At 41.0% G+C, this 72,089-nt stretch overlaps 2 protein-coding genes and 1 long non-coding RNA gene across 3 annotated transcripts in view; 2 read left to right on the top strand and 1 right to left on the bottom strand.

Moving 5' to 3' along the window:
- The first annotated feature begins 9,350 nt into the window (after positions 1–9,350).
- LOC122758510 lies at positions 9,351–10,123 on the top strand. Its single transcript, XR_006358155.1, has 3 exons — positions 9,351–9,440; positions 9,607–9,674; positions 9,899–10,123. It is a non-coding gene; the product is annotated as an uncharacterized LOC122758510 (long non-coding RNA).
- A 1,194-nt stretch (positions 10,124–11,317) lies between these two features.
- LOC122758736 lies at positions 11,318–19,371 on the top strand. The gene is made up of 2 exons (XM_044013037.1): positions 11,318–11,347; positions 11,482–19,371. The coding sequence occupies exon 2, from the start codon at positions 11,512–11,514 to the stop codon at positions 19,015–19,017; it is 7,506 nt and encodes a 2,501-aa protein (XP_043868972.1). The 5' UTR covers positions 11,318–11,347; positions 11,482–11,511; the 3' UTR covers positions 19,018–19,371.
- Positions 19,372–57,334: 37,963 nt separating this feature from the next.
- LOC122758641 (transmembrane protein FAM155A-like) overlaps positions 57,335–72,089 on the bottom strand; it is a 17,083-nt gene continuing 2,328 nt past the window's right edge. The window contains exons 2-3 of the mRNA XM_044012908.1: positions 62,202–62,381; positions 57,335–58,756 (exon numbers count right to left, since the gene is read on the bottom strand). Coding sequence (XP_043868843.1) covers positions 57,335–58,126 — 792 coding nt within the window. The 5' untranslated portion in view covers positions 58,127–58,756; positions 62,202–62,381. The remainder of the gene's footprint in view (positions 58,757–62,201; positions 62,382–72,089) is intronic.

Raw genomic sequence — 72,089 nt, forward strand, 5'->3', positions numbered from 1 at the left:
TAATTTTCTGCCACCACCAGGAGGCGATGTTTACAAACTTGACAGTTTTGCATAGGCCTCTTCAGCAAGGGCCCATCATCTATCGCCACAAGTTTGGTTAAGATCGGACCTTCTATCGCAAAGTTATAAGAGTTTTGTTGCGTGTGGCGAAAATCGTGAATTTTCACCAACTTTGACGCCCCCTTTCTCGTACGCCATGATACTTATTAAAAAGTTTTCAGGAACTTTAGATCCTCAACTTGTCCACAGTGACCTCACCAAGTTTGAACGTGATCCCATGTAAGCTCTGGGACAAGTTCGTTCAAATACCGATGGTGCGAAATGGCCAAAATCGCCTCTGTTTTGGCGTGCAATCCAAGATGGCGTCCTTCCTGTAGGATTCACAGGGAAGTTGTCATCGACTTTTTTGACCGTCCCCACCTCATGAACATGTGTGCCAAGTTTCGTTCATGTACGTTAAACCAGAGAGCAGATGACCTAATAGAAGTTTTTTGCGTCAGTCGTTAGCCCCGCCCACTTTCATTTTTTGACGTGCATTCCCCGAACCACTAATAAACGTAAATTTACACCAGGTCTGATGCAGTTGCAAAAATTGGTGAGTTTTTGGGTATGTTCAGGGCCTCGAAAACGCGATTCATTTGGCGGGCGGAAGAAGAAGAATAAGAAGAATAACTCTTACGATTACAATAGGGTTCTTGCAACCAAGTTGCTCGAACCCTAACTAGTACCGCAAGCGGTAATCAACGGGTTCGAGCTTGACGGCTCGCGAGTCCCTGTGCGTCCACGTCGCAGCGCGAGTCCTCTTCCTCATCTTCCGTTCATTCACCGCTTGTGGTACTGGTTATTTTCAGCTGCATCCCCGCGCAATGTCAGGCGTGTCCTTTTAAAATGGCCGTCTTCCTGTTGGGTGAAAGGCGTGTCCGTAAACGTGTTTAGGGAAGGTACCTTGACTTACATAACAAGTTTCGTGTGGATCGGAGAATGTCAGACTTTACTTCCTGTTTCGGGAGTTGTACTTCCTGTAAGGAGGTCATCCTTTACAGACATGTTCAGGGCTGGTCTGAGGTCTGAGGTCTAACAGTGTGATTTCGTCTATAAGTTGTTATTTTTGTGAAAAACAACTGATGGTATCAGAATTGAAGCTGAATTTTAGAAATAACTAGTTATTTTTGTGATAGAACATCTGATGGTATAAGAATTTAGGGTGCATTTTCTCTTTTTTCCCTCTGTTACTTTTTCTCTCTTCCCATTTTCCCTGTTTTTTTTTTTCCTTGGCCCCTCTTGCAGTACCTTTTGCCCCATCTTTCCCTTTCAGAGCAGCATGAGAAACTGTAAATGTTAGATTTGATAGATTTGTAGGCAAATGCCTCCATCATGTGGCGAACAAAGGTTACTGCACTGACAAACCACTCAGTAGAGTGGGTCCTGTGCAGTGTTCTTATGTCAACACCGTTGAAAGATTTGTTATCATATTCAGCAAGCATCATATACCATGTGTTTTACATGTTTTCATTCATTTTGAGTATGATACAATGAATTTGTTAAAGTTATAAGGGAAATTGTGAAATTGTATTTTCTGTTACCACCAGAAGGCACTGTTTTTAAAATGTACAGTTTTTGCATAAGCATCTTCAGCAAGATCCCATCATCGATCGTCACTAGTTTGGTTAAGATCTAACCTTTCATCGCAAAGTTATAAGAGTTTGTTGTTGTAGCGAAATACCAGACGTCATATTGTCTGCCGTCAACAGGGGGCGATGTTTTCTAAATGTACAGTTTTTGCATAGACATCTTTAGCAAGGGCCCATCATCGATTGTCACTTGTTTAGTTAATATCTGACCTTCCATGGCAAAGTTATAAGAGATTGTTTTGTGTTACGAGGAATCGTGATTTTCGCCAACTTTGCCGCCCTTCTTCTTGTTAGCCGTGATACTTAATGAAAAGATTTTGATACCTTTGGATCCTCAACTTGTCCACAGTGACCTCACAAAGTTTGAAGGTGATCCCATTAAAGCTCTTTGACAAGTGCGTTCACATACCATTGGTGCGAAATGGCCAAAATCTGCTAAAAATGTACTTTCAATCCAAGATGGCGGCTTTCCTGTTCGTTTCAGAGCTTAGGCTGCTTTGAATTTTTTGACCGTCCCGACCTAAGGAACGCGTGAGTACCAAGTTTAGTGCATGTACATTAAACGTGCTCCTCAGGAGGACAAGTTTTACGGGTTGTAAGAGTTTTGCCTTTTGTTGTGAGAAATATGAATGAACGCCAACTTTGGCGCCCCCTATCTCGAAAACCATGGGACATTTTGAAAAACTTTTAATAACTTTAGATCCTCAACTTGTCCACAGTGACCTCACAAAGTTTAAAGGTGATCGCACAAAAGCTCTATGACAAGTTAGTTCACATACCATTGGTGCGAAATGGCCAAAATCTCCCAAAAATTTACTTTCAATCCAAGATGGCGGCTTTCCTGTTCGCTTTAGAGCTTCGGCTACGCTGACTTTTTTGACCGTCTGGACCTAAGGAACGCGTGAGTACCAAGTTTCATGCATGTACATTCAACGTGATCCTCAGGAGGACAAGTTTTACGGGTTGTAAGAGTTTTGCCTTTTGTTGTGAGAAATATGAATGAACGCCAACTTTGGCGCCCCTATCTCGAAAACCATGCGACATTTTGAAAAACTTTTAATAACTTTAGATCCTCAACTTGTCCACAGTGACCTCACAAAGTTTAAAGGTGATCGCACAAAAGCTGTAGGACTAGTTCATTCAAATACCAGGCGTCATAGTGTCTGCTGTCACCAGGGGGCGCTGTTTTTGAAAGTGAATATTTTCATATAGGCGTCTTCAGGTCTGGACTATCATCAATCCAAGCAAGTTTGGTTCAGATCGGACTCGGATTCGTAAAGTTGTAGCAGTTTGTTTTTTGTCACAAATATCTGACTTTGCAGTGTTGCTGTGGCAACACCGTTGAACGATTTGTTATCATATTAAGCACGCATCATCGAACATGTGTTTTAAATGTTTTCCCAATTTTTGAGTTTGATACGATTAACTCTGTAAAAGTTATAACCGAAATTGTTTTTTTTTGTATATTTTGTTACCACAAGGAGGCACTGTGCTCAAAATTTACGTTTTTTTCACAGACTTCTTCAGCAATGGTCCATCATCAACCCTAGGTAATTTGGTTGGGATGTGACCTTCTATCGCAAAGTTATAAGAGTTTTGTTGCCTGTGGCGAAACATTAAAATGTTCACCAACTTTGCCGGCCCCTTACTCTTACGCCATAATACCTATTGAAAAGATTTTGATACCTTTGGATCCTCAACTTGTCCAAAGTGACCTCACCAAGTTTGAAGGTGATCCCATGAAAGTTCTAGGACAAATCTGTTCAAATATCATTGGTGCGAAATGGCCAAAATCAGCAAAGCATTTACTTTCAATCCAAGATGGCGGCTTTCCTGTTCGTTTTAGAGCATAGGCTACGCTGACTTTTTTGACCGGCCCGACCTAAGGAAGGCGTGTACCAAGTTTCGTGCATGAACATTAAACGTGCTCCTCAGGACCACAAGTTTTAGGGGTTGGAGCAGTTTTTTGGCCCGTCCACTTTCACCAGGGGGCGCTGATTTTGACATGAAATATTTTCACATAGGTTTGTTCAGGGCCAGACTATCAACAATCCTAGCAAGTTTGGCTCAGATTGGACCAGGATTGGCAAAGTTGTGACAGTTTTTTTTTTTTTGTATTTTCTACCACCACCAGGAGGCGCTGTTTTCAAAATTTATTGTTTTCGGCAATATAGTCGCCTTCAGCAACTACCCATTATCAATCATAGGAAGTTTGGTTGGGATTGGATCTTCCATCACAAAGTTATAAGAGTTTCGCTTTTTGTTGTGAAAAATAGGAATTTACACCCACTTTGGCGCCCCCTATCTCGTACACCATGAGACATTTTAAAAAACTTTTGATAACTTAAGTTCCTCAACTGGTTCACAGTGACCTGACCAAGTTTAAAGGTGATCGCACAAGAACTCTAGGATTAATTCATTCAAATACCAGAGGTCATATTGTCTCCGTCACCAGGGGGTGCTGTTTTTGAAAGTGAATATTTTCATATAGGTGTCTTCAGGGCCGGACTATCATCAATCATGGCAAGTTTGGTTCAGATTGGACAAGGATTCGCAAAGTGGTAGCAGTTTGTTTTTTTGTCGCAAAAATCCGACTTTGCATCATTACCATGGCAACATCATGTAACGATACGCCATCATATTGAGCAGCATGCATAGTCTACCATGTGTTTAGAATCTTTTAACCAATTTTGAGTTTGATACAATCATTTCTGTAAAAGTTATTCCCGAAATTGTAAAAGTAACTTTTTTTTTTAGATTTTCTGCCACCACCAGGAGGCGATGTTTACAAACTTAACAGTTTTTGCATAGGCATCTTCAGCAAGGGCCCATCATCGATCGCCACAAGTTTGGTTACGACCGGACCTTCCATCACAAAGTTATAAGAGTTTCGTTGCGTGTAGCGAGAAATTACAAATTTTCGCCAACTTTGCCGGCCCTTTTCTCGTACGCCATGCGACATTTCAACTAACCATAAGCATCGTTAGATCCACAACTTGTCCACAGTGACCTCACCAAGTTTGAACGTGATCCCATGTAAGCTCTAGGACAAGTTCGTTCAAATACCGATGGTGCGAAATGGCCAAAATCGCCTCTGTTTTGGAGTGCAATCCAAGATGGCGGCCTTCCTGTAGGATTCACAGGGAAGTTGTCATCGACTTTTTTGACCGTCCCCACCTCATGAACATGTGTGCCAAGTTTCGTTCATGTACGTTAAACCCGAGAGCAGATGACCTAATAGAAGTTTTTTGCGTCAGTTTTTAGCCCCGCCCTCTTCCATTTTTTGACGCACATTCCTTGAAACACTGATATACGTAATTTTACACCAGGTCTGATGGGGTTGCAAAATTTGGTGAGTTTTGGGGCATGGGAAAGGCCTCAAAAACGCGATTCATTTGGAGGAATAATAATAATAAGAATAAGAATAATCTTAGCGATTACAATAGGGTTCTTGCGCAACCAAGTTGCTCGAACCCTAACTAGTACCGCAAGCGGTAATTGACGGGTTCGAGCTTGACGGCTCGCGAGTCCCTGTGCGTCCACGTCGCTACGCGAGTTACATTTGACTATTTCAAAGATGTCATCCCCCTACCTTTGTTCTGAAGGCGTCAATATCTGCCACCAACGCCTACAACACACAATCTTAACCCCTCACCATTGGCACCCTTCACCTAACCTTGTTCGTCCTGACGGTCTTGGGATTCCAATGGTTCTATGAAGAGACCCCAGAGTATTTTCAGAGAAAAAACTAAAGTGAAATAAAACATGAGTATATTTGTCATAAAAATGGGAAACAAGAAATGTAGTATAATCATAGTTAGAAGGATAAAATATAGATACACATTTCTAATATCATAAAAAATACATTAAAGTGTGTCATTGTTGGTGTGGTGGTTCAGTCTGTTGTTGAATGAGCTGATTGAGGATGATGTGTTCAGAGAGTTTCTGAATCATTAGCATCACAGTCAATGCTTTATACAAAGCTGTGTTTTTCACACATTATTCAAGCACATCAGCTTTGCCATTGTTCCCTTTACCTGTGAGCCGCCCTGCACATCAGGTTGGTTTGTTATTCATATGAACAGCGGATGCTCACATGCTCCTGTTACAGGTTGTAATGCATTGTTCTGACTGAACACAAGTTTCAATGTGTGTAACATTGTTTTTAAACAACAATACTGAGCTTGCTAATAATAATGTAGCCATAACGTTTCGAAACGCACAGTGGACTATTAAATACAGTGTCCAGCATGAAAAAACCCCAACTTTTTGTGGGCCAATCATAATCAGAACACTTTATTTTCCTTGGGTGAATTTTTTTTGTCGTCTAAATGCTCCATGCAAAGAAAAATAGTTATACAGCAGTGGGAACAAGGCATAAGATAAGGATATAAATAAACAGGTAAATAGGCAATGAGATGGAATGAAATAAAATATTAAATAAAATAATACAATAATCAAGTAGACAATCTGGAAATGGAAACAATATACAAATATTAAGCAATGAAGTGAGAATGAGTATAGTTTGTTTTGTTTTATAGATAACCATAGGAGTCTGATCATCAAGTAGTTGCTGGTTTTGTTTTGGCCGGTCACAAATGAAAACCATGCTAAAGTAAAGGAATTGGAAAATGATTTTCTTATTTTCACATTTGGAGGAAAAAAAGTCATGACAATAAATGCTACAGACTGGAAATGACTTACACTTGTGTTCAATTCTTATAACCATTTTTTTATTGGTGCATTTTAAACCACGCCTCTTTTCCCCTAACTTGTCTGTGATTGGTCTATTACCACGTCTGTCTGGTAAAACTCAGCTCTGTTAGGACAGTGCCCTTCAGTTGTGTAGTTTCTACACAGCACGTGGTTCTACTTGGCCTTGGCTTTCAGTGGACTGCACTTGAGCGAATTTCATCTTTTTCAAAGTCTCTTCAACGGTTAAAAGGTCTTTCTTCTTTGTGTGTACTGGACTTCATCAGCAGAACCAGCGGATAATTTTAGGTAAGTGCTGTTGGCATATCAGTTCACATAGCTCTTTGTTTACATGGCCAGAGAGAACGATGCCAATGAACAGATTAATTTAAAAGAATGTAATCACTGTTTTTGCTTTCTGGTGGCCTTGTCTTTGTTTGCATCTAGCATGGCTGTACAAATGGTTAACATGTTAGATGCAGTTTGTCTTTATACACGGTTCAAAGCAGACGGGAGTAATTTCAATAAGTCTCATTATTTGTATCACAAATACAGTTTGTGGGATGTGTGTTTTTGTTGGTTTTTGTTTCAGTTTTTATGTTTGAACAATATTTTTGCGGTGTCGCATGGATGTATTTTATGCTCTGCATAGAGCATAGCCCTTGGGCAGGGGCAGTGATGTTACCCATCATGCCCAAGTTTCATTTGAGTCCACCACAGTCACACACCAAAATAACTAGTTATTCCATTCCACAGCTGTAGACTTTTCTATAGCCCACGAGCGATGATCTCGTGGGTGACAATCTGTATTTAAGGCGTAGCATTACGTCTGAAACTTATTTTGACAATCGGTGGTCATGTAATCATGATGTCACATGCTTTTTTTCCGGGTTAGTTGTCCTGGAAACATGAAGTTCTGCCAGTGCTGTGGTGTTTGTGGATCAGGGTGAAAACAACGACCAGAAATCAAAACAACATATTACTGTATACCACCAGTATGTGTGAAAACACTCACCCTGGCTGTAACTGTTGTTTAGTCCTAAATTTATACTAAGTTTATTAAAAATAGTATATTATGGCTGTAAATTAGTAAGTACAGTTGGTACAGTAAACCAGCAGATTCATGATCATATTATTAGGAACAATAAGAACGTGTACAAGGTGAAACAGTGTGGGACTGTGGTTGTTTGATTGTTTGTGTGAGAATTTCGCAAAACTGTACTGACTGTGTTTGGAGGGGGGGGGGGTCAGGTAAGTGTTGGGAATTGCCTCAAAAGTAGACAAAGCTTGTCTACTTTTAAATGGTGTGTGTAGAGATAGGTTCCGCTTGTTGAACTGAATGAGGATGATGTGTTCAGGGAGTTACCAAATTATTAGCATCACAGTCAATGCTTCATAGACAAAGCTGCGTCATTCGCACATTATTAAAGCACATCAGCTTTGTCATTGTTCCCTTTACCTTGACCAATTATGCTTAAGGACCTTAACAGCTTAGCAATTGACCTGCACATCAGGCTGGTTTGTTATTCATATTGCTCCCCTTACAGCTTATAATACGAGCTTCTGATTGAATACAGGTTTGGATATGTGTAACATTTGCTTTGTAAAACAACAATACTGAGTTACCTAGCTAATGATAATCAAGTCACATAACGTTCTGAAACACACAGTGGCTTATTACAGCATGAGAAAAACATTTTGGAATCCCTGGAAACACTCACTCTGGGTACTGCACCTAGGCAGTAGCCAGTTAAAAGTAATTGTTATTAAGTCCTATATTTATACTAAGCTTTATAACCATAAATTATTATTAAAGTACAGTCGATATAGTAATCCAACACAGTTATGATCATATTATGAGGAACAATAACAACATGCTGGAAGTGTAACAGTCTGTAACTGTGTGTTTGAGTGCTTGTATGGGAATCTCACAAAAGGGAGTAAAGGGAGTGATGTTGTAATTGTGCTTTTTACAATTGTATGTGTTTTTTTTTTTTTTTTTTACAGTGGATTGAATTTCCAGGGACGTCACAAAGTTACAGAGGAACAGGAATTGGTTTAAATTATTTCGTTCATTTAATACAACTGATTTCTGGTATATATTTTACTGTTTCTGTGTGAGTTTTTGAATTTCTATAGGTTAGGTGAAGATGCCTCGCCTGAAGAAGCACAACCGTTCCATCGCGACCAAGAAGAGCATGGAGGAACGCCTGGCAGCAGTGGTGGCATCTGCGCCTCTGGTCTCCACCACTTGCTTCCCACCACCAACACGTGGTCCCTCACGTATGTGTTCACCTGTTTTCTTTAAATTCTTTGGAGAGTGCATGCAGTCATGCTCAGTGTCTTTAATGTATTTTGTACGTGCACAATGTATTTGGGTGATGTGTTCTTCTATTTTAATGTTTTGTCTTTTTAACTAGGTCGTGGTACTGGTCGTCGCCACCGTGTGAGCACCTGGCCAGTTTCACCCCTGACTGGCAGGAGTCACAAGATGATCATCCCAGCCGAGTCACCTGACAAGAAGGTATTGATTTTGAATTTACAAACATAATTATTTATGTGAGGCGTAGTTATTAATGTTCTTAAATAAATCTTTTCTATTGTTATAGTTTGTTCTTTTTGTCGGTGATTCCCACCTGCGCGCCATTGTTGATGGCCATGTGAAGATTTCGCACAAGCAGCTTTCTTTTGGTCTCATGTCAACGCCAGGCGCTGACGCCAAGGACCTGAGGACTGAGATGGTGAGTGCAGTCCTTCCCAGGACACCTGACCTTGTTTGTGTTCTTGCACCCAGCAACAACTTGACTAAGGGGACATTGGATCAGGCTGCAGTGGACTTTGAGGAGCTTCTCACCAGTGCCTTGTCTCTGTGGCCGAAGGCAAGATTATTTTAATATGTTCACGTCTTTCCAATCATAATGAATGTGGCTTTATAGGCTGTTGTAGATAATTTCTTTTTATTTCAATGCATGTTTGTGATTATTATATTGCTTGTTTTTAAATAATGTTATGTGTTGTTATAGTTGTTTGTCCTGGACTTCCCTCCGCGCCGGAACGTGGATCAGGACTTGCAGGAACTTTTTCGCCAGGAGTTTCACCGTGTGGCTGCACGCAAGGGTATGGCCCAAAAATATTTAGTTCAGTTTAATTCAAGTTGCATGTGTCATTGGCTTTTATGGCATATGGAGAAAGATAATTTCTGTCACATTCAGAATGTTTTTAAATTAATATGATGCAAACAGATTTTATTTTATTTAAACAAACATTATATTTGTTTGTTTAGGTGTGAGGTACTACTCTATTGCAGAGTTCTTTCCTCTCAGCCAGCGTGACCTGTGGAGTTGGGATGGGGTAAGTGGAAATGATTTGTTTATTGTCCTTTCTTACCTTTACATATATACTAGTTTTTTTTCAGAGTTTGTTAAAGCACTGTATAAAATGTGTTATTATTATTATCATCATTATTATTATTATTATTATTATTATTAATAAGTTGATCTGACAAAGTTTGTTTTGCAGATTAGCAACAGTATTGACAGTGTTGTTAATTTGAGTTTGATCTCATTTTTTTGCAGGTGCACCTGAGTGATGGATCTGGGATGAGGACGCTGGTGACATTGCTATGCGACAAATCCAGTCTGGAGCTAGCGATGGCTGTTGCACAGGAGGAGTCGCGTAGCATGTTGCCAGCTGTTCCTGCTCCTGCTCCTCGTCTGGCTCCGAGGTTGGTTGTGGTTGGAGAGGCCCGCTCTCCACGTCCATTGCACAACCCATTGGATTGGAAGGTGGTTGAACCACGCAGGACGGTAAATGAGTTGCACACTTTGTGTTTTAGGAGAAACAGAAACATCTCCATGCAATTCACTGCACAAATGGTCAAAATGTACATGTATAAAATTATATTTTTCATTACAGGGTAGCAGCTCGCCCCCTAAGGGAGGGAAGGTTCAGCTCAGGGTATGTTTTGTTTTTTAATTCACCTTTTGATAGCTATGTTTATTGATTGATGTATCTATCTGTATGTTTTCTCAACGGAAGTTGTTACTAAAATTCTTTCTTTTTTGTCTCACAAGGATTGTTACATCCCTCTCACTCCTGTGTGGTTCAGCCCACCAATGTTGGAGATGATGGACAGTGTCCGTCCGGGCAATCTTGATCAGAAGGAGCCCAGTACTTCTGCCAAGGGACCAACGGTAATGTGCATGCAAAGAGTGTTTATTAGCCAATGATTCAATTTGGAAAAATGAACTGTCAAGACTGATGTCATTATTTGAAGTTGTTACAATTTAAGCATTTTGTTATTATTCTTTTAGGGGGTCAAGCGTCCTAGGAGCCCTTTTGCTCCAAAGAAGAGCTGTGGGAAACAGAAGGTTTGAGACGTTGTATTTGTTTTCTAGTGTTTGGCAGTAAATTGTGTAAGAACATGGAAGTAATTTGTTTGCTGTTTTTTTTTCTAAGGTGAAGGTGGAGGAGTGGCCTGAACTTCCCAAGGCTGTGTCGGTAAGTGCACATTGTGTGAAAGTTGTATAATTTTATGAATGGATTATGCAACACCTTGTTATTTTATTCATACTGTAAGTTGGAAGGGCTGTGGGAACCAGCTGGTTGAGCGTGTTACATTTTATTTCTGGTGTTGGGCAGTAAATTGTGGAAGGGCATACAGTTAATGTGTTTGCTGTGTTCTTTTTTGTTTTTGTCTAAGGTGGAAGTGGGGGATTGGCCTGGAGTGCCCAAGGCTGTGGAGGTAAGGGCAGATTGTGTGAATGTATATAAATGTATTCTGTTAAACAAATTTCACTGTATATATAAGTAGTTTATGGTCAAGATTGACTTGCATATGCAAATGTTGAATTTTCCAATATTTGATTCCCTGAAAAGTATCACAAGTCTGGGCTGTTATAAATGTACAGATACAGCTGTGTTACGATGTGTAACAAGATTGATTGTTTTTTTTTCATCAGGAGGTCCCTGTGGAGCGTCCTTGCAGACGCATTGTCTTCAAGAAGAGGCGTACTTCTCAGCAGGTTTGTCTTTATTTAGATTATGATTTTATAAAGAATTTAGTTAGTGTTGATAGTGCTTAAACATTGTGGCAGTTGTAACATAGTGATGAAGTTATTGTGAAGTCATGGTGATCAACATTCAGTGTGTTTTGTAGCAGGTTGCAGCTGCAGATGTTGTGGAGGTGATGAGTGGACCATCACCTGTGACCATTGAAGACTGTCCCCCTCTGCACAGCTCCCCAGACCTCATCCAAAGTAAGGTCGCTGCTAATGTTGATACTTTGTCGGTAACGTTTGATGCTGGGTCTGTTAGTTCAGGTGAAGAGGAGATCATAGTGGTCTCTGATACAGACAGTGAGGGTTCCATTTCTTTTGGGTGGACTGATACTTTGCCATTACCGGAAGGTTCAGGGTCTGTTGGGGCATGTGTAGATGAGGTCACAGTGATCTCTGATACAGACAGTGAGGGTTCCATTTCTTTTGGGTGCTTTGATACTGTGCCGCGAAGTTTTGGGGTGCGTTCTGTGAGGGGATCCTTTCATCAGGGGGATCAGCGTTTTAAATATAGAGGTGTACAGTGTATGGCAGTAAGTTTGGCTGCCATGGCAATGCATAAGACCAAGAGTGTGTTTTCTTGGCAAACGAGACATCTGGACAAGGCTGTTGTTTGTGGTGACAAGATTTACACATCTTTGCGTGACAATAACTTGATTTGTGGTGGGCACACTATCCCGTGTATTCCAGAGTTACCAAAGCAGTTAGATAAAGATGGCCATAGTTATGATTTTGAGTATGGTGACTTTGTGACTGGGGATGTCAATGTGGTTGAGGGAGAGTTTATTGATGCAGGTGTGTGCACAACTCTCAAGGACGGTTTGGAAAAGATGTGTATGGAATATGACACATGCTTTTTCACATTGTTATCCCGTACTTGTGGGATTATTAGGGAAGGGGAACGGTTTGCTGTTGTTGACTCTCATGCACGCAGTGCAGATGGGATGGTGCATCCCAACGGAAAGAGTGTTGTTGTGTATTTTAGTAGTCTTGAACACTTGATTCAGCATGTTAGCTGTTTTGCTGCAGGATTCAGAGGGACACAGAAGTTGTTTGAGATTGCTGGTGTTCGTGTCACTGTGAAAGTAGATGGTGGTGCTAGCCAGTCATCTTCAGGGAAGATTGGTGCAAAGCGCAAGGCTACTACAATGCCTACTCGTACCTCAAAGAGGTTTAAAAGGAGTGACCCAGTTGATTCAGATGTAGCATTTGTTAGTGAGGTTACAGTTAAGGAGTTGGTGTTTAACCCTGTTCGTAATGATGTAGCTCGAACTTTATGTGACAAATTACATGTTGAGTCAGAGAAAGTCGACGATGTGTTTTCAATAGTTGGTGTGTTGGGGGCTCCGTGCAAAAAGGACACAATAGTTGGTGATGGCAACTGTTTTTTTAGATCAGTCAGTCAAGCTGTGTGTGGTTCACAAAAGAATCACAGGAAAATTAGATTAGCTGTAGTTAAACAATTAGAAGATAATGCTGTAGCCTATGAGAGCATTTTGAGAAGTGAGTTCTCGTCAGTGTCAGATTATGTCATTAAGTCAAGGATGCGTTATGTCGGCAGTTGGGCGACAGAGGTTGAGATTCAAGCAGCAGCAGATTGTTTAGGAGTTTCCATTTTCACTTACATTGGTGATCGCTGGCTTGAATATAGTTGTAAGAATAGGCAGTTTTCCAGTCAGGCAGTGTACTTAGATAATGTAAATGGTAACCACTATGAGACTGTTGTTTGTGTTCATCAGCCACAGTCACAGTTTTGTTATGGTTACTGCAAAGTAGGTGAGGGTACAAAAGGCTACAATCTTAGACATCATAGTAAAGTAGAGGCACAGGCAACAGCTAGAATGTGTACTTCTAATGTAAACTATAATTTTTCTAATTATTTGAAAAGGAAAAAGTGGTTCAAAAATAAAATTCAATGTAGAGACAATGTGTTAGAGAAGTTGAAACATCAGAAACGTTCTAAAGTAAAATACATGCAAGATGTCAGCTATAGAGATAAGAAGAAAGGGTCAAATAAAGTAAAGTATACACAAGATGTTAGCTATAGAGAGAAAAAGAAAGGGTCAGATAAAGTAAAGTATACACAAGATGTTAGCTATAGAGAGAAAAAAAAAGGGTCAAATAAAGTAAAGTATACACAAGATGTTAGCTATAGAGAGAAAAAGAAAGGTTCAGATAAAGTAAAGTATACACAAGATATTAGCTATAGAGAGAAAAAGAAACAGATGAGCAAAAATAAGTACTGTTTAAATGTCAGCTACAGACAGAAGAAAAAAAGTAGTAGTGTAAGGAAGTACCAAAGTAATCCACAGTTTCAGGAGACTGTTACAGCAGGGAGCAAAGTGAAAAGGCAGCTATTGAAAGACCAGGCAGTAGATTTTGATTATGTGATGGAGCAGTTTCTGTCTAAAGTTACAGATGGACCACATTTTGTGTGTTCTGTTTGTCAAAGGTTGTTGTTTAAAAAGCAGGTTTTGAATTGTAAAATAAGTAATTATAACAAGAGTGCAGACATGGCGTTAATTGCGGAGAAATGTATTTCAGAGGAGTATTTACATAAATGTAATGAGAACTGTGCAACTTCATGTCAGTTGTTGGATTCCCCTAGGGGACACTTGTGGATTTGTTATAATTGTAATTCTAAGATAAATAGAGAAGAGATTCCTCCTGAGTGTGTTGTCAATAATTTAGGTGTCCATGCTGTGCCTCCTGAATTGGCTTGTTTAAATAGTTTAGAGCAACATTTGATTGCATTGCATATCCCATTTATGAAGGTTTTGGCATTGCCTAAAGGAGGACAAAATGGTGTTCATGGACCGGTGACGTGTGTTCCAGCAAATATTGTAGAGACAAATAATTTGCTTCCTCGTTCCAATATGGAGGGGTCTTTGTTGCGTGTCAAACTGAAGCGAAAGCTAACATACAAAGGACATTATGAGTATCAGTTTGTTGACCCAATGCGCATAAGGCAGGCTTTGTTGTATTTAAAACAGAATAACATGTATTATAAAGATGTAGATTTTAATGAAGACTGGTTGAATGAGTTTTGTCGGGAACAAGAGCTTGATAGTTTAGTACAGGAAAGTGATGGTAATTTAGAAAAGAATGAAACACCTACTGAGGTGGATGAATGTGAGGATGAGCTGTTGCATGACAGGCAGCAACACTGTATGTTTCAGGACACTTGTCTTATGCCTGTAGATATTGGTCAGGAAGCGCTAGATCAGTATTTTGAGGGTGTTTTGAATGTGGCTCCAGCAGAAGGTAACAACCCTGTGAAGTTACTTTCTAATCGTGAAAATGAAGCAAAGTGTTTTCCAGTGTTGTTTCCACATGGACATTCTGTGTTTCATGACAACAGAGAGCAACGTTTGACATTGTCGCGTTATTTTAATAATCGGATTCTCCATGCTGATGGCAGGTTTGCTCAGAATGTGGAGTATATATTTTTCGCACAGTACATGTCAGAATTGGAGCAGGTTGTGTCAAATGTGTCCATAGCTTTGAGGAAAGGCAAAGGAAGTCATGTTCCTAAAAGAGTTAGAGATGTGGTGAATAATGAGGAGTCTTTAAGGAAGTTGTTAGAGTTTGATGATGGTTATCGTTTCCTTAAGCCTATTAGAGGCACTCCTTCATTTTGGCAGGCAGCGCAGCGTGATTTACTTGCCTGTGTTCGGCAGCTTGGTGTACCCACGTGGTTTTGTTCATTTTCTGCAGCAGACATGCGCTGGACAAACTTACTCGGTAGTATTTTGAAACAGGAAGGGAGAGAACAGCCAGCCGAAGAGTTAGAATGGGCAGACAAATGCGAGTTGTTGCGTCGTAATCCTGTAACTGCGGCGAGAATGTTTGATTTTCGATGGCATTGTTTTTTGAGGGAGGTCCTTATGTCTCCCTCAAACCCTATTGGTAAAATCAAGGACTATTTTTATCGTGTTGAATTTCAGCAGCGCGGGTCTCCACATGTTCATTGCCTGTTTTGGATCGAGAATGCCCCCTTAATTGACAAAAACACAGATGAAGAGGTAGTTGAATTTATTGACAAATATGTTACATGTGAACTACCCTCTGATGATGACACATTATTGGACATTGTGTCATCTGTGCAGATGCATTCAAAGCGCCACTCAAAAACATGTAAAAAGAAAAACACAGTTTGTCGTTTCAATTTTCCAAGACCAGCATCTGCACAAACATTTATTAGTCGTCTTAAAGTAGATGAGGAGATAGTAGAATGTAGTTGTAAAAAAACTGATTCAACAGAGACTGTGTGTTTCAATTGTAAAGAGAGTGATTTTAAAGAAAGAAAGGCGCGTAAAGTAAGGGCTCATGACATTTTGGAAGCAATTAAGAAAGCACTCTCTGATGAAAATCAGAGCTTTGATACAGTGGAACAGTTGTTTGAAAGTTTAAATGTAACTCAGGAAGCATTTGAAGATGCATTCAATCGAACAACTACAGGTACCAAAGTAGTGTTAAAGAGGCAGGTGAAAGAGGCTTGGGTTAATCAGTATAGTGAGCAGCTTTTAAAATGTTGGAATGCTAACATGGACATCCAGTATGTGGTGGATGCCTATGCATGTGTTGTGTATATCATTTCATACATTTCTAAAGCAGAAAAGGAAATGGGGTTGTTATTATCAAATGCCCAAAGGGAAGCAGCTAAGGAAGGTAATGTAAGTGCTAAAGAGGCATTGAAAAAATTAGGCGGTGTTTATTTACATAACAGGGATGTGTGTGCTCAGGAAGCAGTTTATAGGTTAACTAACATGCATCTGAAGGAGTGTTCTAGAAAGGTCATGTTTGTTCCCACAGGGGAAAATGTAGTTAAGTTGAGTTTACCTTTAAATGTGTTAAAACAAAGGGCAACTACAGATGACATAAACACTGATGAGATGTGGATGACAAGTTTAGTTGACAGATATAAGAACAGGCCCAATGATAGTACTTTTAATGACATGTGTATTACAACATTTGCTTCAGAGTATCGTGTCATAAGTAAAAACGAAAACTGCAAAACTAAAATTGCGTTGAGCAACAATTGTGGTTTTGTCACAAAGAGAGTCCGAACACAACCTGCTGTAGTGCGTTATGCTCGGTTCTCTGAAACAAAAAATCCAGAATTGTTTCATTTGAGTAGATTACAGTTGTTCATGCCATATCGTGTTGATGATCAGTTAAAACCAGAGGGTTTTGAAACGTTCCAACAGTTTTATGACAATGGTAATGTTGTGTTTTGTGATGGATCTGTACATACAGTAAAGTTAGTTGTTGATGTGAATAGGAACAGGTTTGAAGTAGATGCAGACATGTTGGAAAACATCCAGAATAGGATTGATGCAGATGGTGTTGCAGAAGATGCATGGTGTCAGTTGTGTCCAGAACAGGAGTTGGAACGTTTAGAGGCTGTGGAGGAAATGGCAGAGAGACAGGAAGCAGTGGCAGAACACCAGGATCATATTCCAGATTTAGCTGTTGATCGTGAGCAGGTACAACATTTGGAGAAAAGGAATAACGTAATGTGTAGGAGTGATGGTTTGTTGTTGGTTAGATCTTTAAATGATACACAGATGCATGTTTTTTATCAGATTCGGCAGTGGTGTTTAAACAAGGTCTCAGGGAAAAATCCACCTCCTCTACATGTTTTTATCACAGGTGGTGCTGGAACTGGTAAAAGTCATTTAATCAAATCTATTCAATACGAGTCCATTCGGTTGTTATCACCATTGTGCAGTCATCCTGACAATGTGAGTGTTTTAATAACTGCACCAACAGGTATTGCTGCATACAATCTGAATGCAGCAACAATTCACCACACATTCAGTATTGGAGTAGATGTACGCTTACCGTACACTCCACTGGGTGAGGAAAAAATTAATTCTCTTCGGGCTAAATTCAGTGATCTGCACATTTTGATTATAGATGAAATTTCAATGGTAAATCCCAATCTTTTGGCATATGTTCACGGTAGATTACGTCAAATGAAACAAAGTGGCAACAAGCCATTTGGAAACATTTGTGTCATTGCTGTTGGAGATTTTTACCAGTTACCTCCAGTAAAAGGAAAACCCCTGTATGTAGAGGATTTGAATATTGACTTGTGGTCTTTGTTTTCAGTTGTGCAGTTGACAGAAGTAGTCAGGCAGACAGACAGTGTGTTTTCAAAGTTGTTGAACAGAGTTAGGATTCATAGAAAAGGGACACCGATGTTAAAAAGTGATGTTGAGATTTTGAAATGTTGTGAAACTGGTGAAGTCAGCTCAGCTTTACACATATATGCAACAAATCAACAAGTAAATGAGCACAATATTCAGAGGTTGTATGCTGTGTGTCCTGACTATGTCACTATTGAAGCTCAGGATTTTCAAAACGATAGGAGAACAGGAAAACTAAAGTTAATTGATGGCCATCATGCTAAAGCTAAAAATACGTATTTGTCTGAGCGATTGTTGTTAGGTGAGGGCGCACGTGTGATGTTGTGTCAAAATGTTGATGTGAGTGATGGCCTGGTGAATGGTGCATGTGGTGTTGTAACACGGATAGTACAATCAGAGGGTGTTAAGTTTCCAAAAATGGTTTATGTGAAATTTGATGATGAGAATGTAGGTGCAGAGAGGAGGAGACAGTCACCAAGTGTTGTAGCTGATTTAGTGGGTTCTACAGCTATTGCTCCAGAAGAGGAGAGAGCTTGTAGAAAAGGCGGCCTGAGACGTCAATATCCACTCAAATTAGCATGGGCGTGTACAATCCACAAAGTTCAGGGCATCACAGTAGATGATGTTGTCGTGTGTTTTGAGAAGATATTTGCAGCTGGACAGGCATATGTTGCTTTAAGTCGAGTCAGGAGTTTGTCAGGCTTGATCATTGAACAGTTTGACGAGAAGAAGATTTATTGTAGGGGTGACATTAATGATGCTATTCAGACAATGTCTCCGTTCTTAGTTGATAGTTTGACAAAGCAGCGATTGAGGGCAAGCAGGTTTGGTGTTTATTTGCTGAATGTGCAGGGTTTGACTCGACATGTGCCAGATTTGGTGCTGTGTACACAGCAGTTACAGCTTAACTGTATTGCTGTAACTGAAACTTGGTTAGCTGCATCATCTTCTGTTGAATCAGTAAACATTGAAGGTTATAGTTTTCATGGTTGTTCACGCAGTTCATGCTACAGTAGTGATGACCCCAGATTGGTTGCATTAAAAGATCAACAACATGGTGGTGTAGGTGTTTATATTACACCAAACACAGGATGTGAGATAATAGAAGTCCCTTCGTTTAATTTGGAGTGCATAGTGTCCAAATTTGCTTCACACCAGCTAGTTATTGCAGTGTTATATCGACCACCGTGTTATCCCATGACCTTATTTAAAGAACATTTAGGCACATTTCTTGATTGGCTAGATTCACCAAATGAAACCATTGCAGTCATGGGTGATTTTAATGATGATATTTTGAAATCATCATCAACATGTACACTTTTAACAGAAAAAGGTTTTGTTCAAATTGTAACTGAAGCAACAACAGAGAAGGGTACTTTAATTGATCACATTTACATTAAACAAGCAGATAATGGGGCAGAATCACTAGTGCTGCCTACATACTTTAGTGATCATGAGGCAGTCCTGTGTTTATTTAAGTGATGGCAGTTTATGTCACCACATTGTGGCTGCTTGATCCAACCTGACAACTGTAATAATTAATGTTTGAGTAGTTTTTTTAGTATCTGATGGTTAATTTGTTCCTGGACATCTGTTACTAAATAGTGAATTTAAATGTGTGAAATGTGTCATTGCTCCATATTAAGTTGCTATTGTATTTGTTGTATTCTAAAATGTGTTATAGCTCCATATGAATTTGCTATTGCTATTTGTAGTATTATCAAATGTTGTATTACTCCATATAATAATTAATTATTAATTATAATTATTAATTATGTAATTGCTGTTGTATTTGTTGTATGTAATGTGTTATTGCTCTATATGAATGTGCTGTTGTATTTGTTGTATGTGATGTGATGATGTTGTGTTGTATTAATATTGTCATTATGTTAAATTATGTGTCTTGGGCTGCAGGTTCCATATGAAGTTGTGATTGTTATGAATTTATTTGAATTTGCATTTATATGATATCATGAGGAAATAGGAAAAAATAAATACATGTAATACCAACATTAACAACTGTTAATAAAAGTTTGTCATATTGTAATCCTTTCACTGTCTCTGTTTTGTTTTTTCCAAATCTCATGTAGGACCGCAGTTGTAATCTTGTCCTAATGTGTGTGTTTTTATTGTATTGGCACAATTATGTATACTATTAACATAAGAATGTTATATTATTTTACATGAGTTTTGTATAGTCTGTCACTACTGAAGACTGAATTCATGAATCACATTCAATTTAAATTGGTTACAAAGTCTGTGTTCAGTGTCACCAAGAGAAATATGGTATTTTACAGTAATTGCAAGTTTTAATAAATATTTAACCCTCCACCTGTACCATGTGTTTTTATTTTGGCCCCCCGTGTATTTGACTTTGACATTACTCCTTTACATACATGTTCCGGACGGGTCTGAGGTCTCACATATCAAGTTTCAACAATCCCAATTAGAGCAGCATGAGAAACTGTAAATGTTAGATTTGATAGATTTGTAGGCAAATGCCTCCATCATGTGGCGAACAAAGGTTACTGCACTGACAAACCACTCAGTAGAGTGGGTCCTGTGCAGTGTTCTTATGTCAACACCGTTGAAAGATTTGTTATCATATTCAGCAAGCATCATATACCATGTGTTTTACATGTTTTCATTCATTTTGAGTATGATACAATGACATTTGTTAAAGTTATAAGTGAAATTGTGAAATTGTATTTTCTGTTACCACCAGAAGGCACTGTTTTTAAAATGTACAGTTTTTGCATAAGCATCTTCAGCAAGATCCCATCATCGATCGTCACTAGTTTGGTTAAGATCTAACCTTTCATCGCAAAGTTATAAGAGTTTGTTGTTGTAGCGAAATACCAGACGTCATATTGTCTGCCGTCAACAGGGGGCGATGTTTTCTAAATGTACAGTTTTTGCATAGACATCTTTAGCAAGGGCCCATCATCGATTGTCACTTGTTTAGTTAATATCTGACCTTCCATGGCAAAGTTATAAGAGATTGTTTTGTGTTACGAGGAATCGTGATTTTCGCCAACTTTGCCGCCCTTCTTCTTGTTAGCCGTGATACTTAATGAAAAGATTTTGATACCTTTGGATCCTCAACTTGTCCACAGTGACCTCACAAAGTTTGAAGGTGATCCCATTAAAGCTCTTTGACAAGTGCGTTCACATACCATTGGTGCGAAATGGCCAAAATCTGCTAAAAATGTACTTTCAATCCAAGATGGCGGCTTTCCTGTTCGTTTCAGAGCTTAGGCTGCTTTGAATTTTTTGACCGTCCCGACCTAAGGAACGCGTGAGTACCAAGTTTAGTGCATGTACATTAAACGTGCTCCTCAGGAGGACAAGTTTTACGGGTTGTAAGAGTTTTGCCTTTTGTTGTGAGAAATATGAATGAACGCCAACTTTGGCGCCCCCTATCTCGAAAACCATGGGACATTTTGAAAAACTTTTAATAACTTTAGATCCTCAACTTGTCCACAGTGACCTCACAAAGTTTAAAGGTGATCGCACAAAAGCTCTATGACAAGGTAGTTCACATACCATTGGTGCGAAATGGCCAAAATCTCCCAAAAATTTACTTTCAATCCAAGATGGCGGCTTTCCTGTTCGCTTTAGAGCTTCGGCTACGCTGACTTTTTTGACCGTCTGGACCTAAGGAACGCGTGAGTACCAAGTTTCATGCATGTACATTCAACGTGATCCTCAGGAGGACAAGTTTTACGGGTTGTAAGAGTTTTGCCTTTTGTTGTGAGAAATATGAATGAACGCCAACTTTACGCCCCCTATTCGAAAACCATGCGACATTTTGAAAAACTTTTAATAACTTTAGATCCTCAACTTGTCCACAGTGACCTCACAAAGTTTAAAGGTGATCGCACAAAAGCTGTAGGACTAGTTCATTCAAATACCAGGCGTCATAGTGTCTGCTGTCACCAGGGGCGCTGTTTTTGAAAGTGGATATTTTCATATAGGCGTCTTCAGGTCTGGACTATCATCAATCCAAGCAAGTTTGGTTCAGATCGGACTCGGATTCGCAAAGTTGTAGCAGTTTGTTTTTTGTCACAAATATCTGACTTTGCAGTGTTGCTGTGGCAACACCGTTGAACGATTTGTTATCATATTAAGCACGCATCATCGAACATGTGTTTTAAATGTTTTCCCAATTTTTGAGTTTGATACGATTAACTCTGTAAAAGTTATAACCTAAATTGTTTTTTTTTGTATATTTTGTTACCACAAGGAGGCACTGTGCTCAAAATTTACGTTTTTTTCACAGACTTCTTCAGCAATGGTCCATCATCAACCCTAGGTAATTTGGTTGGGATGTGACCTTCTATCGCAAAGTTATAAGAGTTTTGTTGCCTGTGGCGAAACATTAAAATTTTCACCAACTTTGCCGGCCCCTTACTCTTACGCCATAATACCTATTGAAAAGATTTTGATACCTTTTGATCCTCAACTTGTCCAAAGTGACCTCACCAAGTTTGAAGGTGATCCCATGAAAGTTCTAGGACAAATCTGTTCAAATATCATTGGTGCGAAATGGCCAAAATCAGCAAAGCATTTACTTTCAATCCAAGATGGCGGCTTTCCTGTTCGTTTTAGAGCATAGGCTACGCTGACTTTTTTGACCGGCCCGACCTAAGGAAGGCGTGTACCAAGTTTCGTGCATGAACATTAAACGTGCTCCTCAGGACCACAAGTTTTAGGGGTTGGAGCAGTTTTTTGGCCCGTCCACTTTCACCAGGGGGCGCTGATTTTGACATGAAATATTTTCACATAGGTTTGTTCAGGGCCAGACTATCAACAATCCTAGCAAGTTTGGCTCAGATTGGACCAGGATTGGCAAAGTTGTGACAGTTTTTTTTTTTTTGTATTTTCTACCACCACCAGGAGGCGCTGTTTTCAAAATTTATTGTTTTCGGCAATATAGTCGCCTTCAGCAACTACCCATTATCAATCATAGGAAGTTTGGTTGGGATTGGATCTTCCATCACAAAGTTATAAGAGTTTCGCTTTTTGTTGTGAAAAATAGGAATTTACACCCACTTTGGCGCCCCCTATCTCGTACACCATGAGACATTTTAAAAAACTTTTGATAACTTAAGTTCCTCAACTGGTTCACAGTGACCTGACCAAGTTTAAAGGTGATCGCACAAGAACTCTAGGATTAATTCATTCAAATACCAGAGGTCATATTGTCTCCGTCACCAGGGGGTGCTGTTTTTGAAAGTGAATATTTTCATATAGGTGTCTTCAGGGCCGGACTATCATCAATCATGGCAAGTTTGGTTCAGATTGGACAAGGATTCGCAAAGTGGTAGCAGTTTGTTTTTTTGTCGCAAAAATCCGACTTTGCATCATTACCATGGTAACATCATGTAACGATACGCCATCATATTGAGCACGCATAGTCTACCATGTGTTTAGAATCTTTTAACCAATTTTGAGTTTGATACAATCATTTCTGTAAAAGTTATTCCCGAAATTGTAAAAGTAACTTTTTTTTTTAGATTTTCTGCCACCACCAGGAGGCGATGTTTACAAACTTAACAGTTTTTGCATAGGCATCTTCAGCAAGGGCCCATCATCGATCGCCACAAGTTTGTTTACGATCGGACCTTCCATCACAAAGTTATAAGAGTTTCGTTGCGTGTAGCGAGAAATTACAAATTTTCGCCAACTTTGCCGGCCCTTTTCTCGTACGCCATGCGACATTTCAACTAACCATAAGCATCGTTATATCCCCAACTTGTCCACAGTGACCTCACCAAGTTTGAACGTGATCCCATGTAAGCTCTAGGACAAGTTCGTTCAAATACCGATGGTGCGAAATGGCCAAAATCGCCTCTGTTTTGGAGTGCAATCCAAGATGGCGGCCTTCCTGTAGGATTCACAGGGAAGTTGTCATCGACTTTTTTGACCGGCCCCACCTCATGAACATGTGTGCCAAGTTTCGTTCATGTACGTTAAACCCGAGAGCAGATGACCTAATAGAAGTTTTTTGCGTCAGTTTTTAGCCCCGCCCTCTTCCATTTTTTGACGCACAATCCTTGAAACACTGATATACGTAATTTTACACCAGGTCTGATGGGGTTGCAAAATTTGGTGAGTTTTGGGGCATGGGAAAGGCCTCAAAAACGCGATTCATTTGGAGGAATAATAATAACTAGTACCGCAAGCGGTAATCAACGGGTTCGAGCTTGACGGCTCGCGGGACTCCCTGCGCCCACCTCGCCGTGCGAGTCCTCTAGCTCATCTTCCGTTCATTCATTGCTTGCGGTAGTAGTTATTTTCAGCTTGGACTATTTTCAGCGTCCATGTGTTAAGTTAGAGGGCACTTCCTGTTTAAAATGGCAGACTTCCTCTTTTTCCTATTTAATTTAATTTAATTTAATTTAATTTAATTTAATTTAATTTAATTTAATTCAATTTAATTTAATTTAATTTTATGATTAAGTGCAATATAGGCTATGGTATTGGTATTGGTATTGGTTCAATATGTGCAGTAATTGCAAGTTTTAATAAAAATTTAACCCTCCACTTGTTTTTTTTATTTTGGCCCCCCGTGTATTTGACTTTGGCATTACTGCTTTACAGACATGTTCCGGGCGGGTTTGATGTCTCACATATCAAGTTTCAAGTGAATACAGCAATCCCAATTAGAGCAGCATGAGAAACTGTAAATGTTAGATTTGATAGATTTGTAGGCAAATGCCTCCATCATGTGGCTAACAAAGGTTACTGCACTGACGAACCACTCAGTAGAGTAGATCCTGTGCAGTGTTCTTATGTCAACGCCGTTGAACGATTTGTTATCATATTCAGCAAGCATCATCTACCATGTGTTTTACATGTTTTCATTCATTTTGAGTATGATACAATGAAATTTGTTAAAGTTATAAGGGAAATTGTGAACTTGTATTTTATGTTACCACCAGAAGGCGCTGTTTTCAAAATGTACAGTTTTTGCACAAGTATCTTCAGCAAGATCCCATCATCGATCGTCACGAGTTTGGTTAAGATCTGACCTTCCATCGCAAAGTTATAAGAGTTTGTTGTTGTAGCGAAATACCAGACGTCATATTGTCTGCCGTCAACAGGGGGCACTGTTTTTGAAAGTGAATATTTTCATACAGGCATCTTCAGGGATTGACTATCATCAATCCTAGCAAGTTTGGTTCAGATTGGAATAGCATTCGCAAAGTGGTAGCAGTTTGTTTTTTGTCGCAAATATCTGACTTTGCAGTGTTGTCATTGCAACACTGTTGAACAATTTGTTATCATATTAGGCACGCATCATCTACCATGTGTTTTGAATGTTTTCCCAAATTTTGAGTTTGATACAAGGAAATTTGTTAAAGTTATAAGGGAAATTGTGAACTTGTAATTTCTGTTACCACCAGGTGGCGCTGTTTCCAAAATTTACAGTTTTTGCTTAGGCATCTTTAGCAAAAGCCCATCATCTATCATCACAAGTTTGGTTAAGATCTGACCTTCAATCGCAAAGTTATAAGAGTTTGTTGTGTGTTGCGAAATACCAGACTTCCTAGTGTTTGCAACCACCAGGAGGCGATGTTTTCAAAATTTACAGTTTTTGCATAGACATCTTTAGCAAGGGCCCATCATCGATTGGCACTTGTTTGGTTAATATCTGACCTTCCATGGCAAAGTTATGAGAGATTGTTGTGTGTTGCGAGGAATCGTGATTTTCGCCAACTTTGCCGCCCTTCTTCTTGTTCGCCGTGATACTTGATGAAAAGATTTTGATACCTTTGGATCCTCAACTTGTTCACAGTGACCTCAGCAAGTTTGAAGGTGATCCCATGAAAGCTCTATGACAAGTGCGTTCACATACCATTGGTGTGAAATGGCCAAAATCTGCAAAAAATGTACTTTCAATCCAAGATGGCGGCTTTCCTGTTCGTTTTAGAGCTTCGGCTACGCTGACTTTTTTGACCGTCTGGACCTAAGGAACGCGTGAGTACCAAGTTCCGTGCATGTACATTCAACGTGCTCCTCAGGAGGACAAGTTTTACGGGTTGTAAGAGTTTCACCTTTTGTTGTGAAAAATATGAATGAACACCAACTTTGGCGCCCCCTATCTCGTACACCGAGCGATATTTTAAAAAGCTTTCAGGAACTTATGCTCGGCAACTTGTTCACAGTGACCTCACCAACTTTCAAGGTGATCGCATAAAAATTCTAGGATTAGTTCATTCAAATATCAGGTGTCAAAGTGTCTGCTGTCACCAGGGGGCACTGTTTTTGAAAGTGAATATTTTCATATAGGCGTCTTCAGGGCCAGATTATCATCAATCAGAGCAAGTTTGGTTCAGATCGGACTCGGATTCGTAAAGTTGTAGCAGTTTGTTTTTTGTCACAAATATCTGACTTTTCAGTGTTGCTGTGGCAACAGCGTTGAACGATTTGTTATCATATAAAGCTAGCATCATCGACCATGTGTTTTGAATGTTTTCCCAATTTTTGAGTTTGATACGATTAACTCTGTAAAAGTTATTACCGAAATGTTTATTTTTTGGATTTTCTGTTACCACAAGGAGGCACTGTGCTCAAAATTTACGTTTTTTTCACAGACTTCTTCAGCAATGGTCCATCATCAACCCTAGATAATTTGGTTGGGATGTGACCTTCTATCGCAAAGTTATAAGAGTTTTGTTGCCTGTGGCGAAACATTAAAATTTTCACCAACTTTGCCGGCCCCTTACTCTTACGCCATAATACCTATTGAAAAGATTTTGATACCTTTGGATCCTCAACTTGTCCAAAGTGACCTCACCAAGTTTGAAGGTGATCCCATGAAAGTTCTAGGACAAATCTGTTCAAATATCATTGGTGCGAAATGGCTAAAATCAGCAAAGCATTTACTTTCAATCCAAGATGGCGGCTTTCCTGTTCGTTTTAGAGCATAGGCTACGCTGACTTTTTTGACCGGCCCGACCTAAGGAACACGTGTACCAAGTTTTGTGCATGTACATTAAACGTGCTCCTCAGGACCACAATTTTTAGGGGGTGGAGCAGTTTTTTGGCCCGTCCACTTTCACCAGGGGGCGCTGATTTTGACATGAAATATTTTCACATAGGTTTGTTCAGGGCCAGACTATCAACAATCCTAGCAAGTTTGGTTCAGATTGGACCAGGATTGGCAAAGTTGTAACAGTTTTTTTTTTTTAGTATTTTCTACCACCACCAGGAGGCGCTGTTTTCAAAATGTATTGTTTTCGGCAATATAGTGGCCTTCAGCAACTACCCATTATCAAACATAGGAAGTTTGGTTGGGATTGGATCTTCCATCGCAAAGTTATAAGAGTTTCGCTTTTTGTTGTGAAAAATAGGAATTTACACCCACTTTGGCGCCCCCTATCTCGTACACCATGAGACATTTTAAAAAACTTTTGATAACTTAAGTTCCTCAACTGGTTCACAGTGACCTGACCGAGTTTAAAGGTGATCGCACAAGAACTCTCGGATTTATTCATTCAAATACCAGAGGTCATATTGTCTCCGTCACCAGGGGGTGCTGTTTTTGAAAGTGAATATTATCATATAGACGTCTTCAGGGCCGGACTATCATCAATCCTAGCAAGTTTGGTTCAGATTGGACTAGGATTCGCGAAGTTGTAGCAGTTTGTTTTTTTGTCGCAAAAATCCGACTTTGCATCATTACCATGGCAACATCATGTAACTCTACGCCATCATATTGAGCACGCATAGTCTACCTTGTGTTTAGGGTGATTTTTACCAATTTTGAGTTTGATACGATAATCTCTGTAAAAGTTATTCCCTAAATTGTAAAAGTAACTTTTTTTTTTAGATTTTCTGCCACCACCAGGAGGCGATGTTTACAAACTTGACAGTTTTTGCATAGCCATCTTCAGCAAGGGCCCATCATCGATCGCCACAAGTTTGGTTACGATCGGACCTTCCATCACAAAGTTATAAGAGTTTCGTTGCGTGTAGCGAGAAATTACAAATTTTCGCCAACTTTGCCGGCCCTTTTCTCGTACACCATGCGACATTTCAACTAACCATAAGCATCGTTAGATCCCCAACTTGTCCACAGTGACCTCACCAAGTTTGAACAGGATCCCATGTAAGCTCTAGGACAAGTTCGTTCACATACCATTGCTGCAAAATGGCCAAAATAGGCCAAAAATGGCTGTTCAACCCAAGATGGCGGCCTTCCTGTAGGACTTACAGCGGCGCTAGCACGGACTTTTTGGACCGTCCTGACATGCTTAACACGTGTACCAATTTTCGTGCATGTACGTGAAACACGAGAAAAATCGGCCTGATGAAAGCTGTTTTTCATTTTCGTAAGCCCCGCCCACTTTCAATTTTGAACGCAGTGTCCCCGAACTACTATCAGACGTAAATTTACACCAGGTTTGATGCCCTCGCAAAAATTGGTGAGTTTTCGTGTATGGGAAAGGCCTCAAAAAGGCGATTCATTTAGAGGAATAATAATAATAATAATAAGAATAATCTTCACAGTTTCAATAGGGTTCTTGCAACCAAGTTGCTCGAACCCTAACTAGTACCGCAAGCGGTAATTAACGGGTTCGAGCTTGACGGCTCGCGAGTCCCCATGAGTTTGTTGTTGTAGCGAAATACCAGACGTCATATTGTCTGCCGTCAACAGGGGGCACTGTTTTTGAAAGTGAATATTTTCATATAGGCATCTTCAGGGATTGACTATCATCAATCCTAGCAAGTTTGGTTCAGATTGGAATAGCATTCGCAAAGTGGTAGCAGTTTGTTTTTTGTCGCAAATATCTGACTTTGCAGTGTTGTCATTGCAACATTGTTGAACAATTTGTTATCATATTAGGCACGCATCATCTACCATGTGTTTTAAATGTTTTCCCAAATTTTGAGTTTGATACAAGGAAATTTGTTAAAGTTATAAGGGAAATTGTGAACTTGTACTTTCTGTTACCACCAGGTGGCGCTGTTTCCAAAATTTACAGTTTTTGCATAGGCATCTTTAGCAAAAGCCCATCATCGATCATCACAAGTTTGGTTAAGATCTGACCTTCCATCGCAAAGTTATAAGAGTTTGTTGTTGTAGCGAAATACCAGACGTCATATTGTCTGCCGTCAACAGGGGGCACTGTTTTTGAAAGTGAATATTTTCATATAGGCATGTTCAGGGATTGACTATCATCAATCCTAGCAAGTTTTGTTCAGATTAGAATAGCATTCGCAAAGTGGTAGCAGTTTGTTTTTTGTCGCAAATATCTGACTTTGCAGTGTTGTCATTGCAACATTGTTGAACAATTTGTTATCATATTAGGCACGCATCATCTACCATGTGTTTTGAATGTTTTCCCAAATTTTGAGTTTGATACAAGGGAAATTTGTTAAAGTTATAAGGGAAATTGTGAACTTATACTTTCTGTTACCACCAGGTGGCGCTGTTTCCAAAATTTACAGTTTTTGCATAGGCATCTTTAGCAAAAGCCCATCATCGATCATCACAAGTTTGGTTAAGATCTGACCATCAATCGCAAAGTTATAAGAGTTTGTTGTGTGTTGCGAAATACCAGACTTCCTAGTGTTTGCCACCACCAGGAGGCGATGTTTTCAAAATTTACAGTTTTTGCATAGACATCTTTAGCAAGGGCCCATCATCGATTGTCACTTGTTTGGTTAATATCGGACCTTCTATCGCAAAGTTATAAGAGTTTTGTTGCATGTGGCGAAAATCTTAAATTTTCACCAACTTTGACGCCCCCTTTCTCGTACGCCATGATACTTATTAAAAAGTTTTCAGGAACTTTAGATCCTCAACTTGTCCACAGTGACCTCAGCAAGTTTGAAGGTGATCCCATGAAAGCTCTATGACAAGTGCGTTCACATACCATTGGTGCGAAATGGCCAAAATCTGCAAAAAATGTACTTTCAATCCAAGATGGCGGCTTTCCTGTTCGTTTTAGAGCTTCGGCTACGCTGACTTTTTTGACCGTCTGGACCTAAGGAACGCGTGAGTACCAAGTTTTGTGCATGTACATTCAACGTGCTCCTCAGGAGGACAAGTTTTACGGGTTGTAAGAGTTTCACCTTTTGTTGTGAAAAATATGAATGAACACCAACTTTGGCGCCCCCTATCTCATACACCGAGCGATATTTTAAAAAGTTTTCAGGAACTTATGCTCGGCAACTTGTTCACAGTGACCTCACCAACTTTCAAGGTGATCGCATAAAAACTCTAGGATTAGTTCATTCAAATATCAGGTGTCATAGTGTCTGCTGTCCCCAGGGGGCGCTGTTTTTGAAAGAGAATATTTTCATATAGGCGTCTTCAGGGCCAGATTATCATCAATCAGAGCAAGTTTGGTTCAGATCGGACTCGGATTCGTAAAGTTGTAGCAGTTTGTTTTTTGTCACAAATATCTGACTTTGCAGTGTTGCTGTGGCAACACCGTTGAACGATTTGTTATCATATAAAGCACGCATAATCGACCATGTGTTTTGAATGTTTTCCCAATTTTTGAGTTTGATACGATTAACTCTGTAAAAGTTATAACCGAAATTGTTTTTTTTTGGATTTTCTGTTACCACAAGGAGGCGCTGTGCTAAAAATGTACAGTTTTTCCACAGACTTCTTCAGCAAAGGTCCATCATCAACCCTAGGTAATTTGGTTGGGATGTGACCTTCTATCGCAAAGTTATAAGAGTTTTGTTGCCTGTGGCGAAACATTAAAATTTTCACCAACTTTGCCGGCCCCTTACTCTTACGCCATAATACCTATTGAAAAGATTTTGATACCTTTGGATCCTCAACTTGTCCAAAGTGACCTCACCAAGTTTGAAGGTGATCCCATGAAAGTTCTAGGACAAATCTGTTCAAATATCATTGGTGCAAAATGGCCAAAATCAGCAAAGCATTTACTTTCAATCCAAGATGGCGGCTTTCCTGTTCGTTTTAGAGCATAGGCTACGCTGACTTTTTTGACCGGCGTGACCTAAGGAACGCGTGTACCAAGTTTTGTGCATGTACATTAAACGTGCTCCTCAGGACCACAGGTTTTAGGGGGTGGAGCAGTTTTTTGGCCCGTCCACTTTCACCAGGGGGCGCTGATTTTGACTTGAAATATTTTCACATAGGTTTGTTCAGGGCCAGACTATCAACAATCCTAGCAAGTTTGGTTCAGATTGGACCAGGATTGGCAAAGTTGTAACATTTTTTTTTTTGTAGTATTTTCTACCACCACCAGGAGGCGCTGTTTTCAAAATGTATTGTTTTCGGCAATATAGTCGCCTTCAGCAACTACCCATTATCAATCATAGGAAGTTTGGTCGGGATTGGATCTTCCATCGCAAAGTTATAAGAGTTTTGCTTTTTGTTGTGAAAAATAGGAATTTACACCCACTTTGGCGCCCCCTATCTCGTACACCATGAGACATTTTAAAAAACTTTTGATAACTTAAGCTCCTCAACTGGTTCACAGTGACCTCACCGAGTTTAAAGGTGATCGCACAAGAACTCTAGGATTAATTCCTTCAAATACCAGAGGTCATATTGTCTCCGTCACCAGGGGGTGCTGTTTTTGAAAGTGAATATTTTCATATAGACGTCTTCAGGGCTGGACTATCATCAATCCTAGCAAGTTTGGTTCAGATTGGACTAGGATTCGCAAAGTTGTAGCAGTTTGTTTTTTTGTCGCAAAAATCCGACTTTGCATCATTACCATGGCAACATCATGTAACGATACGCCATCATATTGAGCATGCATAGTCTACCATGTGTTTAGAATCTTTTAACCAATTTTGAGTTTGATACAATCATTTCTGTAAAAGTTATTCCCGAAATTGTAAAAGTAACTTTTTTTTTTAGATTTTCTGCCACCACCAGGAGGCGATGTTTACAAACTTAACAGTTTTTGCATAGGCATCTTCAGCAAGGGCCCATCATCGATCGCCACAAGTTTGGTTAAGATCGGACCTTCTATCGCAAAGTTATAAGAGTTGTGTTGCCTGTGGCGAAAATCTTAAATTTTCACCAACTTTGACGCCCCCTTTCTCGTACGCCATGATACTTATTAAAAAGTTTTCAGGAACTTTAGATCCTCAACTTGTCCACAGTGACCTCACCAAGTTTGAACGTGATCCCATGTAAGCTCTGGGACAAGTTCGTTCAAATACCCATGGTGCGAAATGGCCAAAATAGGCCAAAAATGGTCGTTCAACCCAAGATGGCGGCCTTCCTGTAGGACTTACAGCGGCGCTAGCACGGACTTTTTGGACCGTCCTGACATGTTTAACATGTGTACCGACTTTCGTGCATGTACGTGAAACACGAGAAAAATCGGCCTGATGAAAGCTGTTTTTCATTTTCGTAAGCCCCGCCCACTTTCAATTTTGTACGCAGTGTCCCCGAAGTACTATCAGACGTAAATTTACACCAGGTTTGATGCACTCGCAAAAATTGGTGAGTTTTCGTGTATGGGAAAGGCCTCAAAAAGGCGATTCATTTAGAGGAATAATAATAATAATAATAATAATAAGAATAATCTTCACAGTTTCAATAGGGTTCTTGCAACCTTGTTGCTCGAACCCTAATAAGAATAAGAATAATCTTAGCGATTATAATAGGGTTCTTGCGCAACCAAGTTGCTCGAACCCTAATAAGAAGAATAATCTTAGCGATTACAATAGGGTTCTTGCGCAACCAAGTTGCTCGAACCCTAACTAGTACCGCAAGCGGTAATCAACGGGTTCGAGCTTGACGGCTCGCGGGTCTCCCTGCGCCCACCTCGCCGTGCGAGACGTCTAGCTCATCTTCCGTTCATTCACCGCTTGCGGCAGTAGTAATTTTCAGCTTAGACTATTTTCAGCGTCCATGTGCTAAGTTAGATGGCACTTCCTGTTTAAAATGGCCGACTTCCTGTTTGGTGAAAGGTGTGTCCGTAAACGTGTTCAGGGACGTTCCTTTGACTCACATATCAAGTTTTGTGAAGATTGGAAAATGTTAGACTTGACTTCCTGTTTCGGGAGTTCTACTTCCTGTAGGGAGGTTATCCTTTACAGCACATATGTCAGAATCAAGGCCCGTGAATGAGTTATGTCTGCCCGCGGGATGATTTTGAATTACTATTAAAACCGGCTTGCACTATTATGTGCCCTCAGCACCATAATACTACACATCCCAAGATGCACTGTGAGTGCGATCCCGTGTCATCCTTCATGAACAGCATCACAGTCACAGTGGAAAACTAAACATTGCTGTCATTTTTCATCTCCCTCTCCCCAAATAGACAAATAGAAAAGTAGACGGTGAAAACAGGGTTTTCAAGACAGGTGGGAGGCAGAATAATGTTCACCGAAGTAAAAGGAAAGCCTGTGTGTCTTGTGTGTGGATACAGTGTGTCGTTATGAAAGAATATAACTTAAGAAGGCACTATGAAACTTGCAACTGTTTTGCACTTTTCAAGTTTGCATTAACTTCTAATTTTATTATAAAAGACAAACATTGGTGAGGATCAGAGCAGCACACTGATTTGTTTTGTAACATGCTGTTTCATTTTTGCATTTATCTTGCCATTGAGCTTTGAAGGAAAATAACATTTTGCTGTTTACCTGTTAAAAAGAAGAAGGAAAAATGTTTTCAATTTGTTACTGAAAGAGCCTTAAGAAAATATTGCAACTGATTTTATTTATATTTTGCTTAATTTAATTTAATTTAATTTAATTTAATTTAAATTAATTTAATGATTGAGAGCAATATAGGCTTTTGTATTGGTATTGGTTCAATATGTGCAGTAATTGCAAGTTTTAATAAATATTTAACCCTCCACCTGTACCATTTTTTTTATTTTGGCCCCCCGTGTATTTGACTTTGGCATTACTGCTTTACAGACATGTTCCGGACGGGTCTGAGGGCTCATGTATCAAGTTTCAAGTGGATACAACAATCCCAATTAGAGCAGCATGAGAAACTGTAAATGTTAGATTTGATAGATTTGTAGGCAAATGCCTCCATCATGTGGCGAACAATGGTTACTGCATGAACAAAACACTCAGTTGAGGGAATCATTTGCATTTTTGCCAGGCAAAACCGTTGAACGATTTGTTATCATATTCAGCAAGCATCATCTACCATGTGTTTTACATGTTTTCATTCATTTTGAGTATGATACAATGACATTTGTTAAAGTTATAAGGGAAATTGTGAAATTGTATTTTCTGTTACCACCAGAAGGCGCTGTTTTCAAAATGTACAGTTTTTGCTTAAGCATCTTCAGCAATATCCCATCATCGATCGTCACGAGTTTGGTTAAGATCTGACCTTCCATCGCAAAGTTATAAGAGTTTGTTGTTGTAGCGAAATACCAGACGTCATATTGTCTGCCGTCAACAGGGGGCACTGTTTTTGAAAGTGAATATTTTCACATAGGCATCTTCAGGGATTGAATATCATCAATCCTAGCAAGTTTGGTTAAGATAGGAATAGTATTCGCAAAGTGGTAGCAGTTTGTTTTTTGTCGCAAATATCTGACTTTGCAGTGTTGTCATTGCAACACTGTTGATTAATTTGTTATCATATTAGGCACGCATCATCTACCATGTGTTTTGAATGTTTTCCCAAATTTTGAGTTTGATACAAGGAAATTTGTTAAAGTTATAAGGGAAATTGTGAACTTGTACTTTCTGTTACCACCAGGTGGCGCTGTTTCCAAAATTTACAGTTTTTGCATAGGCATCTTCAGCAAAAGCCCATCATCGATCATCACAAGTTTGGTTAAGATCTGACCTTCAATGCAAAGTTATAAGAGTTTGTTGTGTGTTGCGAAATACCAGACTTCCTAGTGTTTGCCACCACCAGGAGGCGATGTTTTCAAAATTTACAGTTTTTGCATAGACATCTTTAGCAAGGGCCCATCATCGATTGTCACTTGTTTGGTTAATATCTGACCTTCCATGGCAAAGTTATAAGAGATTGTTGTGTGTTGTGAGGAATCGTGATTTTCGCCAACTTTCCTGACCTTCTTCTTGTTCGCCGTGATACTTAATGAAAAGATTTTGATACCTTTGGATCCTCAACTTGTTCACAGTAACCTCACAAAGTTTCAAGGTGATCCCATGAAAGCTCTATGACAAGTGCGTTCACATACCATTGGTGCGAAATGGCCAAAATCTGCAAAAATGTACTTTCAATCCAAGATGGCGGCTTTCCCGTTAGTTTTAGAGCATAGGCTGCTTTGAATTTTTTGACCGTCCTGACCTAAGGAACGCGTGAGTACCAAGTTTAGTGCATGTACATTAAACGTGCTCCTCAGGAGGACAAGTTTTACGGGTTGTAAGAGTTTCGCCTTTTGTTGAGAAAAATATGAATGAACACCAACTTTGGTGCCCCCTATCTCGAAAACCATGGGACATTTTGAAAAACTTTTAATAACTTTAGATCCTCAACTTGTCCACAGTGACCTCACCTAGTTTGAAGGTGATCCCATAAAAGCTCTATGACAAGTGTGTTCACATACCATTGGTGCGAAATGGCCAAAATCTGCCAAAAATGTACTTTCAATCCAAGATGGCGGCTTTCCTGTTCGTTTTAGAGCTTCGGCTACGCTGACTTTTTTGACCGTCTGGACCTAAGGAACGCGTGAGTACCAAGTTTTGTGCATGTACATTCAACGTGCTCCTCAGGAGGACAAGTTTTACGGGTTGTAAGAGTTTCACCTTTTGTTGTGAAAAATATGAATGAACACCAACTTTGGCGCCCCCTATCTCGTACACCGAGCGACATTTTAAAAAGCTTTCAGGAACTTATGCTCGGCAACTTGTTCACAGTGACCTCACCAACTTTCAAGATGATCGCATAAAAACTCTAGGATTAGTTCATTCAAATATCAGGTGTCATAGTGTCTGCTGTCACCAGGGTGCGCTGTTTTTGAAAGTGAATATTTTCATATAGGCGTCTTCAGGGCCAGACTATCATCAATCCAAGCAAGTTTGGTTCAGATCGGACTCGGATTCGTAAAGTTGTAGCAGTTTGTTTTTTGTCACAAATATCTGACTTTGCAGTGTTGCTGTGGCAACACCGTTGAACGATTTGTTATCATATTAAGCACGCATCATCGAACATGTGTTTTAAATGTTTTCCCAATTTTTGAGTTTGATACGATTAACTCTGTAAAAGTTATAACCGAAATTGTTTTTTTTTGTATATTTTGTTACCACAAGGAGGCACTGTGCTCAAAATTTACGTTTTTTTCACAGACTTCTTCAGCAATGGTCCATCATCAACCCTAGGTAATTTGGTTGGGATGTGACCTTCAATCGCAAAGTTATAAGAGTTTTGTTGCCTGTGGCGAAACATTAAAATGTTCACCAACTTTGCCCGCCCCTTACTCTTACGCCATAATACCTATTGAAAAGATTTTGATACCTTTGGATCCTCAACTTGTCCAAAGTGACCTCACCAAGTTTGAAGGTGATCCCATGAAAGATCTAGGACAAATCTGTTCAAATATCATTGGTGTGAAATGGCCAAAATCAGCAAAGCATTTACTTTCAATCCAAGATGGCGGCTTTCCTGTTAGTTTTAGAGCATAGGCTACGCTGACTTTTTTGACCGGCCCGACCTAAGGAACACGTGTACCAAGTTTCGTGCATGTACATTAAACGTGCTCCTCAGAACCACAAGTTTTAGGGGGTGGAGCAGGTTTTTGGCCCGTCCACTTTCACCAGGGGGCGCTGATTTTGACTTGAAATATTTTCACATAGGTTTGTTCAGGGCCAGACTATCAACAATCCTAGCAAGTTTGGCTCAGATTGGACCAGGATTGGCAAAGTTGTGACAGTTTTTTTTTTTTTGTATTTTCTACCACCACCAGGAGGCGCTGTTTTCAAAATTTATTGTTTTCGGCAATATAGTCGCCTTCAGCAACTACCCATTATCAATCATAGGAAGTTTGGTTGGGATTGGATCTTCCATCACAAAGTTATAAGAGTTTCGCTTTTTGTTGTGAAAAATAGGAATTTACACCCACTTTGGCGCCCCCTATCTCGTACACCATGAGACATTTTAAAAAACTTTTGATAACTTAAGTTCCTCAACTGGTTCACAGTGACCTGACCAAGTTTAAAGGTGATCGCACAAGAACTCTAGGATTAATTCATTCAAATACCAGAGGTCATATTGTCTCCGTCACCAGGGGGTGCTGTTTTTGAAAGTGAATATTTTCATATAGGTGTCTTCAGGGCCGGACTATCATCAATCATGGCAAGTTTGGTTCAGATTGGACAAGGATTCGCAAAGTGGTAGCAGTTTGTTTTTTTGTCGCAAAAATCCGACTTTGCATCATTACCATGGCAACATCATGTAACGATACGCCATCATATTGAGCACGCATAGTCTACCATGTGTTTAGAATCTTTTAACCAATTTTGAGTTTGATACAATCATTTCTGTAAAAGTTATTCCCGAAATTGTAAAAGTAACTTTTTTTTTTAGATTTTCTGCCACCACCAGGAGGCGATGTTTACAAACTTAACAGTTTTTGCATAGGCATCTTCAGCAAGGGCCCATCATCGATCGCCACAAGTTTGGTTACGATCGGACCTTCCATCACAAAGTTATAAGAGTTTCGTTGCGTGTAGCGAGAAATTACAAATTTTCGCCAACTTTGCCGGCCCTTTTCTCGTACGCCATGCGACATTTCAACTAACCATAAGCATCGTTAGATCCCCAACTTGTCCACAGTGACCTCACCAAGTTTGAACGTGATCCCATGTAAGCTCTAGGACAAGTTCGTTCAAATACCGATGGTGCGAAATGGCCAAAATCGCCTCTGTTTTGGAGTGCAATCCAAGATGGCGGCCTTCCTGTAGGATTCACAGGGAAGTTGTCATCGACTTTTTTGACCGTCCCCACCTCATGAACATGTGTGCCAAGTTTCGTTCATGTACGTTAAACCCGAGAGCAGATGACCTAATAGAAGTTTTTTGCGTCAGTTTTTAGCCCCGCCCTCTTCCATTTTTTGACGCACATTCCTTGAAACACTGATATACGTAATTTTACACCAGGTCTGATGGGGTTGCAAAATTTGGTGAGTTTTGGGGCATGGGAAAGGCCTCAAAAACGCGATTCATTTGGAGGAATAATAATAATAAGAATAAGAATAAGAAGAATAATCTTAGCGATTACAATAGGGTTCTTGCGCAACCAAGTTGCTCGAACCCTAATAAAAATAACTAGTACCGCGCGCGGTTCTGAACGGGTTCGAGCCGACCCGCGCGAGTCGCCGTGTGCCACGGCTCCCCGCGCGCCTCGCGCTCTCACCCGTTCATTCACCGCGCGCGTACTAGTTATTTTCAGTACTAGTTATTTTCAGTACTAGTTATTTTCAGTACTAGTTATTTTCAGCGGCGTCCCCGCACATGTCGATCCAAATTTCGGGGGGGATCGGCAACGTATGGCAAAGTTATAGGGCACTTCCTGTTTAAAATGGCCGACTTCCTGTTCGGTCAAATGCGCGTCCGTAAACGTGTTCAGGGAAGTTCCCTTGTCTTACATATCAAGTTTTGTGCAGATCGGACAATCTTAGAGTTTACTTCCTGTTTCGGGCATTCCACTTCCTGTTGGGTGGTCATCTTTTGCAGACATGCTCAGGACAGGTCCCTGGTGTGACATATAAGGTTTCGTGCAAATTGGACAACGTACGGCAAAGTTAGCGGGCACTTCCTGTTTAAAATGGCCAACTTCCTGTTCGTCTCTGGAAACATGTTCAGGGAAGGTCCCGTAACTCACATATCTAGTTTTGTGTCAATCGGACAATGTAAGACTTTACTTCCTGTTTCGGGCGTTCCACTTCCTGTAGGGAGGTGACCTTTTACAGACATGCTCAGGACAGGTCCCTGGTGTCACATATAAGGTTTTGTGCAGATCGGACAATGTACTGCAAAGTTAGAGGGCACTTCCTGTTTAAAATGGCCGACTTCCTGTTCGGTCAACGGCGTCTCCGTAAACATGTTCAGGGAAGGTCCCGTAACTCACATATAAGGTTTCGTGCAAATCGGACAACGTGCGGCAAAGTTAGAGGGCACTTCCTGTTTAAAATGGCCGACTTCCTGTTCGTCTCCGGAAACATGTTCAGGGAAGGTCCCGTAACTCACATATCTAGTTTCGTGTCAATCGGACAATGTAAGACTTTACTTCCTGTTTCGGGCGTTCCACTTCCTGTAGGGAGGTGACCTTTTACGGACATGTTGAGGAAGGGTCTGGGGTCCCACATACTAAGTTTCAAGTGGATACAACAATCCCTGTTGGAGCAGCATCAAAAACTATAAATGTAATTCTGTCTGCTGTCACCAGGGGGCGCTGTATTTGAAAATTAATATTTTCATATAGACGTGTTCAGGGCCGGACTGTCATCAATCCTTGCAAGTTTGGTTCAGATCGGACCAGGATTGGCAAAGTTGTTACAGTTTGTTTTTTTAGAATTTTCTACCACCACCAGGAGGCGCTGTTTTCAAAATGTACCGTTTCAGCAACATAGTCGTCTTCAGGAACTAACCATCATCAACTATAGCAAGTTTGGTTGGGATCAGACCTTCCGTCGCAAAGTTATAAGAGTTTCATTGTCTGTTGTGAAAAATTATTATTATCTCCAACTTTGGCGCCCCCTATCTCGTACGCCATACAATATTTTAAAAAGCTTTTGATAACTTTTGATGCTCAACTCGTCCACATGGATCTCACCAAGTTTGAAGGTGATCGCACAAAAGCTCTAGGAGGAGATAATTGAAATACAAGCTGTCATATTGTCTGCTGTCACCAGGGGGCGCTGTTTTCGAAATTGAATATTTTCATATAGACGTCTTTAGGGCCGGACTATCATCAATCCTAGCAAGTTTGGTTCAGATCGGACCAGGATTTGCGAAGTTGTAGCAGTTTGATTTTTTGTCCCAAAAATCCGACTTTGCGTCGTTGCCATGGCAACACCGTTAAACGATTTGTCGTCATATTGATCACGCATCATCTACCATGTGTTTTGACTGTTGTCACCAATTTTGAGTGCGGTACGATTATCTGTGTAAAAGTTATTCCCGAAATCGTAAAAAAACTTTTTTTTTGTGTATTTTCTTTCACCACAAGGAGGCGCTGTTTTCAAACTTCACCGTTTTTTCATAGACGTCTTCAGCCATGGCCCATCATCAATCATAGCAAGTTTGGTTTGGATCGGACCTTCCATCGCAAAGTTATAAGAGTTTTGTTTTTCTGATGCGAAACATCAGAATCATCACGAACTTTGCCGCCCCCTATCTTGCGCGCCATGCGACATTTGAAAAAACTTTTGATACCGTGAGCTCCTCAACTGGTCCACAGGGACCTCACCAAGTTTGAAGGTGATCGCACGAAAACTCTAGGAGGAGTTAGTTCAAATACCATTGCTGCGAATTCGCCAAAATCGCCAAAAAATCGCCAATCAACCCAAGATGGCGGAATTCCTGTTGGGTTTGGATCATGGTCATAATGTAATTTTTTCTTCATCCTGACCCACTACACATGTGTACCGAATTTCGTGCATGTGCGATATTTGTATTGGTCATGGTGAATTTGGACAGGTGGCGCCGCACTTATTGGCCCCTCCCACATTCAATTTTCGACGCACATTCCCCGAACCTTTTTCAGACGTAAATTTACACCAGGATTGATGCGGTCACAAAAATCTGTGAGTTTTGGGGTATGGGAAAGGCCTCAAAAAGGCAATTCATTTGGGGGAATAATAAGAATAACTAGTACCGCAAGCGGTAATCAACGGGTTCGAGCTTGACGGCTCGCGAGTCCCTGTGCGTCCACGTTGCAGCGCGAGTCCTCTTCCTCATCTTCCGTTCATTCACTGCTTGTGGTACTGGTTATTTTCAGCTGCATCCCCGCGCAATGTCAGGCGTGTCCGTTTAAAATGGCCGTCTTCCTGTTGGGTGAAAGGCGTGTCCGTAAACATGTTTAGGGAAGGTACCTTGACTTACATAATAAGTTTCGTGTGGATCGGAGAATGTCAGACATTACTTCCTGTTTCGGGAGTTGTACTTCCTGTAAGGAGGTCATCCTTTACAGACATGTTCAGGGCCGGTCTGAGGTCTGAGGTCTAACAGTGTGATTTTGTCTATAAGTTGTTATTTTTGTGAAAAACAACTGATGGTATCAGAATTGAAGCTGAATTTTAGAAATAACTAGTTAGGGTTCGAGCAACAAGGTTGCAAGAACCCTATTGAAACTGGAAGGATTATTATTATTATTATTATTATTATTCTTATTATTCCCCCAAATGAATCGCATTTTTGAGGCCTTTCCCATACCCCAAAACTCACAGATTTTTGTGAGCGCATCAATCCTGGTGTAAATTTACGTCTGAAAAAGGTTCGGGGAATGTGCGTTGAAAATTGAATGTGGGAGGGGCCAATAAGTGCGGCGCCACCTGTCCAAATTCACCATGACCAATACAAATATCGCACATGCACGAAATTCGGTACACATGTGTAGTGGGTCAGGATGAAGAAAAAATTACATTATGACCATGATCCAAACCCAACAGGAATTCCGCCATCTTGGGTTGATTGGCGATTTTTTGGCGATTTTGGCGAATTCGCAGCAATGGTATTTGAACTAACTCCTCCTAGAGTTTTCGTGCGATCACCTTCAAACTTGGTGAGGTCCCTGTGGACCAGTTGAGGAGCTCACGGTATCAAAAGTTTTTTCAAATGTCGCATGGCGCGCAAGATAGGGGGCGGCAAAGTTCGTGATGATTCTGATGTTTCGCATCAGAAAAACAAAACTCTTATAACTTTGCGATGGAAGGTCCGATCCAAACCAAACTTGCTATGATTGATGATGGGCCATGGCTGAAGACGTCTATGAAAAAACGGTGAAGTTTGAAAACAGCGCCTCCTTGTGGTGAAAGAAAATACACAAAAAAAAAGTTTTTTTACGATTTCGGGAATAACTTTTACACAGATAATCGTACCGCACTCAAAATTGGTGACAACAGTCAAAACACATGGTAGATGATGCGTGATCAATATGACGACAAATCGTTTAACGGTGTTGCCATGGCAACGACGCAAAGTCGGATTTTTGGGACAAAAAATCAAACTGCTACAACTTCGCAAATTCTGGTCCGATCTGAACCAAACTTGCTAGGATTGATGATAGTCCCGCCCTAAAGACGTCTATATGAAAATATTCAATTTCGAATACAGCGCCCCCTGTTGACAGCAGACAGTATGACAGCTTGTATTTCAATTATCTCCTCCTAGAGCTTTTGGGCGATCACCTTCAAACTTGGTGAGATCAATGTGGACGAGTTGAGCATCAAAAGTTATCAAAAGCTTTTTAAAATATTGTATGGCGTACGAGATAGGGGGCGCCAAAGTTGGAGATAATAATAATTTTTCACAACAGACAGTGAAACTCTTATAACTTTGCGATGGAAGGTCTGATCCCAACCAAACTTGCTTTAGTTGATGATGGTTAGTTCCTGAAGACGACTGTGTTGCTGAAACGGTACATTTTGAAAACAGCGCCTCCTGGTGGTGGTAGAAAATTCTAAAAAAACAAACTGTTACAGCTTTGCCAATCCTGGTCCGATCTGAACCAAAGTTGCTGGGATTGATGACAGTCCGGCCCTGAACACGTCTATATGAAAATATTAATTTTCAAATACAGCGCCCCCTGGTGACAGCAGACAGAATTACATATATAGTTTTTGATGCTGCTCCAACAGGGATCGTTGTATCCACTTGAAACTTAGTATGTGGGACCCCAGACCCTTCCTCAACATGTCCGTAAAAGGTCACCTCCCTACAGGAAGTGGAACGCCCGAAACAGGAAGTAAAGTCTTACATTGTCCGATTGACACAAAACTAGATATGTGAGTTACGGGACCTTCCCTGAACATGTTTCCAGAGACGAACAGGAAGTTGGCCATTTTAAACAGGAAGTGCCCGCTAACTTTGCCGTACGTTGTCCAATTTGCACAAAACCTTATATGTCACACCAGGGACCTGTCCTGAGCATGTCTGCAAAAGATGACCTCCCAACAGGAAGTGGAATGCCCGAAACAGGAAGTAAACTCTAAGATTGTCCGATCTGCACAAAACTTGATATGTAAGACAAGGGAACTTCCCTGAACACGTTTACGGACGCGCATTTGACCGAACAGGAAGTCGGCCATTTTAAACAGGAAGTGCCCTATAACTTTGCCATACGTTGCCGATCCCCCCCGAAATTTGGATCGACATGTGCGGGGACGCCGCTGAAAATAACTAGTACTGAAAATAACTAGTACTGAAAATAACTAGTACTGAAAATAACTAGTACCGCGCGCGGTGAATGAACGGGTGAGAGCGCGAGGCACGCGGGGAGCCGTGGCACACGGCGACCCGCGTGGGTCGGCTCGAACCCGTTCAGAACCGCGCGCGGTACTAGTTATTTTTATTTTTGTGATAGAACATCTGATGGTATAAGAATTTAGGGTGCATTTTCTCTTTTTTCCCTCTGTTACTTTTTCGCTCTTCCCATTTTCCCTGTTTTTTTTTCCTTGGCCCCTCTTGCAGTACCTTTTGCCCCATCTTTCCCTTTCAGAGCAGCATGAGAAACTGTAAATGTTAGATTTGATAGATTTGTAGGCAAATGCCTCCATCATGTGGCGAACAAAGGTTACTGCACTGACGAACCACTCAGTAGAGTAGATCCTGTGCAGTGTTCTTATGTCAACACCGTTGAACGATTTGTTATCATATTCAGCAAGCATCATCTACCATGTGTTTTACATGTTTTCATTCATTTTGAGTATGATACAATGAAATTTGTTAAAGTTATAAGGGAAATTGTGAACTTGTATTTTATGTTACCACCAGAAGGCGCTGTTTTCAAAATGTACAGTTTTTGCACAAGCATCTTCAGCAAGATCCCATCATCGATCGTCACGAGTTTGGTTAAGATCTGACCTTCTATCGCAAAGTTATAAGAGTTTGTTGTTGTAGCGAAATACCAGACGTCATATTGTCTGCCGTCAACAGGGGGCACTGTTTTTGAAAGTGAATATTTTCATACAGGCATCTTCAGGGATTGACTATCATCAATCCTAGCAAGTTTGGTTCAGATTGGAATAGCATTCGCAAAGTGGTAGCAGTTTGTTTTTTGTCGCAAATATCTGACTTTGCAGTGTTGTCATTGCAACACTGTTGAACAATTTGTTATCATATTAGGCACGCATCATCTACCATGTGTTTTGAATGTTTTCCCAAATTTTGAGTTTGATACAAGGAAATTTGTTAAAGTTATAAGGGAAATTGTGAACTTGTACTTTCTGTTACCACCAGGTGGCGCTGTTTCCAAAATTTACAGTTTTTGCTTAGGCATCTTTAGCAAAAGCCCATCATCTATCATCACAAGTTTGGTTAAGATCTGACCTTCAATCGCAAAGTTATAAGAGTTTGTTGTGTGTTGCGAAATACCAGACTTCCTATTGTTTGCCACCACCAGGAGGCGATGTTTTCAAAATTTACAGTTTTTGCATAGACATCTTTAGCAAGGGCCCATCATCGATTGTCACTAGTTTGGTCAATATCTGACCTTCCATGGCAAAGTTATAAGAAATTGATGTGTGTTGCGAGGAATCGTGATTTTCGCCAACTTTGCTGCCCTTCTTCTTGTTCGCCGTGATACTTAATGAAAAGATTTTGATACCTTTGGATCCTAAACTTGTCCACAGTGACCTCACAAAGTTTGAAGGTGATCCCATTAAAGCTCTATGACAAGTGCGTTCACATACCATTGATGCGAAATGGCCAAAATCTGCAATACATTTACTTTCAATCCAAGATGGCGGCTTTCCTGTTAGTTTTAGAGCATAGGCTGCTTTGAATTTTTTGACCGTCCCGACCTAAGGAACGTGTGAGTACCAGGTTTAGTGCATGTACATTCAACGTGCTCCTCAGGAGGACAAGTTTTTGGGGTTATAAGAGTTTAGCCTTTTGTTGAGAAAAATATGAATGAACACCAACTTTGGCGCCCCCTATCTCGAAAACCATGCGACATTTTGAAAAACTTTTAATAACTTTAGATCCTCAACTTGTCCACAGTGACCTCACCTAGTTTGAAGGTGATCCCATAAAAGCTCTATGACAAGTGCGTTCACATACCATTGGTGCGAAATGGCCAAAATCTGCCAAAAATGTACTTTCAATCCAAGATGGCGGCTTTCCTGTTCGTTTTAGAGCTTCGGCTACACTGACTTTTTTGACCGTCTGGACCTAAGGAACGCGTGAGTACCAAGTTTCGTGCATGTACATTCAACGTGCTCCTCAGGAGGACAAGTTTTACGGGTTGTAAGAGTTTCACCTTTTGTTGTGAAAAATATGAATGAACACCAACTTTGGCGCCCCCTATCTCGTACACCGAGCGACATTTTAAAAAGCTTTCAGGAACTTATGCTCGGCAACTTGTTCACAGTGACCTCACCAACTTTCAAGATGATCGCATAAAAACTCTAGGATTAGTTCATTCAAATATCAGGTGTCATAGTGTCTGCTGTCACCAGGGGGCGCTGTTTTTGAAAGTGAATATTTTCATATAGGCGTCTTCAGGGCCAGACTATCATCAATCCAAGCAAGTTTGGTTCAGATCGGACTCGGATTCGTAAAGTTGTAGCAGTTTGTTTTTTGTCACAAATATCTGACTTTGCAGTGTTGCTGTGGCAACACCGTTGAACGATTTGTTATCATATTAAGCACGCATCATCGAACATGTGTTTTAAATGTTTTCCCAATTTTTGAGTTTGATACGATTAACTCTGTAAAAGTTATAACCGAAATTGTTTTTTTTTGTATATTTTGTTACCACAAGGAGGCACTGTGCTCAAAATTTACGTTTTTTTCACAGACTTCTTCAGCAATGGTCCATCATCAACCCTAGGTAATTTGGTTGGGATGTGACCTTCTATCGCAAAGTTATAAGAGTTTTGTTGCCTGTGGCGAAACATTAAAATTTTCACCAACTTTGCCGGCCCCTTACTCTTACGCCATAATACCTATTGAAAAGATTTTGATACCTTTGGATCCTCAACTTGTCCAAAGTGACCTCACCAAGTTTGAAGGTGATCCCATGAAAGATCTAGGACAAATCTGTTCAAATATCATTGGTGTGAAATGGCCAAAATCAGCAAAGCATTTACTTTCAATCCAAGATGGCGGCTTTCCTGTTAGTTTTAGAGCATAGGCTACGCTGACTTTTTTGACCGGCCCGACCTAAGGAACACGTGTACCAAGTTTTGTGCATGTACATTAAACGTGCTCCTCAGGACCACAAGTTTTAGGGGGTGGAGCAGGTTTTTGGCCCGTCCACTTTCACCAGGGGGCGCTGATTTTGACTTGAAATATTTTCACATAGGTTTGTTCAGGGCCAGACTATCAACAATCCCAGCAAGTTTGGTTCAGATTGGACCAGGATTGGCAAAGTTGTAACAGTTTTTTTTTTTTTTGTATTTTCTACCACCACCAGGAGGCGCTGTTTTCAAAATGTATTGTTTTCAGCAATATAGTCGCCTTCAGCAACTACCCATTATCAATCATAGGAAGTTTGGTTGGGATTGGATCTTCCTTCGCAAAGTTATAAGAGTTTTGCTTTTTGTTGTGAAAAATAGGAATTTACACCCACTTTGGCGCCCCCTATCTCGTACACCATGAGACATTTTAAAAAACTTTTGATAACTTAAGCTCCTCAATTGGTTCACAGTGACCTGACCAAGTTTAAAGGTGATCGCACTAGAACTCTAGGACTAGTTCATTCAAATACCAAGGGTCATATTGTCTTTGTCACCAGGGGGCGGTGTTCCCGAAATTGAATATTTTCATATAGACGTCTTCTGGGCCGGACTATCATCAATCCTAGCAAGTTTGGTTCAGATGGGACTAGGATTCGCAAAGTTGTAGCAGTGTGTTTTTTTGACGCAAAAATCCGACTTTGCATCATTACCATGGCAACATCATGTAACGATACGCCATCATATTGAGCACGCATAGTCTACCTTGTGTTTAGAGTCTTTTAACCAATTTTGAGTTTGATACAATAATTTCTGTAAAAGTTATTCCCGAAATTGTAAAAGTAACTTTTTTTTTTAGATTTTCTGCCACCACCAGGAGGCGATGTTTACAAACTTGACAGTTTTTGCATAGGCATCTTCAGCAAGGGCCCATCATCGATCGACACAAGTTTGGTTAAGATCGGACCTTCCATCACAAAGTTATAAGAGTTTTGTTGTGCGTTGCGAGAAATTCGTAATTTTCCCCAAATTTGGCGCCCCCTATCTTGAAAACCATGATACTTATAAGAAGCATTTTAATAACTTAAGATCCTCAACTTGTCCACAGTGACCTCACCAAGTTTAGAGGTGATTCCATGAAAGCTCGAGGACAAGTTCGTTCACATACCATTGCTGCGAAATGGCCAAAATAGGCCAAAAATGGCCGTTCAACCCAAAATGGCGGCCTTCCTGTAGGACTTACAGAGGCGCCAGCACGGACTTTTTGGACCGTCCTGACATGCTTAACATGTGTACCAACTTTCGTGCATGTACGTGAAACAAGAGAAAAATCGGCCTGATGAAAGCTGTTTTTCATTTTCGTAAGCCCCGCCCACTTCCAATTTTGTACGCAGTGTCCCCGAAGTACTTTCAGACGTAAATTTACACCAGGTTTGATGCACTTGCAAAAGTTGGTGAGTTTTCGTGTATGGGAAAGACCTCAAAAAGGCGATTCATTTAGAGGAAAAATAATAATAATAATAAGAATAAACATCACAGTTTCAATAGGGTTCTTGCAACCAAGTTGCTCGAACCCTAATAATAATAATAATCCTTCCAGTTTCAATAGGGTTCTTGCAACCTTGTTGCTCGAACCCTAATAATCCTTCCAGTTTCAAGAGGGTTCTTGCAACCTTGTTGCTCGAACCCTAATAATAATCCTTCCAGTTTCAAGAGGGTTCTTGCAACCTTGTTGCTCGAACCCTAATAATCAGCCTCTCTGGCTCTATAATGAGAGCTGCGAGGAGGACAGCACTAACTCATTTGCATCAGCGTAAATGGGGGCGTTCAGTGTAAAAGCACCTTAATGCTATTTTGGATGTTTTTCTACCCCACCAGGAAAAAAAAAAGCTTTTTAGCACAGATGATCACCCACAAACCAGTATCTAAACATGTCCAAAAAAATCTAAACATAGTGACAAATTTGCAGAGTGCATTTTTGTTTTCATCTTTACCAGCGAAGAATATGAAACGTCCGTCACGACTAAGAATGCATTTAGGTGAAAGCGTACTGACACAAAACTATTAGTTTTATTATTTTTTCTTTAGTTGACATGGACAATAAAATGTGTTCTCTTTCTTTCTTTCTTTATTGTCTTTTAAAGCTCCTTCCTCTGTTTCAGTAAAAGGTCTCCTCCACTCAACTCTCTCTTTCCCAAGTGCGTCAGGAACTACAGTGGCCTTTCACATCCAAAAAGGGTGAGGATCTTTGCAGAGTAGGCTAACCCATTCTCATCGCATCATAAACTGCGCTCTGTGTCGCCTGACAGATGCACAAGTTATCCTCCAATGTTAAGCCACTGGTGGCGCATTTAAATGCTCAGAGCAGATTGGGTTATTGGGATTGTGTGAGGATAAGTTATATATTTTCCTTGTGGGCCACACGGTTGGTGTAGCGGTTAGCACTCTTGCCTTTGTAGCAAGGTGACGGGGATTCGTGACCCGGACGGAACACTCTAACTGTGTGAGGGTGAGAGCAGATGGTTGTTTGTCCCTATAATGTGTCCCTGCAATGGAGTGGCAAACTGTCCAGGGTATACCCCGCCTATCGTCTTGTCGGCTGAGATTGGCACAGCACCCTCCGCGCCCCTCATGTGGAGGATAAAGCGGTAGAAAATGGATGGATGGATGCTTTCCTTGTCAGTGACTACTTAGTCCCGGCTTGATGTTCACAGCAATGTTAAAGTGTGCACGGACACCTACGGCAGCTGCTCTGAGCATCTGAATGCGACGCCAAGGGACGTGACAGAGCGGCAGTATATGTGGCGCTTTTGGAATGAGAGCGGGCTGAGTAGGCCTCCACTTCAAAATGGGGAATGAATGATCTGGCTGGTTTTGCCTGTACTACAAGCTGCTGTAGAGATATGGCATCGCGAGACTGGAGCCGCCATAATGCATGGCCCTTGTCGAAAGTGCATGTAAAACTCTTATTGTAGGCTAAAGCAGACTTCCAACTGGAATGTATGACATATGACGATGAAAAGAATAACAACACAGCATCCTAATGTGCGGCCACGCCAAAATGTGAACTCTCTCAATGAAAGCACACACACACACACACACACACACACACACACACACTGGTATGATTAAAATGGAAAGGATTATGTCGGTCTTGGTGCTTAAACTAATTGTTTGTATGACACCCAGCAAAAAACGAGTATGTGAAACACATCATGTGAAATCACGTTCGGTCCTTCTTCTCTTTACTGGTGTCAGCTTCTCTCCTTTGTGTGTGTGTGTGTGTGTGTGTGTGTGTGTCAGAGCTCAACTCATGCCGTTTATGTGCAGTATGTGTGAGCTCACAGAGATGAGACTTCATGTACATGTGTCTTTCTTCTCTCGCTATTCTCTCCGAATCAGGACATGCTGTGAGCAGCTGATGATGATGATGATGATGGTGGTGGCGATGACTCAGTAATGTGAGAATGCCACCAGAGTCTGGGAAATGTGACTGTGTTTTTGTCTCCCTGCCAGCGATACTCACACTGTAGTTTTGTCAGCACAATTCACCATTGCTGCTGTCACTTTCTTATTGTTCTTATCAACTCGCATCTGGTTTTTATCTGCAATCGAGATGTGGGCTCTGAGACGAGAGGAGATTTAATCCACTTGCCAGATCCCATAACTGATTATTATTCAGTTTTGGGCCGAGTCAGCATTCAGGCCAGTGTGTGGTGGTGATCCACTCGAAAGTGCTGGCTAAAAGACACCAGATATAACCTGCACACTTGCACAAACACATGGTTGATTCATGGGCAAGACAAAGATTTGCTCCTCCTCTCACTCACGCTGCTCCCTCACTGATAACTGACCAGAGGTCTCTCACGCACAGAGAACACAGTGGCTGTGCTGATCAGGGATCTGATAGAAGTGCCACCACAGCAGTATATTATGTCTTCTGTATGGCTTTAACATCACTGTCTTACGTCCTCCCTGCCGATTTCAATGAGGCCGCTAATTTTGTGTGATTATCACACAGGACAGACTCTACATTTTCACCCCCGTCATCACCGTGCGTGAATTGTGAGGTCGAGGGCTTGCGAACCAAGGGAAGAAAAAACAACTTCGTCGTAACCCTCAGTGATTATGTTACACTGGTTACTATTTTACATCTTTTACTTCGGTCTCTGTTCAAATTGATTAAGATGAAAGGACCAGCAGCCCCCGAGACCCTCATGTAGAGGATAAAACCATTAGACGATGAATGACGATGAAAGGAGGCTATACTAGGAAAAGGCACATTTCTTTCACCCAGGTTTTATTGCCAGTGAATTCCAGTTAAAAACATGAACTGTTTCTTTGCTTTTTGGACCAGTGGGAATGGGGTTCAAGTCGCTTCTTCAGCACTGTTTCATTATGTAGTTACTTTTGGTCGGACAAAGGTTTATCATGGACATACAGATTACATTCAGGTACATTTTCTTTTTTTTTGATAAACATCTTAAAAAGGAAGCGCTGCCTCAGAGGTCAAGCTCAGGGGAACGAAATAACCCCAAGTCGAAGCAAAGAAACCACCCCTAAATGTAAACAGGAATTGGTCGGAGATCTCATAAAGTAGGCTGAAGGAATAAGGGCGGAGACGCGGCGCATCAGAAGAATGTGAAAAGAAAGCTGCACTTAACTCAAAACCACATGGTATCATCTTAATCTGTACATCAATCATAATTAAGATGCTTTTACCTGCAGGAGAGATCGTAAATGAAATGTGACCCGTTCTATTTTTTGCCCGATACGTACGAAACCATTGAACAGCTCAATCACATTGCTCTCACAGAGCTGATTAAATAGATGACATTTTCACCAATGACTCATCCCACTGAAAAGCAAGTTTGTCTCCCTTTCAAATAAACAATCCAGTCTACCGATCAGCCGAATTAACGTGCATTCAGAACAAAAGAGAACTCAGGCAGGAAATGTGAACCAGAGCTGGGGTGGTATTGTAGCAGGAGCATTTGTCAGATGGTTAAAATCCAAGTGCACACCTATGGCGCTTTTCCACTATACAGTTCTAGCACTACACGGTTTCGGTATCAGGCACCGGTGCACGCCGGCTCAGCTTGCTCGGAACCTCGTCAGAGCAGGTACTGAAACAAGCTCCAGGTTCCAATATCCCTACTGAAAAAGCAAAAAAAAAAAAGCAAAAACAAGTCGAGTCGAGTCATGCAAAATCTGCTGTGGGGAGGGGTTGGTGCTGCTGCAATGATATCAATAGTTATTGTTCTAAAGCTATGAAGATAAATCACTTTTATATACGTTATATAGTCTGTTAAACATCATCATATCTTACTTAAATAATAAATAAATATTCTATGATTATTTAAAACATTAATTCATTCTATGTCAGATATTTTAAGGAAGACTTTAAACTTACTCTTTTTTCTTCCACTTTGTCTTGTGTTTTCGTTGCAATTTTAGTTTATTTTAAAGTTAAAATAGGGTGTTAACCTCTAGACTCAAGCCCTTTCCTGTTTTATTCCACCCTGTGTTGTATTTGCATCTTTTGTTTTATTTCAAAGTTAAGACAGGGTTTTTACTTTGTGACTTTTCCTTTCAGTCCACTCTGTGTTGTGTTTTATTGTTCCATTAGCTTTTTTAAATTGGATTTACACTTTGAGCTGCAATATTTGTATGAAAGGTGCTAAACAAATAAAGTTTATTATCATTATTATTATTATTGTTGTCTACCGCTTTACCCTCCACATGAGCGTCACGGGGGGGGGGCTGAAGCCAATCCCAGCTGACAAAGGGCGAAAGGTGGGGGACGCCCTGGGCGAACCATTCATTCCCACATTTATGACTATGGTCCGTTTAGAGTGTTCAATTCACTTCTGTATGTTTTAGGGCCGGCCACACAGTTGCTGTAGTGGTTACATGTGTGTGTGTGTGTGGGGGGGTTTTCCCCGGGTTCTGCGGCTTCCTCCCACAGTCCAAAAACATGCAATATGGGGACTAGGTAAACTGGTCACTCTAAATTGACCGTATGTGAGAGTGAATGATTGTTTGTCCCCTGTGATGGACTGGCGAACTGTCCAGGGTGTACCCCGCCTGTCGCCCTATGTCAGCTGAGATTGGCACAGAGGATAAAACACAAGAAAAAGAGAAAAAACACAACTCCACCAACCCTGTGAGGCAACAGTGTTAGCCGCAACAGTTATTTAAAATCGGTGCTTCGTAAAAACCTTCACACACTAGCATTACCCAATTCACAATATAAATTGTAACAAGGGCTAATTTCTATACAATATAATGTTTCTTGGTATTTCCTTTCTCACTCATCCTCTGCCGTTTTATCGCCCAAGTGTTTAATAAATTAAGCACAACTTCACTCTTTAGAAAAATACAGCCAATTTATTTGACAAATGACTCATTTACATGATTCTCTCGTATTTAACAGTTTTTATCAATATAATCAATTTCCGCTCTCTCTAGCCACTTCTTTCTATTCACAAAAAAATCAACTTAACACATCACCCACTCGTCAAATTATTCACGTAAGCAAAAGAGACGGAGAACAAAAGTGAGACCAAGAAAAAAGACAAAAAATACATTCGTAAAATTCATGATTCGTATATGTCAGACTGAAAAATCTCAAAGTAACGTGTATATATATGTATGTTGTGTCAGTGGAATCATTTCCTGGATGTGTGCAGCGTGTTCTTGCAATGCACACGTGGACAAGCACATGCAGTCGCTGACTTTTCAGCAGACCTAAGCAGTGCCCACGCATCAGAAAAATAGGACATCACTCCTCCATATATTAGCTGTGTGAAGATAAGGACTTAGAACCAGAGTGGGGGAATATATGGCGAGAGAGAAATTGTTGTGGATGTGTTGATGGGAGCTGAGGCCCAAGGCAGTGACGAAGGGAGCTGTACAGTCTCATTGTATACGTAGATGGGGAATAGAGGATGACGAGGAGGCGTTTCCATGGGAGTGCTGCCGTGTTCTTCTCGAACAGACGCATTCCCTTATCTCCTGCCAGGGGAGAAACAAACACTGGCAGCTCAAACGAAGGGGAGTTTCCCTGGATCTGTTTGAGCTACAGAAAGAAACAACAGAGTCCTAAATTAATTTGAGGGGGAGAGAGAGAGAGAAGTGCAGGGCTTATAGTGGGGCTGTGCCATCTGTGTTTATAGCACAACAATATGTACATTCTGTGCTGTGTTTAAATACTCTTGAATCATTACGTGGATATAAATAGACGAGGTACAATACGCATTTCTTAAAAAAAACAACTGTGTTAACAGAAACGTGGCGTATGTTGTGTCCTCTAATAGTAAACTTTGAGTTTACCTGAACTTATTGTATGATACAGACAAATAATTCACATTTAAATATTAAATAATAGAAAGTGGGCTCCACTGTATCTGTTGACTAATAAGTGCTGTATAATGAATAGTTGTTGTTTTTTTATTATTATTTTGAGCTGCAGTAGCAGTAGCGCTCAGTTGGTTGCTTGGTCAATAATCTTAAAAAATACTGGGAGAATTGCCATGAAAATTTGCACAGGCAATTGTGGTAGCCTCCTGACTCATTCCCCACTCACTGTGCATCGAGTGCCACTGTGCCACAGTGTCATATATTTTTACAAGGCCAGAAAGATGACGACGAGGTTCATCGTTAGCGGTTGTTGTCCCCGCTGAAGACGAACATGTCGTGCAATCAAAAGCTTCAGCGTGTACCTTATGGCGAGGCAGCTGAGACTGAAAATGGAATCTCAACTACGAGAATGAAAACTGCTGCCACTGTTGTTGTTTTTATGAAGCAACATTTTTGCAACAGCGCTGTGTATTTAATGCTAAGTTAACACACAATCCTTAACCCATAACTTAAATGGGGCTCAACTGAATGGTCTTGTAGACCCAGAGAGTGATAATGGAGAGGTGATTGAATTCACAGAGAGCCAGAGAGGTTATATGAAGGAGCAGACAGTAGGATCTGTGTGGACAGGCCTGTAATTGAAGGGACGGATGGGACCTTAACCTAGATCAGTATCTATCACTCCAGCTGCAAAAGAGAGATCAACACCCATGCATCCAGAAACGAAGAGGGTGAGAAAAAACACAAGGCCTCTAAATGCGAAGGAAGGCCATGGGGACGAGGGATGGAAGCGATGTAGAGGCAGAGACTGGCCACATGTGCATGTGTGATGTTGGTTCCTCAAGAGCTCTGACACTGATGGGAGGAAGACAAAGAGGGAGAGGATGTGAAAGTAAGCGAGGAAACAGTGACAGATAGAGGGAGAAGGGACATCAACATGTTGAGACAGAGCCCAAGAGACACAGCCACCAGAGAAGCAGAGAATTATGGGAGTGCAAATTAAATTACACCGGAAGGGACAGTCAGGTCTGGACCTGCAGGAAACACTGCACATGGGACTCTTTGTATATATTTGTGCCTTTTATCTATGCATGTATATCTGCAGGATATCTGTCAAGCACACACACACACACAATAAAAAAAAAAGTATTTTAGTTGCGAATCACTTGTATGAGGTAAACCGCACACTGCACCAAACGATCAAATGAATATTGAATTAGAGATTTGCTGATTATTATGCAGAAATGATCAGGAAATGCAACGTAGCAAACAGTTTGACTCAGTAGGCAAAGCATGGGTGTTGCGTTCAACATTAAACACGACTTTGATTAGCATGTCCTCTCCCTACACCTGCTCATACAACCCACCGGGTTGTCTCCTAAATTGGCAGCGGCAGATATGCCACTGGTGACATTAAGTGTTAAAAATGAAAACTTAATTTAGAATCTGACAAAACCACCGTAACGGGCTGGTTTTGGTTTGGTTTATGAACAAAAACAAGTGAGTTACTAGAAGGTTCTTTATGACGGTTGGAGGTCAGTGAGATGACCAAACTGACTTTTAACTTCACAGGCGGGGGTGCATAGAGTGCTATATACCTCCATCAAGGCCAAAGAAGCCCTTACACATTCTTATGGTCGATCTATAAAAGAAATGTATAGAAGACATTCCGGAATCCGCCCTTTCATTTGCAACCACACCAGTATTTCAATGGTTCTTGCAGGTCACGTGTCAAATCACAAGGGGAAATCAGTTCAGCAGTACTGGAATAATCCTGCTAATAAATTAACCAACAAACACATGGGTTTGGGCAGAGGTGATGAACAAATTTTGGTCCAAGCACATGTTTACATTCATTCTACAAATAATGTCCATCAGTCCATCAAAGTATCGCCTCATACTGTATATACTGCACAAGTACTTAGTAGTCTGGTCATATATATATAGTTTCCGTTTTTCATCACATTTCCTTTCATCTTATTGCCATTCTCTTCTTCTCTCACCAAACACCCGTAACAGCACAGCACACTTCAACAGTTCGACAAGAGCCTCGAGATGGGGAGCCAGTTGTTGAAAACGGAGAGGTCTGAGGTTAAAGAAATCCGAGGCATAACAGTTACAAGTGACTCTGTGTGTATTTCGAGCCGTCTTTTGTCTTTTTATTGTCCAACAGAGTGGGTCTTCAGGGAGCAGTGGTTGGTGATGCAGGCCTGGGGTGCTGTGTTCACAAAAGGTCACATGAACACTGGGGCAGATTAGCGATTCAGATTGGACTAAAAAGAGCTAAAAAGCCTGCTGTAGCCCTGCTTCAGTCTTATCACATTAGCCAAAAGTAGGAGTGCAAATGCACACCCTTGATTAGATCAGACACAAGCAGCTGGATGTGACATGATGTTAAAGTAACTAGATGAATTTACATACGTACAGCCACACGGCATGTACTCAGCTATGACTCATGATAAACACATGTAATGTGATGATTCACATATGATTCCGATGTGAAGGTTTCTCCAGGGTTAATTCTTCTTTTAAAGTTAATCCCCTGACTTGTGTTGTAGTGTTGTCATGGTGACGATGCAGCTCTCCTAGCATTGGACTGGTTTGATAACAACTGTCATGACAATCTTTATGTTCAAGAGTGGAAAATCGGTCAAGGTATAGTGCATCAAACACAAACTTTTGTTCAGAAGAGGCGAACAGTTCAATCTGCCGAGCACAAATAAAACTAAACTATAGATATACTGCAGTGCCGTATGTACAACATGATAATAGATGTGCAAAACGCAAGATACAGTAGTCAGACTCTTCTGCTCTACTTCCTACAATTATTACCAACGTCCCACGCTTTCAATAAGAACATCTATCAGGTGTATTCAACCACAGAGTTCATGAACACCTCCAGTTTAGCTGCAGTGCATAACTTTTTGGTGAATCCTGCCTCTGTTTGGTCTTTGTTGACAGAAATGATGAAACATCATTTGAATCCATCAAGAAATACTTTCAGACCCGACTGAGGGTGTTAAGTGTATACACCGGGAGTGCAGGGGCAGGCGGGGCAAGCATTTGTCCCATCAAACTGCTGACTGACAAGGATTTTTAAGAAGCGGAATCTTTTTCACTCCAACCTGTTTGCTTACATCTGTCTTGACAGAGAAAAAATAAAAAAATCACTTCCTGTATGCAGCATGGAGACGTCACCAGGCAACACAAGAACAAAACACTCCTATACTGATAAACACAGAGAGATTTGTGGGGCAGATGCCAGAAAGTGTAAGGGCGATGGTGGCCCAGCGGTAGAGTGAGTTTTCGAGGTTTGGATTCCTGGCTCTGCTAGTCGTCATGTCGCTGTGTCACTGTGCGTCACGTTGCTCCTGACGGCTGTGCTGGCAGCGTGTGAATGGGTAAGAAACATGTGACAGAGAAAAAAAAAAGTGCTGTACATAGATGTATAATCTATACGAATGTGTGAGTGACTGGGCGTCAGTGGGCGAAAGGCAAAACTGTAGTGTAAAGCAGCCTTTTTAAAAGTTACACACTTGTATATCGGTCACGGTTTCTACAGTGTGTGGACGAGACAAAGTGTATGTGTGTGTGTGTTTGTGGACGATGTGGACTCCGACAAGCATATGTACACCGGAGCCTGGCATATATGCTCTGAGGACGCTATGTTATTGGAACGCCATGCAAAATGGGGACAATACAAATCCTGGATTAGATGGAGCAAATCACCCGAGAGCTATTAACGATATTGAAATGAGAACCAGTCAATAGAAAGACAGAGCCGTGGTGGAAGCCTTTCTCCAAAGGTCAAAAGTCACTTCCCTCCACAGCCACAGCTCGCAAAGTAGTCCATACCAGAAGAGACTTAGAAACACACATAAAGAGAAAGAAACAGAAGAATTAGAGAAAGAGAGAGAGAGAGAGAGAGAGAGAGAGAGAGAGAGAGAGTCATATGGTGACCTCCCCTCTCTTCCCTTCATGCTGTTTGGATGAGGTGAAACTGTGTAGCCACGTGATGCAGTAAAGGCACAGACAGCTTAATGGCAGTCTGAACTCAAAAAAAAAGTTAAATAAAAATACAGTATACTTATAGATACGATCAACGGTTGCCATGGCGACTGTAAACCTATCCTCCTTTAAAATGCACTGGCGTGTGTGTGTGTGTGTGCGCGTGCGCGACGTGGCCTCGTTAGTCCTACCTTGCATTCCTCCATGCACGTCCTGACAGAGTACACATCCGTCTCGTATTTCTGAACCAGCAGTTCAAACTCCCGGTAGTTCTCCTCCGCCTTCAGGTCAAGACGCTGGTAAGCCCGGACACACTTGCTGCATCCCAGCAGATCCTCTCCCATGGCCATATCCAGGGTGCAATTCATATCAACCGGACTGGTAAACCCGTAAAACAAATCCAAAAGTGAGTAGGAATTACAAAAAGAAAGGTACAAATCGCTCAGATTCACGTACGCCAACTGTGCCCCGTTTCCCCCTCCACCGGAGAGGCCCAGGCACACGGTATCCGCGTCCGTGAAAGTAAAGCAGTCTTTGGACAGGCTGTCAGGGTGACAGGCGTCCATTCGCCGCAGAGATTTGGTAGAATTCCCTAGAAAAATAACATCTTGCTCTCTGGTGAGGAGGTGGAGGTCAGGTGATGTTGGGATATGATGGTGTTGAGAGTTTGGATACTCGCCCGTGTCCGTAATTGCAAGCCCCTCGTACGACCGCTTGTCTCGGGTTCGCGTCAGTTTCGCCTCGGCACAGAACCACAAGTGATCAGAGAGCAGGACGGTGATGAAGAGCAAAGAGGCCAGCGACAGTCGCCATCTCTGGGCCCGCTCCGACTCGGTAAACGGCTTCTCGTTATCTCGGGGTGCAAACCAGTATTTTGAGCCTTCATCATGCTGCCGACGCATCCAAGCACCCCTGGTCATATTTTAGAAAAGTGCTGCCCTGGCCGACTCCACCGCGGGGGCTGCTTTGCCACAATACTCATTGATTTAGGGGGAGATGGAGTCCGGTTGGTTCTCCTCTGTAACGGTGGGGTGCCGTGCCTCCGCCGGTCCAGGGCGCTCCTCAAACGCGCCCGCAGCAATTGGTGCTATTCCGATCCAATTAGCGCGCCCGCACAGATTACGCTTCGCGCTACCGCATCCCGCTTCTCCATGGCTCTCCGCGGGGAAACGGCGTCCTCTTTGACCGCATGTCCACCTCTCCCAACCGTCCCTCCCCGGGTTTGCGCTCTCGTCGGGGGGTGCAGGGAGACCAGCTGTTGCGAGCCTCTCTGTAGGCTTCTGATGCTGCGCGTCTGCCTGCCGCTCGGTGTGCAGATTCACTTAACGGAGAGCGACGAGCCCCGTCGATGCACGCAGGCTGCTGTCTCTGTCCTGTACCTGGGCGGAAAGCCTGGAATCCGTTCTCCCGTTGCCCGTTGTCATCTTGGATCGCGGTTAAGTTGCCGCCATGTTCGTCTTGAAACACTTTTTTGGAGAGCTGGGTCTGTTTGCGTCATCTCCATCGTTGCGATAGCTCCATCGTTGCGCATTGGCGGAGCAGCTTATTGCCTATATGCACAGCGAGGGGAGGAGAGGAGGCAGAGAGAGAGAGAGAGATCACAGGCGTACACAGGCTGTAGGTGGTTAAGGTTGTTTTCCTGTCTTTGTGAGTTATCATCTCCAAATATTGTCTTGGGCAAACACACGCACACACTTTTGGCGACATCTTGTTTTTGGTGCAGGATAGATAGACGAGTTCACTCACAGCAACAATGCAGTTACAGTAAGTCATCTGTGCTCATTTCTCACACACACACACACACACAATGAGGGCTTTGCACAGTGTAAATTAAATGTCAATGTTATGTTTCCCTTAACACAACAAGAGAGATGGATGTAAATGTAGTATTTACAGTAACAACACGAGTTAAATCTAGTCAGTTTTTTTATGGAAAGCAGCTGCACAAGCATAAGGTTTATGCTCACAGGTGATGTACTGTTTCTGCAAATAGATCCAATCTTATCAGCAGTGTTGTGTTTGGACAGTGGGTCTAAAACAAACACATGGCTTACAGTATGGTCTTATATACAATGGTGTGTGTGAGAGAGAGTGAGACAGAGAAGGATGGAGGGAGGGAGGGAAGGTATGGAAGGTGGTACTTGTTCTATGTGCCGACAGTAAATTGCAGTATTTATACTCAACCTTAAAGCTACTAATCTTTGTCAGCATGCATGGCTTGGGGTGCTGCTAAAGAGACAAGAAAGTGTTGCTTGGTGTTAATTAGCTGTATATTGGGGATAAGACAAGAGATGATTACCTGATTAATTTGTGCTTAAGGCTGTGTGGGAGGCGGCTTGTTCTGCACTGTGTTGTTGAGAGGGAAAAATGCTCATTGAACACCAATCTAATTAGCTTTAGTGTAGTCAGTGTCCCTCTGCCAGAAGAAAATAAATAAACTTTTGATCCAAAGCTTTCACCACTAATATGACTCCATATCCAGGTGTTCAGTCCATCCTGTTGTGCAGGTGATGACACCACATATACTACGAAGAGAACTCCATTAAGAGAACAATAAGCATTGTATTTCAGACAGCTACTTTTTTTCAAACTGCTTTTCAGGCTCAAAGTCAGTCAACTTCTCCTGTCATGTCTACCTGAGTGGAGAATAAAGCCCGTCACTGGGGCTGGGCAATAATTCACAAACAATTTATATCACAATATAACTTTATAACTTATATAACTGTCAATTTAAATCTCCAGTGTGTAACTTCTATCTATACTGCTCTACTCTATCCCAGATACAGAGTGTCCATATTCCAACTGTTCTCTTTCAAAATTAGGATCCCAGTACATTACTCCCTCACTCGTGTTTCTGAAAAAAGGGTTAATTCTTAAAGTTAGGTGCCATCTTGCTTTATAAGCGAAGCCATTATGCTTCTGCCTTCCCTCTGTCAGTCAATCAGAAACTTGTGAACTCATTGGACAATGGTTTGAATCGAACAGAAATGTGTTTATATTATTATTATTATTATTATTATTATATATAAGTTACACACTACAGCTTTAACAAATATGCAGTGATATGTTTATGTACTGTACGAACACACTGTGCAATGACACAACACCGTATATTTTTACCTCAATTGCTTTATCAGCTGATCTGATACCTTTTCTGTGATAAAGTGTTTGGCCAGACCACCCTGACTTTACCTGTCACTAACAAAATTTGCTGAATAGTCACTAAAATATCAGCAGGTGCGCACACATGGTGACACTTTGTGACTCGCCTCTAATTCAAACAGGGGATGGTGGTAAACATCCGTTGTGTCATTGCTACAGATGCTCTTGAGTCCTCATCATTAATCAGTCGTTGCTCTCTCAGGATTCTGGGACATTTTGTTCAGTGGGGGAGAAACATCCTATACTTCAGCCACAACTGTAGTTTGCCTTTAACTGTCTTCATGCAGTTCCCTATTTTTATCTTTGACCCTGACTGTGATGTATGTGTGCCTCACCCTCCTCTGTTAGCAGACATATGGCTATAACCTGGCCAGGAGTCCCATACAAAGTTTCATTGGTCGGAGCTGAACACCCGACTTTGCTCAACACCCGAGAGGTGGCTCATCAGCAACATACACTGTGTATGTTTAGCACATCAGAGAGTTGTCAGTTTGACACTGTCTTTCCTATCCAAGTGTGTGTGTGTGTGTGGATTAGAGACAAAAATAGTGTGAGGGCACGAGTGAGACATAGGGAGACAGAGACGGGGGGGTTGAGAGAGAAGGGTTGTGTGAAGAATGCAGATTGCTGCCCCTTAAATCTGGATCTTTCACAGGAAGGGCTGGCAGACATGATTCATCCACTATTCATGTTAGACAACATTTTAGTGTGTGTGTGTATGTGTCCTCTATAGAAAAGCTGTGCATAGAATTGATTTTCTTATTTCACTATTTTAACGACATAATTATTGTGAAAAAAAAATATGTTAAAACAAAAAAGTGCAAATTCTCTGAATACTTTAAGTCATTCTTACTGAGTGAGTAGATAAATATAAACAATACTTAAAAAGTGTTGTTGCATGTTGATATTTAGCTAAATAACTATTTTATATAATATAATATTATATTATATCATATTCATGTGAACTAGCACAGAACGTGATGATATTCCAGTTTCTCACGGTGTTTTATTTTGTATCGATTAAAGATTTAACCATAGACTGTATACTGTATAAATAATGGAAGTAGTCTTTCAGTTGCAAAGCAAACTCCTGTTGTCAAGCCTTTAGATTTGCAATTTGACTGAAACCAGGCAACTGTTGAATGGTGCAAGCTGTGCTTCATCATTCATTTTCCTCTAAATGAGAACATAATTTACAACTTAAATGTTTACAGATGTTATTAATTAAGTGTGGGCTAATTTCCTCCTTTTTACAACCAATGGTATCGTCCCCTAGTGGCTATTCAATAAATTGTTACTTCCTGCTTAGACTTGACCAGCAACCAGGAAAACTACTTCCACTTTTTTTATACACGGTCTATAGATAAACCACATTCTGTATTGTGTCCAAGGTTCAATGATATTGACAGTATTGGTTCTTGAAGTATTGCTTTTTGTGAATACCCTTTTGCAATCTGAGGACTGTCTCATCACTGCAGTGTCTGTGTCCACCTGACAGCATTACTGATGAAGGGAGAGAGGAAAGAGGAGAGAAGTGCAAGCTGGACTGAGGAGAAGAGAGCGAGAGAAGAGAGACAGGTGACATCATCCGAGTGTGCGCATGACCATTTGGCATCACTTGTGCCAGATGCAAAACCTTCTCACCTCCTACACACTGTCAGCAGAAAATGGACCTCTTTAAGTCGTTCTGTCACTACATCACTTTCATCCCCTCTTGGCTCTTTATAACTGGCTCCTCATTCACATTCTTTCCCCCTCACTATCCACTCTTTCCTTCTTGTGAATGGTCTGTCTGCATGTCTTTCATGATGTTGACTGCCACATCTCGTTCACCTGTGCATACGCGTCGTCCTCAAATGCTCGCTCAAGATCAACCTTTCCCACTCTTCCTCTTTTTCCTCAGCTTCTTTCCCTTTCCTTGCTTTTATCTGCTTGACGTCAGAGGAAAAAGAGGCAGATCCAGCTTCTCTGATTGGTCAGAGAAGACAACACCCACGGCTCAGACCCGCTGTCCTGAGTGGATGTTACAGATTGACAAGAGAGAGAGAGAGAGAGAGAGAGAGAGATTAAAGCTCCATTCAAGAGCAAGTGTAGGGATTGCACTTGCAAATGTATGCTATCATCTGTATGTGCATACTTCTGTCTGTATAAGCATGTGCTTATGTAAATCAGATGATTTGAGTGTGAGCTACTAAATATAGACCTGTTTTTTTATGCCAGAAGTAGGAGTTTGATGAAATCATTTTAACCCTTAGAACACAAAGCATTTTGGCTGCCATATTTGTCAAATTTGGAAATGGGTCACAGTTCAAAGTTCAACTGCCTATGTCAATTGTTCAATTGCCTATGTCCGTATGAGGAGTTGTGTATGATTCCCGCAGCAAATTACCATGGGTGTGATAATTAAAATTAAAAATCTGCATTAACCACTCACTTCTTAGCAGTGAATAAAGCATGCACGGTTGTCATCACATGTAGAAGTGTGTAACTGAAATGATGTAAGAAGTGGTTATATGTACATTAATTTACAGTTTGTTGTATCAAGTGTTATTGTTATTTCAGGTTTTATCCCTTAATACATAATGTTCTTTATGCATTAGCCTACAAATACATTTTTCCTAGGTATTTATTTTAATTTATAATTTTTTCTTCCCAAATGCAGATTTGCAAAAACAAAGAATAAAATATAGACAGAGAAAAACACAAGGAGCTTACCAGGATCACATGAAAGTAGAGCATGAGAAAACAGACTATTACATAAACTAACAAATGAACCAACATTGACACTGGGGAGCACAGAGACTAAATACACCAGCAGGGACAATCAAACACAGGTGTGACAAACGAGACACAGGTGAAACTCATTAGGGCGGGACAGACAATCAGGGAAGACAGGACAGGAAGCAAAACAGGTACACAAGGAAAAACTTCAAAATAAAGCAAGGAACTGAAAACCAGACCGAGAACTAAAAACCTAATGTATAGAAAACAGAACGACATAATAATTTGTTAAACAAAAAGGTAAAAGTAAGTATTTTAAAAAAGACATCTGTAACAATGGTTTGCAAAGTACACTTAGCAATAATGTGAAGTGTTCAGGTTTAGCCACAAATAGGATTTAGTACATAATAAATGGTCCTTGCATTTGTGAGCAGTGATTGGGGAAATAAATGTTAATTTTCCCAAGTGCTGAACTGGTCATTGGAACCAAGAGGGATTGGAGCAATAATGGAGATACCATCATTCAGTTCAACCTCCCACCCCCATCACTACCTCTGCTACGCCTTAGGGTTTTACCCTCCTGATCGATTGACTGACCCTCCTTCATTCCAGGAATCCCTCACCGGCTTATCAACACAGCTCACTTTCTCAAGGACACTGTCTTTTCCCATATCTGTGATCCTGAATTCCTGGCCTATATTCCCATTGCACAATGTGGATCTGAGTGTTTGCCCAAGCCTTTGGCTTCAAAGGAAATGTGCCTTTCAGGGGAGGCAGCTTTTACCCCAGTAAAGAAACCCACAGAATACAAATACCTGAAAGAGGAGACTTGTTTGTCTTGAAATAAAATCCATTCATGTTTGGCCTTTGCAATGTACCATCTTTTTCTTTGTCACACTGACCAAACCTGGATTATTTGAAACGTATCATCACAATCACAACATAAAAGCATTGTTGGACGTATAATGTGATTAAATTATTGTCTTCATCCTGTCTTACCCTCATGTTGCATCACTGATGGCCTAAGATGTTGTCAGTCTCCCAGGGGGTTTAAACTCTTGTACTTTAGATCCAGTTGTAAAACAGCTTTAAATTACCCCGTACGCAACAAATAGGTCTTTACCACTTTGAAATTTTCTTTAAAAAAATATGATAAGGGTGGTTTAAAGACAATATCAAGGTTACACATATCAATAATCTAGAGTTTTAAGAGCTAAAGCGATTGTCTGTGCTGCTGATATACAGGGTCTGTTGTAATCTCAACCAAACTCATAGTTCTCCTTCCACCAGATGGAAGGAGTGGGCCCCTGTAACATCAGCTTTAGCTCTAGTGTAAACAGCAGAAGGCAGGATTTACAAGAACTCCAGGAGAGAGATGAAGGCTCCACACTCCAGCAGAGAGCTGAGGCCCAAAAGTATCTGTCACTGAGCAGCCGTGATGTCAACACCCCAGCGAGCCGGGCACATACACATTCTCCACTCATGTCAAACGCACTCCATCTTGTCATTGGCATCAATAATAATAGAGATTAAAGTGATTTTGAGTGGCTGCTCTTCAGCACCAAACACAAAGCTAATGATATCAGGTGAATTAAGACATTAATTAGTCATCTGATTTGAAATGTATGCAAACGTTAATTAAAAACATTTAATAGGCAACCACATGGAAGGCAGTATAAAGCATGGGAAAGGCTGTCGTCGCTTAAGGCATTTGCCTCTCACTAATCCATGCTGTGACAGAAAAGTGCCTCCTGATGACAGGGATTTTTCTGTCCTTAGATTCAATAGGAAAGTGGCGGGTGATTGTGAAATCAAGACCTCGCTCTTCCTGTAACACACAGACACGCAGACCCAGACTGTTCCTGGGATAGAGCTGGACGGAAGCCAGGACAGGTCCGCTCCAGTCGGCCATCTCTCCTCCGCTCTCCTCATATCTTCAGCTTGGAGTGTTAGTATTCTAAGCCACGTAACCATCACTGTGGCAAAACATAGCTCACAGGATAATCACTGGACCAGAGTCCTCTGTTCAGTACCTGTCTCTCACATGTCATCACTGTCATACTGTGTAATTGTAAAAATTAGCTCTTGTGGAAATTGCTTAGAGCAGTTACAATACATCAGCAAAAGTGACTTATTAAGTAAGTGTGCTGTTGCCGCTTATTTGGCAGGCTCTTTGTCTCTCAGCTGGCCAGCTTCAATTAGGTGTTATGCCATGCTAGTTTTCTCTGTCTGCATGCCGTCAACCACGCTAGCCACAATTAGTCGATCAACTATTCAGTGCATTGCCTTGAAATTCTTAAATTACGTGCTAAACATTGTTAACTTTAACGTTAACTTTATCAGCGTGATAACATTTCAAATCATGCACAACCTCAAGGAGATGCTGTATGACTAAATATTTGATCAAATATGTACCTTAGCTCTCCCTTTAGTATTCTCTGTATGGCTTTCTTCTTTGCAAATAAAGTCAAGGTTCAATCGCTAACTAATCTGGTATGCAAGGTTGCTCCGTGTGTGAGCCTGGCTCTGTGTGGCACTGTGCCGTACTCGGCCTAAGCCCTCACTCTGCGTCATCTACCCCATCTCATAGACTGACCGACCTCAGATGACTTTGCAGACACACTCTGCAGTCTACCAGTCACGTGCACATCTCCCCTTTCTCCCTGTGGTGGCTTGCTCTACTTTGATCACAGCTTACATCTGTGCATCTCCTGGAAATTCAAATTTGTTTGCTTAATGAGACAATCACAGGGGTGCCATTCATTGGCAGGTGTTCAGGGGTTTCTTTTTGGATGTGCCATTGCAAATTCAGTTAACCTTGGTCTGTATTTAATGCAAAGATTTTGTCACCGTTAATTGTGTTACTTGCACATTTACAACTGCTATCTGCACCCTAAACGCTGCTTTGATATTCGGTCACAGACAGCCTCACTCATGTGTTCCTTCCTAACCAACCACATTTCACTCTTGGAGACTTATTCCTCTCCCACTAGCCGTCATGATCTTCTCAGCAAGGTTAAGGAAAAGGTCAAACGTAACACATTCAACACTGGTTGTTTCTACAGTGACACAGTGTTAAACCTGTGAAAGTGCCTTTTTCTGTCGCACCTCAGTGTTTTATGGTTTCATCGGCTGAGACTTCCACAGCACCAGCATGATGTGCTTTCATTTTCAACTTTCATGAATTCATTTCATGAACACCTTTCTCTCAAGTATGCAAACTGTTGCTGTAACCATTAAGCAGATGCCCTCAGAAATGATCCATGGAAGAACATCAATCCCTCTTGCAGTCCTTTAGGATCACATGGAGCTGTAAATCATTGCACCACTGAGATGCTCCATTTCAAGGAAGGAGACTATGAGGTAATAAATGATATGCTGAAACTATACAGTCAAATGAATCAGCTCCACAATATCGGCATCATCTGATTCTGCAAGCTCCCAATCATGCTGTGGGGCTACTTTATGGGGTCACGGCAGGGTCATGGCTGTATCTGCAGTGACACACTGTAATCATCCAAGGCAGAGTCTGGGGTGCCGAGGCCTGGGGAAGATAAATCAAACACAAGAACTGCTGCTCTATATATTGCTGGGTGGTGAACTATCACACAAATGCACACTCTCAAGCACACAGTTGGACAAATAAACTGTAACTAGATTAACCAGGTGTCATACCCTGTCATCGGGATGCACACATACACGCATGCACAATAACCTGCATCAGACAACAGCAAAGAACCAAAGTGTGGAGCTAAAAAAATAGGGAAGAACTGGATGGTAAGTAATGATATTTTATCTACATTCACACTTTGAACCACCTTAAATCAAATGGCTCCGTGAGCAATGGCTATTACACTGACGTCTCTACAGGGTCATATGACTGAAAAGGGAATATACAGGGAGGCAGATACAGTACATACATCACTGCATAGATTTGCACGCTGACCCATCCTCTCAATCATTCTTGCTCGCTACTGCCTTTTCTTACACTCACTCTACTTTGGTCCCTCATCTCTAACTGGAGGGATGTGTGTGTTGGGTAGTTATGTAACCGTTTTTAAAATTGCACACTGTGTCATAATTATACACCTAAATGGCAGTCACCTTATTTGATTGTCTGTGTCTTTACTGGATGTTTGAGCTGTAGCATTTCAAATTTCTCATGACAGCAATGTTTTGATCTCCTATCATCTGGCAAGGGCCGGTGTAGTGGTGTAGTGGTTAGCACTCTTGCCTTTATATTAATAAGACCCGAGTTTGCGACCGAGTTGGAACAAGGGCCTTTGTGCATGGAGTTCACATGTTCTCCCCATGGGGATTAGGTAACGTGGACACTCTAAATTGACCGTAGGTGTGAGTATGAGAGTGGGTGGTTGTTTGTCTATGTATGTGGCCCTGTGATGGACCGGTGAACGGTCGCTTTATGTCAGCTGAGATTAGCACAGCTCCCCCTGCGACCCTCGTGTGAAGGATAAAGCGTTAGAAGATGGATGGATCATCCAGCAACATTACCTTGCTGCACCTTAATGTTGAAATGGACGGAGGCAAAAGCATTGCATTTTTTTTTTGCTCAAAAACCCGGTAGTTCCGCTCTTTTCTTCTTCAGCTTCTTTAGCGGTCACCACAGCGGATCATCTGCCTCCACCTTGCCCTATCCCTTGTGTCCTCATTTGTTATACCAACCGTCCTCATGTCCTCCTTCACAACCTCCATAAACCTTATCTATTTCAGCAATATGACAGGATAAACTTCTTGCCTCTGGCAGCGCCTGCCCTGCTGCTATAATACACACAAATGCACCCTGCTTCAGATAAATGCATGTGTGTGGGTTTTCTCTGGGTTCTATGGTTTCCTCCCACAGTCCAAACACGTGCAGATTTGGGGATTAGGCAAATTGGACACTCTAAATTGACCGTGAGAGTGAGAGAGGGGATAGTTGTATGTCTCTATGTGGCCCTGTGATGGACTGGCCGACCAGGTTGTACACTGCCTTTCACCCTATGTCAGCTGAGAAAAGCACACAACCATCATGTGGAGGATAGAGGGGTAGAAGATGAATGAATGAATGTTTCTCTTCAGGAAGACCAACCATAGGTTACACACTGCAAAATTAAGTATTTCATCTATCTATCTATCTATCTACGTCAGTAATCCTCAACCAATTACCATATTAATAATAAATAGGGCTGATTAGTGTGAATGCATGCTGTGTGCTTGTACAAAACCATTAAAAGCCAAGGTCATCAATGTTTGTGGCATCCTGTTGATAATCATCATTATTGAACGTGTTAAAAATCCTTAAATATTGCTTGTTTAACTAACTAATAGATATAATTTCCTTATATGGATAGCCAGACTTTTAAATGTCCACACACACACACACACACACACACACCCACACACACACACACTTATTAAATGAGAAATGAAAGATGGCCTTTCCATACCCACAGGATAAAACAGTAACCTTTAATCTGGACCACAACCCTCTTTGTTTCTATTGGCGACTAGAGTCTACATGTCCTCTGGTATCAGCTCAGTCAGGAGGGAACTCAAACAATCACTTATTACTGGTTTGACTGACCTTCAAAAAGTGACTGAGGTTGTTCTAAATTGAATGAATTTGCTCTTTCGGTGCATGGCAGTCCCCAGCCTGACCATGTATGAACTCAGATTCCTGCACTTTCGCCCACCTTTAGAAACCTCTTGACTTCACACAGACAATGTGGATGCGGTTTTTCAAGGACAGTGGCTAGTATTCCTCTGCAGACACTGGCGTCTCCACTGGCCAAATTGAACACATTGTAATTATATCATGTCCTTGATATTGTGCTTTTCAAACAGGGCCTGCTGCTAACACTGTTTCATGGTTGCGCCTCCTTCAAACAGAAAATGCCCTTCAGAGATAGGGCATGTATTGGTTTTTCCCAGTGGTATAAGCTTTGGGCATAAGGTACCTGTTAAAATATCACTGGAATCAATAATGGTGGTAACAAAAACGATAATAATTAAGACATAGAGCAGCTTAATTACTGTGCTGTTGGCAGGTAGGACAAGTATTTCTTAACGCTGCCATGGCAAGATGTAAGAGATGGATTTTTAAAGACAAAGGTTGGTGATTCCATTCAATTCAAATTGTGTGACAACCTTTTCTGGCATAGACACTAGATAGTCTTGGACCAGTAGTCCTCATGGGGATTTCTAAGAACTGGTTAAGTTTGGGATTATCATTTGAATTGTGGTTAGATTAAGCATTAACTGCCCGGTTAAGGGATGTTTAGGCTGTCCAAATGAATGAAAGTCAATGCAGTGTCCTAAGAAGAATAGCTATGCAAACCTGTGTGTGTGTGTGTGTAAGGGCAGGGGGCACTTGGATTTGTTTGCATTAATAAACCACTTAATTTAACAGCTCGGGCAAATGTTGCTTCCACATGGAAGCGTCTCATCTTTTGAGAGCCAAAGAAAGCCTTCTCTGAAAGTCATCATTTCATCTTCATTTTTGGCACAATGGCCAAATGTGCTTATTATCACTAATTATCTATTTTTACCACAGCAAAGAGCAAAAACTAGGAGATTAATAATAGCTTTGATAACCTCATCCCTCTCAAAGATGCTAAGAATATAATAGAAGTTAGGGGTTATTGTTGTCCTGTGTGAGTCTATGAAGGATAGCTCATCTGTCAGGGATGTGTTAAAAAACTGAAGGACCCAAACACAGATTTCAAAAATTAACAAAAAGAGTAAAGAGTGAAACATAAGTCAGAAAATGACAGGACTGAATTGTAACCAAAGACTAGCCAACAAACCAAACCAGAGCAAACCAAATACACAAACCAAATGACCCCACGCAGACACTGGGGAGGCTAAATCCACCAGGGAGGCAGGGGCAATCAAACACAGCGACAAACAAGACACAGGTGAAACATGTAAGGGCGGGACAGACAGGACAGGAAGCAAAACTACACACAAGGTACACAGGAAAGAAAAAACTAAATAAAACAGGAAGCAAAGAAAACAGGAAACCAGAAACAGAACTAAAAACTCAAGGTAAAGAAAACAAAAGTCTAAACCCAGCACTTCAATCAATTCCATTTGCAATTAGAAAAATATGAGCAGTCAATATGTAATTACCCAGTGTATTGCAATTACCTTTTAATGATTAGTGGCTTTAATTTGGCATTATTTTTTTAAATATCCTTAGTATTAATATCCCAAACTCTTGATTGCACTTTCAATTTCAGGTTGAACAACACACCTGTATAGCTGCTGGACCAGTGTGGGCATGCTCCCCAGAGCAGAGAACTGCCACTCACAGGATATTCTCTCTATTTTGAACAACAACCCTGCCACGGTCACTTAAATCACCTTTCTATCCCATTCTGATGCTGGGTTTGAAAGTCAGCAGGTTGTCTTGACCATATCTACATGCCTTTGCATTGAGTTGCTGCCATGTGATTGGCCAATTACATATTTGCATTGAGTAATTGAGCCGGTGTACCTAATAAAGTGGCTGGTGAATATGTGAAGATAAACGGAGTGATTGATATCATCATTGGTGTGACAGAAGGCTTATTTGCAAGTGAAATGAGGGAAACGTAGCCTGAATTAAATGTCTGCCTGTTCGCCACAGGAGACCTCTTAATTGTCTGCTATATACAGCAATTTCCAACCAATTTATTCCTGGCAGGCATAATGTATAATGCACTCTTTTTTTTCCTTTTTTAATGCAGGTGTTCCTGCACTGGGGCAATACAATCTATATCTGTAATTGTAAGCCACTTTATTTAATATCCCTGATTAGCATTTATATCAGGTGAACGGTGCAGTTCAAGTGTTAAGGGTAATATAGTTCAAAAATGTATGGAGGAAAAAAATACTGGTTCAAAAGAATTCAAGTTCAGTGGATTTAAAGCAAACAAAAAAACAGCTACCTGTAGAGAGCTGCCCTTTCAGAGCTTGGTTCTGCTGCAGGTTTCTTCTTCAGACATTTTCACTGACAAAGTACTTGTGGGGGCGAATGTTGCATCACAAACTAATGATGTAAACAGTATAATCCAGACCTGATCTATGTGAAACATGCCCTGAGATGACTGCCCTGAGTTTATGATTTAGTGATATATAAATAACATTGACTTGACAGGATATTTTTGGTGTTATTGAAGAATATTTCCATACTAACCTTTCTGTGTAATGTAAATAAAGTGATCTAGGAAAGAGAGAGAATTTTCTTCTACACTGCTCTAGGTTCTCGGGGACATTAACAAAGAAAAACTCTGAGTGAGAGACGGACAATTAACAAATTAAACACATGTCAAAATTGGTGAGCATTTTAGAGAGGGAGAAATTGTGTCAGGCCATTCAATAAATTTGTCAGTCATGCTCATCTCATCTCGGGCTGTGCAGCCTTAAAACTAGAAAAACAGACTAAAGTGCAACTTCTGAGATGCCATCTATTATTTATTTATCTATATTGATGCCATGCAGATAAAAACCCAACGATCAAACATTTTTCAAGACGTTTCTGCTGTCGTTTTAATTTTAATTTTCTGCTGCATGCCCTACAGTGCTTAATAGGCCTGCCTATTTCCACTTACCTAATTCAGGTAATACGATGCACAGCCTCATTTAGCTGAATTGACAGACACCTAAACAGAGTCAGAGGAGCTGCAACTGCTCCCACTGTTCCCATAACATGGACAGTATCTAGAGTACAAGGTGACAAGGGAGTTCAACTATGTCTTCTACAAACCCAGCCAACATTTATATAAAGCATTTCCTATACACGCCTATGCAATGCCACAGCACTAGCCATAACACAGTGACAGAAGAATCAATTTGTATCAATAGCTTAGTTTTCTGTATGAAAGGCAATTCCAATTTCTCATTTTATCAGTGGGCACCATGGGTGCCTTGTGGATTTATACGCTGCTGCTCTGGTGTCCCTAGGAAGCCACTGAGTATGGCATGAGGTGAATGATAAGCATGTCCCTTGGCCTGACA

This window comes from Solea senegalensis, linkage group LG21 (genome assembly GCF_019176455.1).
Source record: "Solea senegalensis isolate Sse05_10M linkage group LG21, IFAPA_SoseM_1, whole genome shotgun sequence".
In the NCBI taxonomy this organism is placed as follows: Eukaryota; Metazoa; Chordata; class Actinopteri; order Pleuronectiformes; family Soleidae; genus Solea; species Solea senegalensis.

What these genes read in the sequence shown, in the direction of transcription:
- LOC122758736 (XM_044013037.1), top strand. Translation starts at nt 11,512, where the DNA reads ATGAGTGGACCATCACCTGTGACCATTGAAGACTGTCCCCCTCTGCAC.